This window comes from Vicia villosa, linkage group LG6, assembly GCF_029867415.1.
Source record: "Vicia villosa cultivar HV-30 ecotype Madison, WI linkage group LG6, Vvil1.0, whole genome shotgun sequence".
Lineage (NCBI taxonomy): Eukaryota > Viridiplantae > Streptophyta > Magnoliopsida > Fabales > Fabaceae > Vicia > Vicia villosa.
Genome location: NC_081185.1, coordinates 122,196,278 through 122,268,366, shown reverse-complemented (window position 1 = coordinate 122,268,366; position 72,089 = coordinate 122,196,278). Strand labels below are relative to the sequence as shown.

Genomic DNA, 72,089 nt, shown 5'->3' with positions numbered 1-72,089 from the left:
AGGCAATCAAGATAAAACATGATTGAAGGGAAACAAGATAAAACATGGTGTAAGCGATCAGGATAAAGCATGATCAGAGACAATCAAGATAAAACATGATTGAAGGGAAACAAGATAAAGCATGGTGTAAGCGATCAGGATAAAGCGTGATCAGAGACAATCAAGATAAAACATGATTGAAGGGAACCAAGATAAAACATGGTGTAAGCGATCAGGATAAAGCATGATCAGAGACAATCAAGATAAAACATGATTGAAGGGAACCAAGATAAAACATGGTGTAAGCGATCAGGATAAAGCATGATCAGAGACAATCAAGATAAAACATGATTGAAGGGAACCAAGATAAAACATGGTGTAAATCTTTCAGGAATGACACTGAAAGAAGAGAGAAAAATCATAACATCCAGGAATGGCCCTAAATGAAGAAAGGATACATCAAGGAGCAACAATAGACGGACAAGACAAACAAGTATCTGTTTTGGATATGTGCCAAGTAAGTTGGACTTTGATCTCAAGGTGAAGATGTTGATAGCAACAGGACCTTGGAAAATGCATATGAGTATGAAATTTGTTTCAATGCATGATGTTGAATTTTTCTATGCATGATATATGATCAATGCAATGCAATTGTTTGTGACAACTGAGGGAGACTCTTTTGTGAGGCAAGATTAAAACTCTGATTCCTCAACACGAGAACTCTGCCAACTCTGCTTGGGAAGAAGATGCTTAAACACACTTCTATTACACCGGTAACTGTATCAAAACGATGATCCTTTGAGAAGGGCTGATAATACTGCTTGGGGATTGCTGAAGAAGATTGCCCCTGATTGAGTGATTGTTGTAAGTTAACCGATCATGGCTTCAGTTGAACTGTACTGGGGATGAACTGATCATGGCTTTAGTTGAACTGTATGTTGGGATGGCTTGCCCCAGTATAAGTCTTGAAAGGATATGCTGATCAACAAATCTTGACTGAACATCTGAACAACAGGATCTTAAAATAACATGCCCCTGATAGGATCACTGATCAAGTTTCTCGACTGTTTGAACTTCCTGAAAGATGAGTGCTTACTTGCAAATAAAATGTTCGTTCAAGAATGGTAATTTTAATGCAATGCTCAAAGAATATTTTTGAAATCAAAATCATTATTGGAATGATGTTATTGATGTAAAGCAAATGGAATCACTGGTCAAAACATAAAGGTTAAGACATTCAAAGTGAAAGATAAAGCAAAGATATGATATCAAAGCAAATGATTGGCAAATCTCATGGGAGTCAGTTTACGCAACCTTGTTGTAGTATGCTTTCAAACAAACCTTACTTCAATTAGGTCTTTCATAGGTTGTAACGTGGCCAGGTTCACGGTTTCAGAAACAAAGGATATAAGGCTCAAAATTTGATTGTACCCATCCCATCTTCGTGATGATCTCCAGTCCTAAAACTCAGTTAATTCAACTCATGCATTCAGGTTCCCAGAGACTTATGGAATTGCACCTTTGGTAATGATAGTTCACAAGCAAAGAGAACCTTTGAAATGGCAGTCACTTTTTCCTTTTGATATCACAACATTTTGTTGCTTGAGGAATTTATTGACTTCTCCTTTTTCATCTTTTTCTTTTGATATCCCTAACTTTTGCCTGAACTGTTTATTTTTGAACTTACAGTCAGCGGGATGCCTTATTTTTGCCTAAGTCGTTTTTTGGTTTTTGACTTAGCAGGCTTTTCTTTGTATAAATTTTTTGATACACATTTTTTTTGAAAGATAGTGACTGCCTTCCTTAATGATTGATGAACTATCATTGGCTTTTGATTGGCATCTCCAACATTTCTTTGATGTATGCGGAGGAAAGCTTGTGATTGAAACCTTTGTGGAAAGGTGTACTGAATGATTCTCTTAAAATAGAATGCACAGCCAAATTAATTGAGAACTACCCTGCCCCAGGTTAAAGATGCGGGTTTTTTGTACAGAAAGAAACACCAACTTCGAAGGCTCAGAGGGGTTGACAAGGGATTAACTTCCTTATTTCTCCAGTGTTTGGGAATTGAAACAATGCCTGTACATCATCAGCAAAGTTTTATTCAAAAGCATACAGCTCAACAACTTGGGTATTTCGTTGTCATCATCCTCCCTCCAATCTTTGCATAAAACACAAGTTTGATAGAGAAAGCAAATGGAAGAAAAAGTTTTGTAAACGAAGGTATAAACATAAACACAGTGGATGTTAATGAATTCAAAATATGCAATGCTCATTTCATTAAAATTACCATTCAGAAACAAACAAAGTCTAAAAGTAAATAGCACAATAAAGGAAATACGAACAGTACAGAAACAAGGCCTAGTGACTAATCAGCAACAAAGATGAGCTATCTCGTCTGAAACACTTGGCTTTAGAAAAATTGGGCTTTGACTTGTTTTCAGCCACTCTGATCTGGCAAAGGATTAGTGACAACATTAGGACCCATATCTCTGAAAGAGAGCATCTTTGATCTCACCAACTCTTGAACTCTAGTCTTCAAAGCATAACAACCTTCTAAATCATGGCCAGCTACACCCTGATGGAATTCACAATGAAGATCAGGTCGGAATCCTTTTGAGGGAGGATTTCGAGGAGGAGGCATAGCTCTTGTTGTGATCAACCCTTTATGGACCAATGTAGGATACAATTCAGTGTAAGACATAGGAATAGGATCAAAGTGAGTCCTACCACAAATCTGATTTTGTTTCTACTTCTTATTACCTTGAGAAGGAACAGACAATGGATGTTGATGCAGAGTCCTATGAAGCACTGATTGAGGAAAGCAAACAGGTGTTTCCTTCTCTACTTCAAAATATGAATCACATGACATAACATATGGTTTCCCCTGAGTTGGAGTAGTAACGGAAAAGGCTAAAGGAGTATTCACTTGCTTTGTGATAATCGGAGGAATGTTGCATTCTTTCTTCAACAAGGCTTGCAGGATTTCCATAATTTGATTCATCTGAATTTTCAACTGGCTGACCTCTGCTCTTAGAAACTCTTGGTCTTGTTGAAGTTCTTCCATACTTTTCAGATACATGCTTCTAGTTCAATGTGTCGAGGAATCAGCTTGACAGATAAGCAAACCACTCTGAAGATGGAGACAGACGAGAATAAGTTTTCTAGACAACCTGGATGTATGTATGCAAATGATGCAATTGCTATTTTTTTTGTTTTTTTTATTTATTTGATTTTCAAAGAATTCAAGTTATTAATTGGTAAACATCAAAACATGAAGGAGGTAAATCCTATATTGGATCAAAGCTTTGATCAAGTTATAATCAAGATCAATCATCCATTTTGGTGGATTAAGGTTTTCACCCCATCAACACCCAAGATCCATTGAGTTTGATGAAACTTATGATGTTTACAAAGAAAGACCTATGAGTTCCTTGGAAATCAAATGAATGCATGGATGCATGGTTTATGCATCAATCACAATCAAGATCACACATGGCCGCACAAATAAAGTTCAAAGGTTCGACGTCACGAGCATGGAGTCAAAGTTAAGAACCACCCACAAAGGTATGTACTAGGGAATTTTGTACCTGCCGAACGGGTTCTACAAAGGTTCCCAAAGTTTTCAATCTTCTATCGGATACTACCGGCATGCACAATTGTTCATGGGCGCCAATAATATGCCTAAAAAGACCTCGTCTGAGCGTAGCATCGCATGACAACAAGCTCAAATTGGTACTTGACCTTGTTTTTGCGCTACATCCTAAAAAGGCTTAGATGGGTTAAAAGGTTCTAGGTCATTCAGCTTCTACGGACACTCACTATTGAAAGTAATAGCGTTCTTACGATAGTTCGTAACAACATCTACTACCTTTCATGAGGCCTCCACTGATTGGGGTTCCACCATATGACGCTCATGCTAAGGATTGCTCCTGACATGCGACTATTGGTCTTACCACCTCCTATCTCAAGTTACTCACCAAAGTCCGGGTTAGGACTTTATCTCATCACAGAGGAACCATCGAGCACCAAAAAGAAAAAAGAAAAAAAAACAAACAAAGCACACAATAATATACAGATAAAAACACACAGATAAACAAAAATAGGCTTAACACACTTAAAACTGGATCCCCAGTGAAGTCGTCATTTTTCTGTAGCGGGGAAAATCTAAGATCGAAGCCATAGAATTGACTCGACTCAATATTTCAGTGAAAGTCGCCACTGCGCTTTATTGTTTCCAAAAGAAATGGGAAAAGAATGAAAAAACCCAAAGTTTGTTTTTAAAACAAAAAGAAGAGATCTTAGGTACGGGTGTTGATTATACAAGGGGAAGGTTTTAAGCACCCCTCATATCTGTGGTACTCCACAAGAACTTTTTTGAAAATCTGTGTTGTGTGTGTGCTAAAAAAACAGGTTTGTTTTATTTTTAAAATAAGCTCGGCAAAGCATTAAGCTTTGTGCCTACATACCTCCTCAGTGCAATGGAGAAGTCAGAGCTAATGTAGTTCCGCTTAAAGGGAAAACGGTTTTAAAAAGCGAATAAACATTTTATCGTCGTTGGAGAGAAATACTCAGCCATTGATCTTGAGCATGAGAACAAATGAGTTCTTTGCATCGCAAATGAAAGAAGGGCTCCAACTCGGATAGAAGTCGACGAGTATGCCACTAGCTCTCTCACGCGGAAAAGATCTCATTATATCAATCAATTTCAAAATCGTGGGGTATAACCACTCGTTTCGACAATTAGTCGTGTCTAAACTTTTGAAGAAAAGCCACTAAGGGCAAAAGATATTTTAAAAGAAAAGGTTTTGAAAAGGTTGCAAACATAAGAAGGTTTTGTAAAAAGGGAGAAGATTTTGAAAATTAAAGAAGTGGGAGGAGATGAAGAGACTATCCTATTGCGTAAAATAAAAGCTAAGGAGAAGAACGGTCTAACCGAAATAAGAAGCCAACACTTGACATTATGAGTCAAGGTAGATTTCTCATCCTTTGGAATATCGACACTAAACCAACACATTATCACTTAGGGATCCAGATGAACTTATTATCTTTAGCACCACTTTGCATTAAGCACATTAAAATTCTGACGGAAATCGGGCAGAGTAACGGCTGTTTTCGGGTAAAATCCTTATCTCAATGCCTTGGAATTAATCATCAAGGGCTTTCAAGGAAATACCTGCACATACAAACAGACAACAATCCAATGCCAGACAGACAGAATAACAGCAGAGTAACAATATCATAAGAGTCCAGAGGTACTAAGTCCATAAGTCCGAATCTCCAAAATGCTAGGGATAGTAACCAATAGTCCAAAAGAGAGCCTTAAGTGTTTTTTAGATTTTGGTTGATTATTAGTGTTTTAGCATAAAAGGTAAGTATGGTCCAAGTGGACAAAGAGAAAATGGCGGAAACATAAACATAGTGTCCAAGTGGACAAAGAGAAAATAGCGGAAATATAAACGTCCAAATGGACAAAGGAAAAATGGCGGAATGTAAATATGATGAAATGATAAAATAAAGTGATAATGCGAGAAATATAAAGAGCGGTATAATAAAGTGCGGAAATTAAAGTTAGTTGTTAGATGTTAAAGATAACCATCTTGAAACTTGTCAAGTATGTTATCAAAGTTAGTAAGAAAGATCGATGGTGAGTGAAGGATGTTCTCGGATTTAAATTCAATGGAACTTTATCAGAAGCTTGATAAAATCATAGCGACTACACGATAAATTTCCATAAGTCTTAAATCAACCGCATACAATTCTCTTCCATATTTGATCTTTTTTATTCGGGACACGAAATATTGCGCTATGTTAAGCAGATCGCCAAGTGATTTATGTAGAAATCACCCTACAACGAGGCCGGTCAAAACTTTATGTGCTAATGCATGCGAGAGAAATGATATGTAGATCATTCTCTGAAAGCAATACCGCACGAAAAGAAAATAGGTAACGATCTAGTCTTTACTAAGAATCCATAAGAATTCTCAAAGTATTAAGACTTTCATCGATCAAAAGAAAAAAAGGAGAAGAAGAAGATAAAATGCATAAAGTAAAATCAACTCACACTATCATTAATATCATTCATCTAATATTATAGATTTGGTCCTTTCAAACCTATCAACATCCTAGATCCAATGATATTAATGAAGTGGAGGAAGTAGGAAGCCAAAACAAGCATAAAAAAGGCAAAAAACCATATTCTGCCAGCAGGAAATCGATTTACCTCTGTAGGAAATCGATTTCCTGAGTGCAGAGTTCAAATTTTGAAAAAAAAATAAGGTGGAAATCGATTTCCTACAGAGGGAAATCGATTTCCGGCACGCAGCATTCAAAAAATCAGCATTAGGAGGCATAAAACTTGATTTAAGCAAACATACAAACACCTTATGATCACATATCCATTGGAGCACGAATTTTCCATCAATTCACCATCAAATAGGACCAATATAGCATCAAAGATGCATCACACACAAGCTCAAAAGAATCACATTATGATAGATGAAAAAGGATGAAGAAAATTACCAAATCTTGAACAAAACTTAGATCTACTTCAAGAATCACCAACACAAATCTTGATCTCTCAACAATTGAAGAAAAAAGAGTGAAATGGATGGTGGCTTAGCTCAAAGTTTGTGAGGTTCAAGATGTGACTCACAAACTTTATGAAAGAAAAAGAGCTTTGGTGAATTTGGTAAGGATGAGGAGAGAAATTGCAAGGGGTTTTTTGGCTCTCAAAGCTTGAGAAATGAATTTGCAAGAACTTTTTTGGCTATCAAAAGCTTGAGAAATGAGGGAGTAGAGACCTCTATTTATAGGATGGGAGCAAGAGTAGTGGCAATTTGGTCTTTTTGCATTTGGTGATTAGCTTATGTTTAAATGGTATTTAAATGGTAAAAATGGGGTTTAAGTGGGTTTAATGAAGGGAATTAATTTTGATGAGGTGGAAAATTGGTAAAATGACAAAAATGATCAAATAAAATGTGATTGGTGCCAAAATGGTGTCATGCTTCCCTCTTTTTTTCAAATTTCGTCCAGGGAAATCGATTTCCTATATGGGTAAATTGATTTCCATAGTGAAATTTTCAAAAATTCCTTTTCTTGCACTGTTTTGATTTCGCCCGATCTTTTTCCTGCAAAACACAAACAAAGGAAACAAAAATGCATATTTTTGGATTTTGGTTAGTATAAAACAAATTAAAGAAAATTAGGTGCTTGATAGTTCCCCTCAAAGACGAAGCGAACATAACACCGAAAAATGAAATCTCAAGATTGTGATCTTAATTAATGATTGAGATGCAAATGATGTATGATCTTAGGGTCAAAAATTGGGGTATGACATGATGCCACTTACCAAAGATTATATTCCTTTCCTCCTTAGATTTGACATCCACCAACAAGCACGTCTAAATGGACCTTTTCAACCAGTTTCTAGGCGCCACATAAAATAGAATGACTCCTCCAATGTATCCAAGATCTTGACAGAAGGCCACGAATCGGTTCTTCAATTATAGCTCCTCACCCGACAGGTCCCCCTCTCTATAGAGATACAACCATGCCCCCGTCAAGTAGTGGCTTTGGGTCCAATACTTATGAAAAATGTCAGTGACGCAAGCAAAGAACTAGGCTCTAAATTACATTTTTTGCATGTACCTCCTTACTGAGAGAAGTGACTAGGTAAAAGTGATCCTTGAAAGGTTTCATGTTGTCGCATTAAGCCTTGAAATATTAGATACTTTTCCTCGAAGAGATCAAGCCAGAGTCATTCATGTAGATGGGGATCTTTTGAGTCTTGAAAAGATGAAAGAACGATTTCACATTTGGCCTACTACCCTTGTATTCACATCAGTACTGTAAAACATTGACAAATATCCAACTCGTCGTATGCAACTCTAAATGAAATGGTTCAATACATCAACTTCAAAATTATTGAAAGGAATGTGATAACCTATAAGAAAGAATTCGCATTCATGAAAATGGATTGTGCACCCATCATATTGACTACAAATCCTCTTATCATCATCTATAGGAAACACCCCCAAGTCCATTACGAGACCCATATCATTCAAAGCTTGGTCAAAGATATCTTTACGAACAAAATTGGAAACAGAGCCCATTAACTTTGGATCCACCCATTCGCCTAAAATATCATTTCCAGCCTTCTTGGTCGAAATTGATATAATCACCATAGTTAAAATATACTATGAAAGAATTTAGGTACAATATAAAAAACAAGCAAGTTCTAACACTCACTATCTTAGAAACCCTAAAAAATGAACAATATAAAAAGAGGACGTTAAACTTTAGAATTTAGAAGAAAGAGCAACCAAACATGCAAATCCAATGCCAACAAACAAAGTTATTTGAACCTAGTCAAACACTTGAACAAGAATGTTCTAAAAAATCAACAATAAAGGAGAAGAAATACTCTCTTTTGTGGGTCCACGACAACAAACAAAAAGGGGGGGAATATGAATCTATGTGCTTGCAAGTATTGTAACACCCCTTACTAACCCCGCGGCAATTTAAAACAATTATTCAGAGTACATGAAATAAGGGTGCCACAATTCATAATAAATAAACATCATTCAGTCATGTCATGCATTCACTGAGGTAATCATCATAAATTAAAACGTTTCATGTTAACACAGCGGAATTTATCAAAAACGGACTAAGTTTAACATCTTCAAAACTTATCCTTCAAAACATCAAAACATAACTAGAGTCATAATCATAAATTCTAAACAATCGCGTCCCCAGTGTTACAACTATCAGAGCATGACACCTGACGCTACTAAAACACTGACTCATGAGCTAATCCTCACCGAGTCGAACAGCCGCTATCCTCAATCTGAAAATGACAACATGTAAGGGTGAGTCTCATCATAATTAACAAATGTTATAAGGTTATAAAGTAATAACACATCACAGTTGCATCATTCACCCAATTGTTTCATAAACAGACATTCACAACAAATCAAACCAAAATCAATACATCATTAACGTTTACAACACTGGAATACATCCAATCATGTTATAAATTATGCATATGTATGAACTGACACTATGCATGTGGTACCAACATCATCAAATGGGGATAACCCATGACCGATCCAACATCGTCCAAGATACGGCCCTGCCAGCACAGATTCCACACGATGGGAATCATGCCCTTCACTGATCCAACACACCCTTATGGATACAGTATCATCAATGAACATGAATGAATGCAACATATACAACATACTGCTACTATCATCATCATCAATCATCAACATCATCATCATCATTCAAGTATGTTCATATATATTAACATCATTCAATCACAATTCCATAATCATCATATACAAAACATACACGTATTTGCATCAATCATCATACGCAATAAGAATAGCATACATGTATTTCCATCATTCTAAAAACCGACCAATCATCATCATATAGATTATCCTACAAGGTTCGTTTAGCTCAAAACGGCGCATCAAACGGACTAACGGTTAAAAAGTTATGCATCTTTGAACTTTTGAAAATATCTCAAAACACCAACAGCACGCGGCGCCATCACCAGTTCGCGGCGCGAACTGAGCGTCCCAAAAATCATTGGCTCTCTGCCAAGCTGTTCGCGGCGCAAACATCTACACGCGGCGCGAAACGAGAAAAAGTTACGCCTTCGCGGCGCGGACACAGATACGCGGCGCGACCTGAGCGTATCACAACTTCCTGGCATTCTGCCCACCTGTTCGCGGCGCCACCCTGTGCACGCGGCGCGAACCGGCGATTTCAGAAACCCCAACCTGCAGAAAACAGCATTCTATGCATTCCAAACACACCCAATTCATACCAGTACGAACCTAGAGAAATAGAATGCACAAACAACACAAAACACGTCTCATAATACACCAATTACACATCAATTGAGACCATAACAACGCAGACATCATAGGTTCAAACATAGAGGTCAAACATCATACAATTGACTCAATCCCTAAACCTATCATATGACTCAATCGATCCGAATTCCACATCTATTCAGTATTATTAACCCCTAACCCGATAATAGATGATAATCAGATAAGTCCCCCTTACCTTAGACAATTTCTTGATTCTTGGTCTCTCCCTCTACCGTTCTCCTTCACGTTCCTCGTTCCTCAGACTTCTGTTCTTTCACGTTCTTTCTTTCTTCCCAATTCCAATTATTTTATGAAAATAATAATAATATTAGTAAAGGGCCTTCCTATATCACACCCCCCCTTTACTATTTCTCACATGGCCCAAATGCCATAAACCATTATTTATTTATTATTTTCACAAAATCCTTAATAATTCTAATTATTAATTCAATATTCTTGATTAAATTAATATTAAAATTATCCGGGCGTTACAACTCTCCCCCACTAAAAGAGTTTTCGTCCTCGAAAACATACCTCAGGTAAAGAGCTCTGGATACGAATCCTTCATCTGGCTCTCTAGCTCCCAAGTAACATTTCCTTCAGCTGGTCCTCCCCAAGCTACTCTGACTAAAGCTATTTCCTTGCCCCGCAATTGCTTCAGTCTTCTATCTTCAATCCTCACAGGTAACGTTTCAACCGTTAAGTTGTCTTTCACCTGTACATCATCCACTTGGATCACGTGGGACGGATCCGAAATGTATTTCCTCAATTGAGACACATGAAATACATCATGCAAGTTGGCAAGCATTGGAGGTAACGCAATACGATATGCCACTTCTCCCACTCTTTCTGAAATTTGGAATGGTCCAATAAAACGCGGAGTCAACTTCTTTGACTTCAAAGCTCGACCAATACCCGTCATAGGAGTAACCTTCATAAACACATGATCTCCCTCTTGAAACTCAAGTGTCTTCCTCCTCTTATCATAATAACTCTTTTGACGACTCTGAGAAGCTTTCATCTTCTCCTGAATCATCTTAATCTTCTTCGTAGTCTGTTGTACAATTTCTGGTCCAATCACAGCACTCTCACCAGCTTCATACCAACACAATGGAGTCCTACATCTTCTACCATACAATGCCTCAAACGGAGCCATACCTATACTCGAATGATAGCTGTTGTTGTAGGTAAATTCAATCAAAGGCAGATAACTATCCCAAGCACCTCCTTTTTCTAATACACAAGCACGTAACAAATCCTCTAACGACTGAATTGTTCTCTCAGTCTGTCCATCCGTCTGCGGATGATAAGCAGAACTCAGTCTCAGCTTAGTACCCAAAGCCTTCTGCAAACCTTCTCAATGTATAATTGAGCCAGCTTTTCCATCGGATAATCCATTCTTACCGGTATGAAATGTGCAGACTTTGTCAATCTGTCCACCACAACCCAGATAGCTTCACAATTCTTAACAGTTCTTGGCAAACCCGAAACAAAATCCATCGATATGCTATCCCACTTCCACTCAGGAATAAACATCGGTTGCATAAATCCAGATGGCTTCTGATGTTCAACCTTTGACTTCTGACAAGTCAAACAAGAATACACAAACTCAGCAATTTCTTTCTTCATTCCAGGCCACCAAAATAGCTTTCTCAAATCATGATACATCTTGGTAGCACCAGGATGAATACTTAATCCACTACGGTGTCCTTCCTCTAAAATATTTCTTCGGAGTTCAGCAACATCCGGAACACAAACCCTGTTTCCAAACCTCAGTATACCATTCTCGTCAACTCTGAATTCACCGCTCTTGCCTTGGTTAATCAAAGTCAACTTGTCGACTAATTCGACATCAGCCTTTTGGCCCTCTCTGATCTCTTCAAGAATACCACTGGTCAGCTTCAGTATTCCCAACTTAACACTAGTAGGAGTACCTTCACATACCAAACTCAAGTCTCTGAATTATTCAATCAAATCCAATTCCTTCACCATTAGCATAGACATATGCAAATTCTTCCTACTTAAAGCATCCGCAACTACGTTTGCCTTACCCGGATGGTAATTCAAACTAAAATCATAGTCTTTAAGGAATTCTAACCACCTTCTCTGCCTCATATTCAGTTCCTTCTGGTCAAAGAGATATTTCAGACTCTTATGATCACTGAACACTTCAAATCTCGACCCATACAAATAATGTCGCCACAACTTCAAGACAAAAACCACCGCTGCCAACTCCAAATCATGAGTCGGATAATTCCTTTCATGCACTTTGAGTTGTCTCGACGCGTACGCGACCACTTGTTGGTTCTGCATCAATACACCACCTAAACCCATCAGCGAAGCATCACAATAAACCACAAATGATTCTGTCGGATTCGGCAAAATCAAAATAGGAGCACTAGTCAACCTCTTCTTCAGCTCTTGGAATCCTTCCTCGCATTTTACATCCCAAATAAAAGCCTAACCCTTTCTGGTTAATTTAGTTAACGGCAATGCTAACTTTGAAAATCCTTCAATGAACTTCCTGTAATAACCTGCAAGACCAAGAAAACTACGAATCTCTGACACTGATTTCGGAGCTTCCCACTGAGATACAGCCTCTATCTTAGTAGGATCGACAGCAATACCGTTCTTTGAAATTACATGTCCAAGAAAACTGACCTCTTCTAACCAAAATTCACACTTCGACAGTTTGGCAAAAAGTTGCTTCTCTTTTAACAACTCCAACACAATTCTGAGATGTTCTGCATGTTCTTCCTTACTCTTAGAATATATTAGGATATCATCTATAAACACCACCACGAACTTATCGAGATAAGGATGAAATATCCTATTCATATACTCCATAAATACACCAGGTGCAGTAACTCCAAACGGCATTACCGAATACTCGTAATGTCCATACCTTGTCCTGAAAGCGGTCTTCTGAATATCATCGTCTTTCACACGAATTTGGTGATACCCAGACCTCAGATCAAACTTACTAAACACTGTTGCTCCAACCAACTGATCCATCAAATCATCAATCCTCGGCAAGGGATACCGATTCTTGATAGTAACCTTGTTCAATTGTCTGTAATCCACACACAGCCTCATTGAACCCTCTTTCTTCTTCACTAGTAACACAGGTGCACCCCACGGAGCAACGCTAGGACGAATGAACTTCTTCTCAAGTAATTCTTCCAACTGCTTCTTCAGTTCTGTCAGCTCAGACAGTGACATACGGTACGGTGCCATTGACACTGGACTAGTTCCCGGAATTAAATCAATAGAAAACTCCACTTCTCTTTCCGGTGGTAATTCATTCACTTCTTCCGGAAAAACTTCTGGGAATTCACACACCACAGGTAATTCGCTACTTGCCACTTTTTCTTTCACATTCATCAATGCGAACAACATAAACACTGTTGCACCATCCTTGATAGCTTCACCCACTTGTCTAGCCGTCATCTCCAGATCATCAGAATGAACTTCTTCAGGAAAGATTACTGTCTTTGAAAAACAGTTGATGTGAACACGGTTAAATTCTAACCAGTTCATCCCCAGGATTACATCGAGTTGTTTCAACGGAAGGCACACTAAGTCCATCCCGAATTCCCTACCAAAAATATCGACCGGACAATTCAAGCATGCGGACGAAGTAGTTACTGACCCCGACGCTGGAGTATCAATAACCATACTTCCATTTATTTCAGATATTTCCAAATTCAACCTCTCAGCACAATCCAAAGAAATAAAAGAATGAGTTGCTCCAGTATCAATAATCGCAACTAAAGGTGTGCCATGAATAAAACACGTACCTTTAATTAGTCTATCCTCCGGAGTGGTTTCCGATCCAGACAAAGCAAAGACCTTCCCTCCAGCTTGGTTCTTCTTCGGTTTAGGACACTGTGGGCTAATGTGACCCTCCTCACCACAATTGTAACAAGTCACAATCTTCTTCTTACAATCAGCGGCAACATGACCCACTTCTTCACACTTGAAGCACTTCTTCTGATTCAGCTTGCACTCATTCCTACGGTGCCCGATCTCACCACAGTTATAGCACCTGACAAAAGCACTGGAGTCTCCCCCACTAGGCTTCTTCCAACCACCAGTCTTTGGATTACCTCTACCATATGGCTTACCCTTATCCATAGGCTTCTTCCCTTTCCTGTCAACTAACTCGCGAGAGTGAGATGACTTCAGCTTGAGATTATCTTCCTCGAAGATCCTAATACAGTCCACCAAGTCTACAAATCTCCGGATTCTCTGATATCTGATACCCTGCTTAATCTCATCGCGGAGACCGTTCTCGAACTTGACGCATTTCGAGAATTCACTAGCTTCATCATTGTTGTAGTGGACGTAGTACTTTGCCAACTCAACAAACTTCGAAACGTACTCTGGTACTGTCATGCTACCTTGAACTAGTTCCAGAAATTCAATTTCCTTTCGACCCCTTACGTCTTCAGGAAAGTACCTTCTCAAAAACTCTCTCTTGAACACAGCCCAAGAAATAGCCACACCATCAGCTTCCAGTTCAGTCCTGGTAGTCAGCCACCAGTCGTCAGCCTCTTCAGACAACATGTGAGTACCATACCTCACCTTCAGATCCTCAGCACAATCGATGACTCTGAAGATTATCTCGATCTCCTTAAGCCACTTCTGAGCACCTTCAGGATCATGCGTGTGTTGCACCCCAAAATTTGCCCACATATTTATTCCTAACTGGTTTTTACTCATTTCATGTGCATCTTCTTTTAGGACATTAACATAACATCATGCATCATTAATCAATAACTTTGCATTGGATCAAGGATCTTGGAAGCTAGGGTTCTATATGGTCATTGTGGGCTTCTTTCTCCTAAAGCTACAAGGTTTTCCTCTATGAAGATTCGTCAGGGGCAAGAGGACTATGGTTTCTTTTACATGGTGTCTGAGTTTTTAATTCCACTGAGGTTCACTGAATTTCATGCTAAAGTGTTATCCAACACTTCAAGTTTTAGCTTCGTCCAAAAGACCCCTCACGACGTTCCTTTTGTGATAATTAAGTCAAGGGTTTATGGTTTGAATGGCTAAAAGTGTGAGCATGATTAGAAGTTTCCTTTTGTTCAAGGTATGGTCATTCCTTCAGTTTTCTTGTTGCTTGCAATACAAGTTAGAATGGGCTTGAGATGGAAGTTGAAAGAGAGGATCAATTTGAACTCAGTAATTGAAAGCATTCATTCAAGAGACTATCTAATGTTACGATCGGTGTTCAAATTAATCAAGGGAATAAAGATGTATGCGTATTAAGTTCGAAAAAGGATTCGTGTGGGTTTCTAGGAAAGGAATGCAAGTTATTTGGAATTTAAGGTATCCATCACCCATCATTATTCAAAGTTCATTCAAAGACCACCAAAATTCATCAACCATTTTCAACACATACATCATTCAACAAAACCAAAAAAAGTCAAGTGTCCCTTTTTTTTTACTGTCCATTTATTCCCATCCAAATGTCAGTACAAAGTTCGAATGTCCATACACTCATTCAATTCCATATCATTAAATTCAAAATGTCATCACATGTTTCAAGCCGTGTTTCAAGATCTCATCCAAACCCATATTACATTGCCATCATAACAATTACATAAAAGAAAATACAAAAGAACAGTGAATATCTCCTAGACCCACATCCTTAAACCACGTTCTTTTTCTTCACCAAATGCCTCCATTCTTTTGCTTATTCTTTAAGACCTCATGCCTTCACCACATAGCAATCAACAATCCAAACAGCCCTGCATAGAACCCAAACAGAAGTCATATGGCAGTACACTTCAAGTTTCAGCATAAACTAATCCAAAAATAAACCACAGGTTCCGATATTTAACAAAAAAAAGGACAAGGCAACAAGTCCAAACCATTCAATCACCTCTAAGCTCACATACACATAAGGAAGTCAGGAAATACAAAAAGGATATTCACCAACAGTTACATAGGATTTCCAATAAGCCTTTATTCACATATCATTCACACTTAACCCACACTAGCATTTCTAACAATTCAGCCCTGCATACAGTCCCTAAACCAAACCACCATCCATTTTGGTCTTAACTAATTCTAACCAATTCCCTAAACCAGTTTCAGTTAACTTTAACTACCATCCAAACACACTTCCTATATAACCATACCTAGTAGTAACTTCTAACCATATTTCAACTAATTCCTATCATGTAACTAACTTTGCAAAAAACTATAACCAAAACTGAATATAACCAACTGTCAAAAAACGGAGTTAACTAACAGCTCATAATCAAACCCCTAACCCACTTCTAACTAAATTTAACCGTTTCAAAACCAACTGACATTTCAGTTAGTAATTTCTAACAGCTTGTAGCTCTTTCTCACTCTTTAACTAACTGTCAAACAGAAAATCTAACCTCTTTCCAACCTCTCTAACAATTTCCTAACCAAACTCATCAACTGTCCTAAACAGATTTCCTAACAACCTCTCTCTTACCATAGCATTTTATGACAGAATTCTCTATCCACCTAACTAACAAAACAGAATTGCTAACTAACCTGCCAGCTCATCAAACAAAATCATAACTTTCCTAACTAATTTTCTAACCACCAAACAGAATCTCTTATTTCCTAACTGCCAGCTCACAATAACAGAATCATAACCTCTTCTAACTACCTTCTAACAGCTAACAGTTTTCAACCAATTGCTAACAGAAATAACTGAATCAAAACAGAAAAAATGAAAGGGAGAATTCAACCTGGATGCTTCTATAAAATCAGGACCTCCACCTTCATTCAGATTCTTCACGCCATAATCACATACACACTCATTCACACACCACAATCCTCCACAATTCCTCAACCTCTCTTCACTCTCTCAACAACCTTGATTCTTCACTCATCATCATCTTCTCCTCATCTTCTTCTCTTCTTCACCACACACTTCACTTCATCTTCATTTTCTCATCCACTTCACCATTCATCTTCAACCTCTCAACAGAAACTCTCCAATTCAATCACCAAAAAATGAAAAAAAAGAGAAAAGATCAGAGGAAACTCACATAACAACAAGAAAAAGTAACGAACCTGTAACAAAATTTCAGAAGCTTGAATCTCGAACTCTCTCTTCATCTTTCTCTCTTCATCAACCAATTTCATCACCGAATCTCTACACTTCTTCCATTTGAGAACCATTTCTTCAATCAACCTGTAACAGATTCCAATCAATCTTCAGCAACTCTGCAATCTCATCGAGCAACGATTTCGATCATCACCTTCAATCTTCTCTGCACACAATAACCGCATTCAATCCAACAATCAGTTTCATCTCCTCGCAACCAAAGCAATCAGCCACGCATCAAGATTCCACGAGGATCTTCGACTTCGCAGCATCATTGAATTAATCTCTATTCGACCTTCGTTGCGACACCTGCTTCGATCGCCATCATCGCTATCGCAATTTCATTTGCAGCAAGAAGAGAACCGAAGAGTTGATTTGAGAACGATTGAGAGAGAGGGCTGAGATGAAGAGTTGTTGTTCGATCGGAGAAGAAGTGTCTTCCGGCGCCGTTTGTTCGTGAGGAGGGGAAGAGGAACTGAGTCCAGAGTTCAATCGTCACATCCGGTAACCCTAGGCCCTCTTTTACTATTAATTTTATTATTAGAATTAAATCTGAATATTAGCCATAATTGGAGATTAAGTGAGTCATAAAATGCCTGATTATCCAATCTGAATTGGGAATTAACGTAGTATTAGTGGAGTATTGATTTTTGATGAATTTGAATAAAGATTGTGATGGATCAAACAAAACCTTGGGCTCACGAAATTACTACTAGCACACCCCACTGTGAGCCCATTCCATACTTTTTTGGCATAAGAATCAAATCAAACAAACAATAACTATGGGCCAAGTACGAATTCTGATTCTCACCCCCTCTAGGCCCACGAACCATTCATTTTGGCTAACAAAAATCCGTAACAACAACAAAATGCTCTTTGGGCCAATGCTATTTGTGTACCCCCCTGAGCCCATAACACCTTTATATTTTTTTTTTTTGCTAACCAAGCTGAAACAATAAAACCTGTTGGGCCTCTGTATAAGGCCAGCGCCCAGAACCTCCGTATGCACCAATAGTTTCAATTCGCACCCCCCTGACTCCATTAAAATATGTAGATCTTAGGTTCACTTCACAATAGTATTTTTTGTTGTTATTTTTAGTTGATAAAAACGAGATGAAAAACCATTAAAATTTTGTTAGATTTTTTAGGTAATAGGTGACATAAAAAATGCAATAAAAAATATTAGTTTCTTAATTAGGTTTTAGGCTAGTTTAATTTTGACATTAATCCTTTCAATTCTCCTTCATGAAAAAACCCATAAAAATAGTAGTATTTCTAGGTTAATTTTGTACTAATTTTTGAGTTGCTTCTCTTATGTTTTGCACCATTTCCATGCTATTTCTTTGTATAATTGTTGTGTGATTTCGTCACTTGTTTGTTGCCATAATTTTGGCCCACTATGTTAATACCATTTTAATCCTCCTTTTAGAATTTAGTCACCATGTTAACTTTAGAATTAGACTTAGAATAACAATTAGGTTAGAAAATAGGATAGTCTCCCCTTTTTCATTCCTTTTTCTTTTCAACATTAAAACACTAATAAATAAAGATGCGAATCACATTAAGAAAGTGATAGAGAAATGAGTGGGATTCATTCCCTAATCTGTTTCTCAATCACTTAGTGGCATAGAAATGAGTGGGATTCATTCCCTAATCTGTTTCTCGGTCACTATTTAATGGGAGAGAAATGAGTGGGATTCATTCCCTAATCTGTTTCTCAAACATTAATTAATGGGATAGAAATGAGTGGGATTCATTCCCTAATCTGTTTCTTGAACATTATATAATGGGATAGAAGTGAGTGGGATTCATTCCCTAATCTGCTTCTCGATCATTATACATTTTTATGTGATTCTAATCGCAAAATAAATCCCCTTAAAAAATACCTAACCAAAAACACTTAAAACACTTAATAAAGGCTCGAATTAAAGCAAAGTGACGAAGTGGTGCGAAACCTTGTATTGGGTTTTGTTCATCATGTAGTTACATAAAAAACACAAACCCAAGTTCACTCTTTTGCCTTGTTAGGCGCTTAAGAACATGTTGAGTCCATTCCAAAGTAGGCGTATAAGTCTCCAAAGGTCGAGCATCGTGGATTGCGACCTTAACCGCTGTTCAACTAAAAAACACAAAACAAATGGAAACTATGGAGCCGAACTACGGTCGCTCTGATTCCTGAAAAGGATACGTAGGCATTGGGTCGCGGGGCCTAAGCGAGCACACTTGTAAATAATTCCTTCTTTTCCCCGTGTTTCTTTTGCATTCATCTGCATTTAGTTTTAGACATTAGACACCCTTTAGATAGAAACAAACATAGGTGGATACCATCGAGTACGATGGGCGTGAGGGGTGCTAGCACCTTCCCCTCGCGTAACCGACTCCCGTACCCTATTCTCTGGTCGAAAGACCTCGTTCTTATTCTGAGTTAGGTTCCTGGTATTCCTTTCCCTCGATGGGATAAATATATTAGTGGCGACTCTGATTCCATTTTTCGCGGGTAGCGACAGCGTGCCCTTGAACAATGGAGGATTGTTCCTCTGAAAACTATTCAGCTGCCTGTCAGCTCCAATCGCAGCTCCATTGGCATTTCCTCCCAGCACACCAGCAATCATGCCCAGAGCCTCAGCGATAGCATCATCGTTTCTTCCTCCTCTTCCAGCCATTGTTCTGCTTAAATCACAACCAATTTAATCAGAACAGAAGTATCGACAGTTAACTCTTACTAGTCGCATACACAGGAAAGCAAAACTGACACTAAGACTCTGGTCATAACGACCGACTATGCTCTGATACCACTATTGTAACACCCCTTACTAACCCCGCGGCAATTTAAAACAATTATTCAGAGTACATGAAATAAGGGTGCCACAATTCATAATAAATAAACATCATTCAGTCATGTCATGCATTCACTGAGGTAATCATCATAAATTAAAACGTTTCATGTTAACACAGCGGAATTTATCAAAAACGGACTAAGTTTAACATCTTCAAAACTTATCCTTCAAAACATCAAAACATAACTAGAGTCATAATCATAAACTCTAAACAATCGCGTCCCCAGTGTTACAACTATCAGAGCATGACACCTGACGCTACTAAAACACTGACTCATGAGCTAATCCTCACCGAGTCGAACAGCCGCTATCCTCAATCTGAAAATGACAACATGTAAGGGTGAGTCTCATCATAATTAACAAATGTTATAAGGTTATAAAGTAATAACACATCACAGTTGCATCATTCACCCAATTGTTTCATAAACAGACATTCACAACAAATCAAACCAAAATCAATACATCATTAACGTTTACAACACTGGAATACATCCAATCATGTTATAAATTATGCATATGTATGAACTGACACTATGCATGTGGTACCAACATCATCAAATGGGGATAACCCATGACCGATCCAACATCGTCCAAGATACGGCCCTGCCAGCACAGATTCCACACGATGGGAATCATGCCCTTCACTGATCCAACACACCCTTATGGATACAGTATCATCAATGAACATGAATGAATGCAACATATACAACATACTGCTACTATCATCATCATCAATCATCAACATCGTCATCATCATTCAAGTATGTTCATATATATTAACATCATTCAATCACAATTCCATAATCATCATATACAAAACATACACGTATTTGCATCAATCATCATACGCAATAAGAATAGCATACATGTATTTCCATCATTCTAAAAACCGACCAATCATCATCATATAGATTATCCTACAAGGTTCGTTTAGCTCAAAACGGCGCATCAAACGGACTAACGGTTAAAAAGTTATGCATCTTTGAACTTTTGAAAATACCTCAAAACACCAACAGCACGCGGCGCCATCACCAGTTCGCGGCGCGAACTGAGCGTCCCAAAAATCATTGGCTCTCTGCCAAGCTGTTCGCGGCGCAAACATCTACACGCGGCGCGAAACGAGAAAAAGTTATGCCTTCGCGGCGCGGACACAGGTACGCGGCGCGACCTGAGCGTATCACAACTTCCTGGCATTCTGCCCACCTGTTCGCGGCGCCACCCTGTGCACGCGGCGCGAACCGGCGATTTCAAAAACCCCAACCTGCAGAAAACAGCATTCTATGCATTCCAAACACACCCAATTCATACCAGTACGAACCTAGAGAAATAGAATGCACAAACAACACAAAACACGTCTCATAATACACCAATTACACATCAATTGAGACCATAACAACGCAGACATCATAGATTCAAACATAGAGGTCAAACATCATACAATTAACTCAATCCCTAAACCTATCATATGACTCAATCGATCCGAATTCCACATCTATTCAGTATTATTAACCCCTAACCCGATAATAGATGATAATCAGATAAGTCCCCCCTTACCTTAGACAATTTCTTGATTCTTGGTCTCTCCCTCTACCGTTCTCCTTCACGTCCCTCGTTCCTCAGACTTCTGTTCTTTCACGTTCTTTCTTTCTTCCCAATTCCAATTATTTTATGAAAATAATAATAATATTAGTAAAGGGCCTTCCTATATCACACCCCCCCTTACTATTTCTCACATGGCCCAAATGCCATAAACCATTATTTATTTATTATTTTCACAAAATCCTTAATAATTCTAATTATTAATTCAATATTCTTGATTAAATTAATATTAAAATTATACGGGCGTTACAAGTATCATCAATGTGACTATGGTAGTAAAGTTTGTTGATAGCAAATCTGCAAGCTAACTAGGTAGTTGTTTAATTTTGATGATGACAACACCTAATATCAAACAATATCCAATGAATTCTTTATCTGGTGAAGATAGCTCAAGCGGTCAAATATGCTTTACATGATTCGTTAAGGTATCATAATGAATAATGCTGTCAACAACAATCAAATGAAGACTTATGTTTCTACAATCGCTTATGGTTTAACCTTTACACTCTCAGATGATGGTAATCAACATGAAGTATCTCAAGCCTGATTGATAAAATTCAAGGACCTTGTATTATTCCAAACTCAAAATAGTGATGCCAAGACTTAAACCTTTAAAGATGTGAAAGACATGGAGTGTGAAAAAGATGAAGTATGAAAGCTCGTATGGCCGTATCCGTCTGAGTGATCGATGTCTTGTAAAAACACGGGGGTATTTTTGGAAATACAATGACAAAATTGCAAATACACTAAAAAACTTTTGGAGCCTCTCATATTTTATTTAAACCACCTAAAATGTTGTTATGGCCTAACCAACTAATTAGAAAAGTGTCTAATTAATTGGAAGACTTTTTTCCAAATGAATAACGAATGAGTCCTAATGACCTAATATATTATTTTCACTAAGTTGAGTCTAAATCTATCGAGACAGTCTCTTAATTATTGGTAATAGCTAAATATCACAACCTTCAGTTTGTGGATTGAATAATCAGTTATTGAAAGTCAATCATCGATAGCCTAATCTATTATGGCATTGATTTGGCTCATGGTTTGTTTCCAAATTTAAACCACAATTTGACCTATAAATAGATAAATTCTCATAAGTTTTTCACATCCAAAAAAAGAGTTTTGATCTCACTTTTATCTATGTCATCATTTTCTTTAAATCTCTCATTTTTCTCATATATATATATATATATATATATATATATATATATATATATATATATATATATATATATATATATATATATATATATATATATATATATATATATATATATATATATCCATAGTGCTTCGAGAATATTCTTAGATCTTAGTGAAGATCTTCATTCTGAGTGAGGGCTTAATTGTAATTTATCAAGAGTGTATTATCTCTTAAGTAAATATTTCTTCTGTAAGAAGTTGTTTGATTCAGAATTAAACTACTAAAAGATTTTATTTTTTTGGAGGTTCTCTTAGGAAGTATCTGCTTGGTTCGTGAGTTTCGCCAAGAAGAAAAACTCTCTTTTGGTTCGTGAAGATCATCAGCCTAGTTAAAAGATCTATTGATTCAAGATCAATCGTGCTAAACTCTCACTTGGCTCCTGAGTTCAGCATGGTATAAAAGCTCAGTTTTTTTGAGATCATCCCGTATAAAATCTCAACTCGATTTGTTAGCCTATATAAAACCCCGATTCGTTATGAAGGATAGCCAACTCAAAACACCATCTTAGTTCGAGACCAACCTGTGAAAAATCTTTGTTTCACTTGGAGGATAATCATTTAAGCTTTGTTTGTTGTTTGATTGGAAGTTAGCCTTAAATCTCCATTTCCTTGTATATGGGAGGGGGGAGTCATGGGCATATCTTTCTAAAAGCTCTCAAGTTTAGTAGATACTCAAGAATAATTCTTGAGGACTATAGTAAGTTAATTTAGGCCTAACCTGTATAAACCTCTAGTGTATCTTTCTATCTATTTTATCTTTACTTTATTGTCTTTCAATTGGTTTTCCGTTGCTTAATTACTCATTTTGATTTTAAAATGTTTTCAAATTCTAATTTTACAAATGATTTTATTTTAAATCAACATTTTCCAAACCTCCACAATCATTTCGGCCATCAATTTGCATTTGAGCAAGTCATCAACCTCGATGATAGTTATCTGGGTGTTGATGGAAATTGCGTGTTCTTGGGGATCACTATTGCCACCCAAGGACATAAAAGATGGTTGTTTGAAATTGTTGGGGACCAGAACATTTGAAATCTCCGCTGCGAGTGGTCGAGGATTCGTGGGCTCTTCCTTTTAGACCACATCTAACTTTGCGTGTTGATGTTATTGTAAGTCTTAAACACTGTCAGGTAATGCTTTGTTCTAGTGATGAAATTCCTCCATAACGGTTAGCAACTCCATTATGGAAACTCAACTGTTGTTGTTATTTCTATTAGTGACAGCTCTCATCATCATGAGATAGGGCCAGACTACTGTTAGAATATGTGTGTATGGCCCAGGTTAATTTTATTAGACTACACGGTGGGCTCCAAATGTAATCCTCGACCAACGAGGACCAGTACAACCATAGTTGAATTCTCTTGTGAATTGTGTATATTTGTTCTCATTGTATTCTTCTTCTTATATAGCAACTCTGACTCGTCTTACACAAAAGCTCATCAGTGGCAGTTTAATATGATTGCCCCTGATTCCCATGACCTTTTAATGATAATTGGAAATGTGGCTTTTGACTTCCTAACTCTCGAACCATGATACCCTTAATTAGTCATAAATGTATTTTCTGTCATATCTCAATCAGATATTGTCATGCGCTAGACTTGGGCTGTCATAAACAACCTAACCCATCAAATATTCCACTGGGTCGGGCTAAATCTGGTCCATTCAAGAACCTGACCCAAGAAAACCAGACATATACAAAGTCCCTCAAACATGATCCGTGCAAGAGTGAAATGCTTTCCTTAAGACATACAAAGAAACCAAACATATACATTTGAATTTTTGTGTAAGTTACTTCATGAAATGATGGAAAAATGTGTTGTTTATCATTCAAAAACAATAAGATATTAATTATCAATGGAGTATAAAAATATTAGTAAAATATAAAATATTTATTTAAAATACCATTAGAATTTTATTATTTGTTATTTAAATACAATTTAGATCCATAAAAATTAGGATTAAATATGTTTTTGGTCTCTATAAATGTCTCAAAATTTATTTTTAGTTTTTATAAAACATGTTTTGGTTCCTACAAATTATTTATGCATGCAGTTTTAGTTCATGTTATTTTCTAAAATTTTAAAAATTGTTTAATCATTCTTAAACTTTTAAATTTTTGAATAATTTTTTTCATACATATTTATAATACTATACTAAGTTTCTTTACTAAATTTTAGAATTGTTTAAAATGAGAAGAATTAAATATGAATTTTTAAAATGTTAAAAGATAATGATAAAAGTAATAAAAATCTCGAATTAAAAATTAAGTTTGAGTTCTTTTTTCAAGGAACTTTTTATAATATTCTAAACATGTTTGTAAAATAATCATTCAAAAATATACATTGATTTAACGACAGTGAGTAAAATTAGGGGTGTTCAAAACCAAATCAATCCAATAGAAAATCGCAAACCAAATCAAATTGAACCCGCAAAAAACTGCATTTGGTTTGAATTTGTTTGGGTCATCTTTTAATAAAATCGCACGGTTCGGTTTGCGGTTTGTATTTTGTAAACCGAACCAACCCGCATTATGTTACAACCTAACTTTTACTTAACTCACATCCAACCCAAACTTTAACCTATTATACCTTAGCCTTATGATTACAAACAATTTTCTCATCCTTACACATATGATTTCAACCCCGATCTTCTCAAATCTTTAATAGCATTATCGCGTCTTCTTTGCCACATACATCTTCCCTCTTCTTCTCTAATCTCTACTCTTTTATATTCTCTAATCTTCTTCTCTAATCTCTCAACTCTTTTGTTCTTTCTTTTTCATATTCACTAATCTCTCGTCTCTTCTATTTTTTTGTTTCATTATAATAATTTTATATTGTTTTGTGCTTTTTTTTTTGTTTATTATTCTACTTTTGTCTAATTTAATATTTACATATTAAATGGAAAGTTGTTGTCAAAATATGACGAGATTTGTTGTTATTTGATAGTGTATGAATGTCTAAATATAAAGTTATGTTGTCATCTATATGGGTGAGTTTGATTTGTAAAATAAGAAGTACTGGACAAAACAATGTTAGATAATACAGAACAGTACACAACAACTTTTTGTACTGTACTGTATTTGATGGTTGATGCACTGGACATTTTTTTCCTATATTTTAATTTGATATATCTATGTACCCAACAAAACTATATAATTTTTACTATAATATTATTTATTGTTATATAAAATATTAATATTATATTTATGAATCAAAATATTAAATAATGGAAGAAATAGTTAAAAAAAATGGTATTTTGTTACATTTTTGATAAATTGTGCTATGGACAAAAAGTTGTCCCATGGTTTAGTGAGGGACAAAAATTCATGTTTTTGTCCTGTCCCTTATCATATATTTTGTCCAGTCCCTCAATAACTTTCTGCATCAAATCAAACGCACCCTATGTGTATGTATGACTCAATAAAATATTTGTAAAAAAACGAATCAACTGAACCGAACCGAACCGCATTGATTTGGTTTGGTTTTTTTTAAAGCCAACCGAATCAAACCAAACCGCACGATTTTTCCTCTTGTGGTTTAGATGATTTTTTTTGTTAAAATCGCTCAAACCGCACCGCAAACACCCATAACTAAAACTATGTGTATAATAATTTTGTAGGAACTAAAATATACCATTTTTATATGGATAAAAATAAAATTTGACAATTTTATAAAAACAAAAAGATATTTAACCCTAAGGGTATGTTTGGATTGATGGAATGGAATGGAGTGGTATTTAATCAGATTTCGTTGTTTGGATTTATAAATAATGGATGGAGTGGAATGGAATATGATGGAATCCATTCCATCCTATTCCATCATATCCTTCAATTTTTATTCCACCCCATTTGGGGTGTATGCAATGGAATGAACTAAAATATTCCATTCCGCTCCGTCAAATTATAAAATATACACAAACAATGGAATGAAATCTCAATACTATTCCACTCCGCTCCACTCCATTCCATCATGTTCCACTCTGCTTTATTCTAGTCCATCAATCCAAACATAGCATAAAGGTTAATTCTGCCATAAAAACAAATTATCAAAAAAATATGTTACTAAGTTCTACCGGTTTGTCAAAAAAAAAAAAGTTCTACCGGTTTTCCGGTTTGGCACCCGGTTTTTATCCTAACAACACAACGTATGGGGGCAAAAGAAAGAAATCCGATAAGAGATGAAATGGAGTGAGTCTCAACTCTGAACTGAACTACACTTGAACTGTCACGGCCACCGCCACCACCACCGCTAAAACGCAGCCGGAGGTGATAATCAGCCACCTCAAACAGTAAGAAATCGGTCCTTTTTTCTATTCGGAATTACCTCCCCTCCTCTCTCTGTGGCGCGCGCTGCAAATCCAGCGAGATTCGCGGCCGCGATAGCCGCCGTTCCCTTTTCAAGTTGTTAATTTGTAGCCAAGTAACTGAATTGTTCATCGTTAAATTTTTTACAGAAATCGTGTGCTACAGTCATTTGTGTGGCAATGATGATCTCTTCCGCGTATACTACACTTTTCGTTGGAGCATCTCTCTTTCGTCAACGTAATAATAGCTTCAGAAGCTTAGCATTTTGTTTACCTTTCTCATCTGCACCTGCTTCTCTCTCTTCTGATAAGCTTTCCAACAAGAAATGGAGGCAACCGGTTTTCTCTTCATTGGAGCTTGGCGGACTCAAGATTACCAAACAAGGTACTTTACAATATCAAACTCTTACCACTGAGCTGACTCTAATTGTTTTTTTCAAGAGACTCTAATTTTTCTGTCTTTTTCTCCAATTACACTTCCATTTGGGAAATGACTGAGCTTACTCTTGTTATGTGTGTGCCTCTGTGTGTGCGGTGTTCCTTTATGCCAAAGGTTTTTATTGAAAAGTATTCTCTGGTTCATGAAAATTTAATCATTTCTGCTTCTTGGTCCTTTAGATATAGTGAAGGATGATCCAACAAATAATGTTCCAGACAACATATTTTCGAAACTTGGAATGCAGCTTCACAGGAGGGATCAACACCCTCTTGGGATACTCAAGAATGCTATATACGAGTATTTTGACACAAATTATTCAAACAAGTTCAACAAGTTTGACGACCTTTGTCCTATTGTCACACTGAAGCAGGTATGGTAAAATACATCTAAAGATATGTTGCCCTTTGCTCCTATATGATGCAGTGATATTGTTTTTCGTAATCACATTGGTTCTGCAAGTTTTGTTATTCAACCTTCCATAATGAATGCAAGTACACACTATGGTCCCTTATCATAGGGTCCAACTGACAGCTAGCTAACCAAATAATTGGTTTCTTATCTTGTTGATTACTCCTTATCAATGTGAGCACTGAATCCTATTCATGTTGATTTCTTTTCTTGCGTATTACTCCTTCCGTCTTGTATTAAGTATCACTTTAGGTTACTTTACAAAGACCAATAAAAGTTGTAAATAAACGAAAGTGCGTGACAGTTTTACAATTATATCCTTATTAACCAATGTCATAAATGTGTAGGGGAGTACAGTGAACTTGGGAGTGATACACATAACATTAGTTTGGAAATAAAATTGGAATAAAGTAATTAATGTTACATTGAAAACATAAAACAACACTTTTTTTTAAGACAAATTCCGTTTGCTAATGTGATACTTAATATGGGACGAAGCAAATACTTCTTTTTGGTTGGCAAGGTGGCTTGAACCTCATAACAACACTTCCTTCTGACAATTTTCTTTATGTCCTAGAACTTTGATGATGTCTTGGTTCCTGAAGATCATGTGAGTAGGAGCTATAATGATACATACTATATAGACCCTCAAACTGTTTTAAGGTGCCACACAAGTGCTCATCAGGCAGAATTATTGAGAGATGGATATACTCATTTCCTTGTTACCGGAGATGTTTATCGAAGGGATTCAATTGATTCTACTCATTATCCTGTCTTCCATCAAGTATGTCCCTTATGCAGTAACTGGTTTATTCCCTAATGATTACATTTATATGATTTCCTCTTATTATATTATGTAGATGGAAGGCTTTCGGGTTTTTGTTCCAGATGAATGGGAGGCTTCTGGGATGGATGCAACATCATTTGCAGCAGCAGAGCTAAAGAAATGCCTTGAGGGTCTAGCACGCGTTTTATTTGGTATTTGCAAATAGTCAATGCACACATTTCATTTTTCAGTTGCTGCAATTTGATAATTAAAGAGGATTAGTAGGATGAATTAATTAAAGAAAACAAAAAGAATTGATCTGAATTTGATAGAGACTTCATTTTCATGAACATTCATACATGCATATTTTATCATTTATGCATAGCGAAACAAATTTATTCTAACGAGCTTCCGATTGTCTGAAAAATTTGTTTTATGCCTTTATGACTTACTAGTGGCGGGTTCAGGTCGTAGTAATCATTCCTAGATAGTAGTGTGGAGCGGCTGACCCCAGAAGTGAGATAGCGTATAGCGGGATGACCGTTCTATTTGATCAGTTTTTGGACAAATTACATGTAGTAACTATAAACATAATTTAATGTAAAATTAAACAAATAAATCAACTCATAAAATGTTCATAAATCAAAGCACACATGAATCTCGAAGTGCATAAACGACTATGAAGGAAGATTAAGGTTGAGTCTCAACTCAAATTTGACTGAAAAAACCCAAAAGTACCCTTAAAACATTGCAAATTTAAGGAGTAACTTCGGTTTTTTAGAGGGGAAAAGGATAGCGGGCCAAAAAGTGCTCCGGGCCGGGAACTGCTCTGCTATGCTATCCCGCTATTTACCCTATAGCGGCTGCTATTGACTATTCTGGTTCAGGTTTTTGAAATAGCCTTTCTGCTTTCAGGGATAAGGCTGAATGTGTCTGACCTTCCCAGATCCAAAATTGTGAGCGTCTAGTGCTTAATTGTTAGATAACATGAACAGACACAAGTGCATAATTTATAGACTTTTTGCTTAACTGGAATAAAATAACGCCTCTCTACACAGCAAGCAATGTTTAAAAGTGTGTGCACGCACACGTAAACATGCAAACAAGTAAATGCAAATTGGAAATTATCATTGCCTATAAAAACATTGTCAATAGGAAAGTGAAATTTTTGATATTTTATGATGATCATCTCATTGTAAGATGTAATGCTAAAATAGGATTTTGTTAGATATTATATATAATCAAGGTGTCTAGTTGTAATTGTGAATTTGATATATTCATTTGAAGCTAAGTATAATTTACAAAATGCTGATGTATAACCTTTTCCCTTGTATTTCAGGTGATGTGGAAATGCGATGGATCGATACCTATTTCCCATTTACTAATCCATCATTTGAACTTGAAATATATTTCAAGGTATTCTATGCTCATGATTGTCTCTTAAATACACCACGATTACGTAATTCTTGTTAATGGTGTTTGCCTCCAAAGTTATAGTGTCGATATACCCTTGGTTCCTTTCCAAGATTAAATTAAGGTTATGCATATATTTTTCCAGCAATAAAAAGACTGGGAAATATCTTCCATTCAATTAAAGCAAGGATTTCTAGTCTATTCAGTTAATGTTAGATATACTTTTTTGTCAGGAAAAATGGTTAGAGGTTTTGGGGTGTGGAGTGACAGAGCAAGAGATTCTGAAAAGAAATGGGGTATCTAATAATGTTGCTTGGGCTTTTGGCCTAGGTTTGGAGAGGTTAGCTATGGTTCTATTTGACATACCAGATATTCGTCTCTTTTGGTCAAATGATGAGCGATTTACCTCCCAGGTATTTATTGGATACTTTTGACAAACATCCTTCAATATTTCACTTATTTTTCCTGATTGTCAAATTGACTGCAAGGATGGATGAGTTAGTCATTCTGATAATTAATATAATATGTTACTTTCTTTTCTGTTATTTTATATACAGTTCTCCAAGGGCCAATTAGGGGTCAAATTTAAGCCGTTTTCAAAGGTAATTTCTACACTACATGTGCATCTTTACTCCTGGTGTCTACATTTGTTGTCATTTTTCTTAGTAGTTAATAGTTAGGAATTTTGTTATTCCTTTCAAAATAATAATGCAACTCTAAGTTGTAAGTGAATGATCCATTTGACTGAAAACATAAGATGGCCCATATAATTTTTATGCAAAACTGTTAATACTTCTTGCATTCTTTTTGAGAAATTGTGGGTCTAAATTGCAATATATGACTAAAAATAGAAACTCGCCATGTCTTTAATGTTTTACTGTGTTAAAGATCCTGTCATGATCTGTTTAGATAACCAGTTATTTTAACAAATAAGTTTAGAATATAATTTCTGCATTTTTTGTTTCATTTTTGTCAGACAATACTTGTCTAGGATATGGAAATCTTATGCCAGAGGGAATTTAATTAAGCAATCTTACAGACGCTTTTTTTGTTCGGACCCCTGGACCCTGGTGTTATATTCTGCATGTCTGACTGTATTGTTGTTGACTGAGAAATTTATATTTACTTTATAGTTTATATTGTGCCTGGATAAATGAGAAAAATATTTTGAGGATATTCTAATCTTCTCTCGGTTTTCCTCTTACAGTATCCTCCTTGTTACAAGGACATCAGTTTCTGGATCAATGAATCATTTACCGAAAACAATCTATGTGAAGTTGTCAGAGGAGTAGCAGGGGATCTTGCAGAAGAGGTACGTTATACAACTTTGAGTAATTTGAGTCAATTTATCCCTTGTTATATTTATTAGGTTCTCAATTTGGTGGCTTTCATATTGTTTAATAGGGATAAAAATACATAATACGAGATTGTGAATGAGGGATGATGTAACAATATTCACACAAAAATCGTAATAGATACTCTCTTTTGAATTATGTACCCTCTTGTCGTCTTTTGTTCGTTTTTCCTCTTTTTCTGAGATTAGTCATTTTAGTTTTTAACTGGATTATGACAACCTTTTCCTCTTTTTTATACCTTTGGTGCCGCAAAAGTTTGGTCCCTTTTTGATTCTGTTTTGTTTCACGAAATCACAGGTACAATTAATAGACAATTTCACCAACAAGAAAGGAATGACCAGCCACTGCTATAGGATTGCATATAGGTCTATGGAACGTTCTCTTACTGATGAAGAAATTAACGATCTGCAGGTACTAAATATAATTATATAATAAATCAGTGCAATTAGTTTTTTAGGTAGACGTATTTTGTTTTGGATGCTACTAACTTTGTTTTTCCTCCATCAATGTAGTGGAAAGTAAGAGAACTGGTGCAGAACAAATTGGAAGTTGTCATAAGATGAGCTTTAATGGATTTTCTGCAGTTTTGCTATTTTTGTCTCAATTTTTGTGTAAAGATGCTTTAACTACCATTACAACATATGAATAACGCCATAGACCAATGTATTATTTATTTCAGCATTGTGAATGTATACTAGAACCTGTTGGTGACAACACTTAGTATATCATGCTCAGCAGGAACTGAATCCTTGTGAAATTACTTAGATTTGTAATTTATGGTTTACCCCTATTTTATCTTTGTTACAAAAAATCAAAGACGGAAAAAATACCAGTGGTTGAGTCAAGAGGTCCTCTTTCTATGTAGTAAATCATGTTTCAAATCTCTTCTAAGCATTACATTCACATTAAATTGTATTACATGACAAAGTTGATGAAAGATAGAGTTACATTATTTAAAAATAGATTTTCAAGTAACACAAGTCTTATAAATACTCTTGAGACTGAGTACCAAATATAAACATATAAGGAATCTCCATTGGGGTACCAAATAGGTAACCTTCCTAACATTAACAGGTATCAAAGATGTAGACCATTGTTGCTCACATTCGTTGAGATTTGCCCTATTTTCCCCTTTTTCAAACTTTACAAAAAAATTAAACTGTTAGACATGTAGAATGTGTGAGTAGCAAGTGATATTTTAAATGGAGGAAAACTTTCTTAAATCTTGAGGACAAAAATATATTCATTAAGGAATCTAACACTTGAAGCATACAATATATGTATTGATTTTTACACGACATGTATCTGCTATCACAAATCACAAATTGAAAAGTCCCTTTAACACTTGTTGGAGGTGATATATCTGTTTTCGAGCATGAAAGCAATGCAACGCTATCCTTGTTTGTCCCCTAACTCATACAGCAGTTGGTGCTTCCTCTGAGGGAAGAAGTATCTTCTTACCTTTTGATTTTTCTTTAATTTCCCACAAATTCCTCATCTTTGTTTTTGGAGGCGGTGTTGCATCTACAATTGGAGCAACTAATCCTGGTTTTCCGTCATCAATAACCTCATCAATTAAACCATATTCCTTTGCTTCCCAGGCATTCATAAAATAATCACGATCCGTGTCCAATTCAATCTGCATTAGAATAAAGTAAATTAAAAATGGTGAACAAATATGTATGATTTTGAACAACAAACAAATTAGATGATGCCATATATAATTCTAACCTGCTCTTCAGGCTTTCGTGTTATTCTTGATAGTATCTTGTTTATCTTAACCTTGTGGTATGCCAATTCTCTCGCACGGATTCTCATTTCTATAGCCTGTAATTACATTTCACTGTTTAGTAATGTGATAATAATGGAAGGTTTTTGCACAGAACCACCAGATAAAAGACATTATGAATTCATAAAAGAGACAAGGCTCCCAAGTGGCTTTGAAGTGTTGATCAAATGATTGAAAATTGAAACCTACTCTCTTCTAGAGAGCAGTTGGGAGACAGCCGCTAAGATACAAGAGGCTTTCCCTCGGTTCCACCTAAACGACATAGCGGCTAGTATACTATGTTGATAAAAGTGTACCTCGCTTGAGGATTAGTAAACCTATTCAGCATGCACAGTAGTCTCTACTTGCTTTCAGCAGCTTCAATGTTCTAATTGTTAAAATCAGTAATGTTCTGTAATAGCCAGTTAGTATCAGTTACATGACAAGTCAATTAGTACCTTTGTTTTCTATAAATAGGAGTAAGACTACTGTATTATCTAGCCAAGTCCAACATTTTCAGGTTCAGTTTGTCGGAAAACAGCTCTAAGGTGCAGCATATTTAAGCTAGATGTTTCAAGCAATCGCCAATCATGCCGGGGTTTATGACAAGAGAGATTCTTTCAGTTATTTCAAATTAAAACCGAGTTATCGGGTAATCGCAGTTAAAGAAAATCTTAAAGCTTCCACATTCCATACTTCTCCAACAAATGCTTCAAATCTAAAATCATCTTTAAACTAAAACATGATTGTCTGCATTCAACATAAGAAAAATAGCCATGACAAACACCAGACCTATTACTAACCATTGTTGTCAATGGTGGATGGCGGTCCATGCGCTTTGTGGCGCCGTTATAGCGGATTATGGCAGAAAAAATCACAATATCAGCCAATATTTACCATTGCGACGAGGCCAAAAACTGCCATGTATATCAGCCATAGCGGCCATGGCGCCACTATTTGATAACACTGTACTAACTGACAATAAACAAAACCGAAGGATATAAGTGGACAGTCTTACTGTTCCGCCAACAGATCCAAGCGGTTGATGGATCATAACTCTAGAATTCGGCATACAATATCTCTTCCCTTTTGTACCAGCAGCAAGGAGAAATGCACCCATGGATGCTGCAAGTCCGAGACAAACTGTTGACACATCTGCCTTGCATAACTTCATGGCATCATAAATTCCCATTCCTGCAGAAGACAGACTTATTTCAGATTCATTAAAGACAGTTCCTTTCCAATACTCCATGATTCAATAAACCGAGTTCCTTATGGATAGAACTGTTCAAAAGCTAAAACAGGATTCCATTTTCAAACGTCTGAATTGGCTTGTAAATTTCCAGTGATCAACAATTTATTCTATTCACAAATGTTTACATTTACAATAATCAAATGATGATCTATCTAACTCCAAAACCTCCCTATTTATACATGATAATCCTAACTACCCCATTAACTAATAATTTCCTTAACTAACTCCTTAGCTTAAATCCTAACAAACTCCTCCATATTCTATATTCTAACAGTTACCACAAGCAATGAATCAACAAACTAATGTGAGTTATTAAAAGCTAAAATCTTGTGTAAGGTATTAAGTAAACATCTATGCGCAATCAATCGACAAAACTGAGCTCGAGATTCAAGTAGATCCCCAACGAGTCAAGTGCACAGATAAGAACAAACAAGTAAAAAAAGAAGTATAAAACTTTGTTTACATTTGTTTACATACCCGCAGTAATAGCACCACCAGGACAATTTATGAACAACTTGATGTCTTTCTTAGGATCATCAGCATCCAAAAACAAAAGTTGACTGATTACAAAATCTGCTGTCGTATCATCCACCTGCTCAAACAAAGAAATTCACAAGCAGACACCATCAGATACCATCTCTTCAGTTCCATTTCATTTCCCTTCTTTGTTCTTTCATTTTTCTACCAAATTAACTAACAACCATAAAAAAAAATCCCAAAATCAACAACATCAAACACCTTGTCTGCAATTCAACCCTATTATCGTAAAAACTCTCTTTTTTTAACCCTTTTCCCCTATTTGTCCATTTTTCTGCTGTAGTGAGCATGCTATTAGACTGAATCCACCCACATGAAAAAGCTTGTAAATTTCCCATAAAAACATCAAAAGATACAAAAGGGTACTCATAAAATATCAAAATAACAGAAACAACCCCACCAACCCAAAAGAACGGGAAACAAGATTCATAACCTGAGAACCCAAAAAGACAATCCTTTGACGGAGAAGCATGTTGGTGGTGTCAAGTTCTTCGAAGTTGGGAAGCCATGGAGAGGCGGTTTTGGCAGATAAATCATGGGAAACGAGCCAGTTGGAGGATAAAGTGGGTTTGATTGCGTTACAGATTGTTGTTCTGTGTTTGGTTGAAAGATTGAGGGTGGGAATTTGAGAGTGGGAAACGTAATTGTTATGCTTCAAGAACGTGTTGTTCGATTTGAAGCTTAGTGGTATACATGTTGAGGATAAACTCACTTCCATTTTCTTCTTCTTTTCTTCTTCTTCTTCTTCTTTGTTTTGGTAACTATACCAACGAATGGGTGAAGGAGCGTTTTTGTTTGTTTGGTTTGAAAATGAAATGAATGTATTGGGTTTAGATATTGGGCTCAAATTTTATAACCAAGCCCAATTAATAAGGGGATTGTTTTTCTCACCCTAAGACTTGCTCCTATACTACATTATAAAAATACACTTTCGGATTTGCCAATATTTTGATTTTCTAGAATCCAAAAATGCATTTTTGTATTTAGTTTGTTTGTATTGTTTGACTTTATTTCATTGTATTTCATTTGTATAATGCTTGTATGATTTAATTATAAGTATTACGGTTGATAAACAAGCTAGATTGAGACACGACAAAATTTTGCAGTATGTATCAATTCGAAGAGAAAGAGTCTGACCCTCACAGAAGGCATCGGTCGGTTCTGGTAGGGTTGATGCGGATGCGTCAAATTCTAAGGCTCGTGCATCTTTGCCTTTGTCTGTAAGTATAAGAGTGCGCCTAAGAGGGGGGTGAATTAGGTTTTCAAAGATTTATCCGGTTTTTTAGAATACTTGTACTTATTTTTCTGGTTAAGTGTTTGAAGGCTTTTGAATGGTTCTTTTCTTTTCTTGATAATAGTGATGAAAGCGGTAAATTGCGGAAAAGTAAAGAACACAATGATGTATACTGGTTCCCCTCACAATCCGAGAGTACTCCAGTCCCCTTTCAAACACGAAAGAGATTTTACTATTGTTAGATCTTTGTACAAGCCTATACCAAGACTCCTCCTACAATCTTCTAACAAAACCACCAAGAACAATCCTCTTGGATTTTTCACTAACTTGTTTCCAACAATCCTGGACAACAAGATTTCAACCACCAAGAACAATCCTCTTGGATTTACTATCTTGATTATGAGAACAATCCTCTCACTAATCAATAACCCTTACTTCCAACAATCTTGGATAGCAAGTCAAAAATAACAAAATATATTTTGAGTAGAAAGTTGATGAACATATATCAATCTATAAGATTGATCTTCTCTTTCAAGCAAAAAAACAATTTACAATGATATAAAATAGTGCTCAAGTGTTTATGTATGAATGATAAACTTTTCTAACAATGTGTAGAAAAAGTTTCAATGAAAGTTCAAGTATAAAACACTTGTATGCAAATATATGATGAAAATATATGATCAAAAGTGTGGTAAATTGTAATGAAAGAGGTGAGATTTAAATCTGAAGTTTATGATATTTATATAGGTATTTACACCCTTTAGAAAGAGTATAAAATGATCAACCAATGCAATGTTTAAGGTTTGAGAATATATGTTCGTTTGGGTGAAAACATGCAATGGAGAAACACACTGGTTCAGTAGGAACCGGTTCCTGCCTGGGACAACCCGGTTCCTGCTGAACGTTACAGCAGAATATTTGAATTTTGAACGTGGGAACCGGTTCCTGCATAGGGACAACCCGGTTCCCCATAGTAAACCACAGAATGCTGAAAACTGAGAATGCTGGGAACCGGTTCCCCCATAGGGACAACCCGGTTCCTAAAACCTTTATTTAGGATTTTGACTTTGGAAAAGGTTTCAACAAGAGTTTACTTTGGAGTGAAACTTATGCCATGCATATATAAGTTTGAATATGTATGAATGAAAGTTTATATGATTTTTGAGCACTAAAAAATATCAAATGTAAAAGTATTTAACTTGTACCATTATGACTTGAAGATCAATCAACCAAAGCTAATCTTCATGAAAGTTGCAATCTTGATCCATAGCTTATTTGATCTTTTTGCTCATCCTTTATTGATGCATACTTATGATAGTTGTCTTCATCAAAACATAGTATTGTAGAAGCTTGCATTCACATTCTCCCCCTTTTTGATGATGACAACCTTTGAAATATGAAGTGTAATGCTATTATGTGAATGCTCCCCCTAAATTTGATAACTCCCCCTTGATCAAAGCTCTCCCTTGATTCTTGAGAAATATTATTTCTTTGTGGCTGAAAATGTTTAGAGACAAGCAAGCATACACATATACACCAATATCTTCTCCCCCTTTGTCATTATCAAAAAGGATGGGAAAAAGATAAATTATTATAAAATATGAACACAAATAATTCTTTACCTATGAGTTTTACCTCATTGGTGACTTTATCAATGATCAAGTATTCTTCCTTAGTGAATTTGATCTTGAAGCCTTTGTCACAAAGTTGACTTTTGCTTAGAAGATTTTGCTTTAGTCTTTCAACATAAAGTACATCCTCAATGGATATGAAAGTTAGTGCTCCAACTTTGTCAATGCCAAGAATTCTTCCTTTAAGGTATTCTCCATATGTGAAATCACCCTTGGACTTTTAAAAACTAGATTTGAAAGTTAGTTCATGTCTCCCATCAAATGCTTAGAACCACCACTTGATAAAAACACCATAGATTTTAAGTGGTCCTCAAGCAAACCTACAAAACAAATTAAGTTTGATTTGGTACCCAAGTGGCTTTGGGTCCATCATAGTTAGTTCCTTTCTTCACCCATACATAATGTCCACTAGGGACACTAAAGTTCCTTACATAACAGGCATTGGGTGTGTGACCAATAATACCACAATAAAAACAAGTAGGTTCAAAGTTACTTCTATATCTAGGAACATATGGTTTCTTTTTAGGAAACCTTTTAGGATGATGATGAACCTTTTGTGCTTTATCCAATTTGTTGAATTGTTCACTTGCCTTTACAAAGATAGTTTTACTAGTACTTGGTTTAGACTTTGTATATCCAAGACCACTTTTATCATTAGGGAATCTTTGTTGCCTAAGGACACCTTTCAACCCAATTTGTCCTTTTTCATACCTTTCAAGGACTCTCTTTAATTGAACAATTTGAACAGAAAGTGATTCACAATTCTTGCATGCAACACTATCTTCTTGAACACTAATCATTTTTTCTTTGTCATCTTTTTCTTCTATTATATTAACCTTCTCTTCTAAAGATGATATTATTTTCTTTTGAGATGAGATAGTTTTATAGAGAATTTTGCACTCATTTAACAATTCATTTATAGCATCTTGAACATCATTATCAAAAAGAGAAAATTCATTACTAACCTCATTGTCTTCATCATCAGAATGATGTGTTGCTACCAATACAAGATTCGCATGTTCTTCATCTGAAGATGAACTTATTTCATTGTCATCCCATGCTACATATGCTTTCTTTGATTTTTTATCCTTATTTTTCTTGAGATATTTGTTCTTCTTTTCAAGTTTATGGCATTCACTTTTGACATGTCCTCTTTCTCCACATTCAAAGCATTTAATCTTCCTTGTTGGTACTTCATCTTTAATGATCTCCTTTTTCTTTTCTTTTCTTAGAAATTTTTCAAACTTTTTGATAAACTCATTATCTTCTTCACTAGTGGATTCATCCTCTTGATTGCTATCATGATGCTTGACTCTTGTCTTCAAGGCAATATCTTTTGAATCTTTCATTTGAATTTCATGCGTTTCAAGTCTTCCAAGTTCTGTTTCATATTCTTGAAGTTTACCGAACAGGGTTGCGGAAGTCATCTTTGATAGATTCTTTTTCTCGGATATCGCCGTTACTTTTGGTTGCCATTCTCTTGTTAAAGATCTGAGCACCTTTAAATTTAGTTCTTCGGTAGGGAGAGTCTTACCGAGTGCCTTCAAGTGATTTGTCAAATGAACGAATCGTTTTTGCAATTCGAGAATAGTTTCTCTGGGCTTCATTCTAAATAGTTCGTACTCTTGGCTTAAGGTATTCAATCTTGATCTTTTAACTTCAGCGGTACCTTCATGAGTTTCTACAAGAGTATCCCAAATTTCCTTTGATGTTGTACATGTTGATATTCGGAAGAATTCATCCATACTAAGAGCACCATGAAGAAGACTGATCGCCTTTTTGTCAGCAAGAACTTTCCTTCTGTCATCATCGTTCCATGAAACTTTAAGCTTTGTTGATTCAACACCATCGACGATAGTTGTAGGAACAAAGGGACCATTTTGGACTGCTTCCCATACTTCTTCTCCTTTTGCTTCTAAGTGAGCCTTCATTTGGATTTTCCAAAAGTCAAAGTATTCACCACAAAATAATGGAGGCTTGTTGTTACTACCACCATCTCTAAAAACTGGATTCTGATTTGCGGAAGCCATTCTGGATCTTTAGGAACAAGTTACCTATAACTTGCTCTGATGCCAATTGTAAGTATAAGAGTGCGCCTAAGAGGGGGGTGAATTAGGTTTTCAAAGATTTATCCGGTTTTTTAGAATACTTGTACTTATTTTTCTGGTTAAGTGTTTGAAGGCTTTTGAATGGTTCTTTTCTTTTCTTGATAATAGTGATGAAAGCGGTAAATTGCGGAAAAGTAAAGAACACAATGATGTATACTGGTTCCCCTCACAATCCGAGAGTACTCCAGTCCCCTTTCAAACACGAAAGAGATTTTACTATTGTTAGATCTTTGTACAAGCCTATACCAAGACTCCTCCTACAATCTTCTAACAAAACCACCAAGAACAATCCTCTTGGATTTTTCACTAACTTGTTTCCAACAATCCTGGACAACAAGATTTCAACCACCAAGAACAATCCTCTTGGATTTACTATCTTGATTATGAGAACAATCCTCTCACTAATCAATAACCCTTACTTCCAACAATCTTGGATAGCAAGTCAAAAATAACAAAATATATTTTGAGTAGAAAGTTGATGAACATATATCAATCTATAAGATTGATCTTCTCTTTCAAGCAAAAAAACAATTTACAATGATATAAAATAGTGCTCAAGTGTTTATGTATGAATGATAAACTTTTCTAACAATGTGTAGAAAAAGTTTCAATGAAAGTTCAAGTATAAAACACTTGTATGCAAATATATGATGAAAATATATGATCAAAAGTGTGGTAAATTGTAATGAAAGAGGTGAGATTTAAATCTGAAGTTTATGATATTTATATAGGTATTTACACCCTTTAGAAAGAGTATAAAATGATCAACCAATGCAATGTTTAAGGTTTGAGAATATATGTTCGTTTGGGTGAAAACATGCAATGGAGAAACACACTGGTTCAGTAGGAACCGGTTCCTGCCTGGGACAACCCGGTTCCTGCTGAACGTTACAGCAGAATATTTGAATTTTGAACGTGGGAACCGGTTCCTGCATAGGGACAACCCGGTTCCCCATAGTAAACCACAGAATGCTGAAAACTGAGAATGCTGGGAACCGGTTCCCCCATAGGGACAACCCGGTTCCTAAAACCTTTATTTAGGATTTTGACTTTGGAAAAGGTTTCAACAAGAGTTTACTTTGGAGTGAAACTTATGCCATGCATATATAAGTTTGAATATGTATGAATGAAAGTTTATATGATTTTTGAGCACTAAAAAATATCAAATGTAAAAGTATTTAACTTGTACCATTATGACTTGAAGATCAATCAACCAAAGCTAATCTTCATGAAAGTTGCAATCTTGATCCATAGCTTATTTGATCTTTTTGCTCATCCTTTATTGATGCATACTTATGATAGTTGTCTTCATCAAAACATAGTATTGTAGAAGCTTGCATTCACATTGTCTTCCTGGAAGAGGCAGATGTCACCTATTGATGCACGAGAAATAGAGTTGTTAAAACAAACTATCTGATCATAGACGATCCGACCTTGATGGGCCTCATACTTTTAAAGGTCGAGCCAAAATAATATGTTGTAATATGGACTCAAATATTACTACCTGAACCCGACATGTACGAGCGTTGAGTTGACATTATTATTAATTTTTAATACAAAATTAAAATAAAAACCTCATTATATTTATTATAAACACAATTAAAAATATATATTATTTTGAATATATTACATTTTTAAATTTTATATTAATTTTTATAAATACTTTAATATGTTTTTTTAATATAATACATGTCGAAATTATATATAATAATACTCAAATATTTAACATAAGAGTAAGTAATAAAATATGAGAACATTGTGAAATAAAACTCAAAATAATTAAATATTAATTTGATTATATTAATGTATAATATTTAAAAGAGATAAAATTTAGTGTGTTATTTTGGAGTGAGATAACATAAATATTAATATAATTTTTTAAAATTTATAGTTATGCAGGTCTAACGGACTACCCGCGGCTCATACAGGCTAACCATAATGGATAGCGGACCTTTTATGGTCGTGTTAAAAAAGCCCTAAAAAGATGAGCTTTAATTTTCAGGCACAAGCCTTATATTTTTTGGGCTTGGCGGGTCGGTCCATATGGGCTAACTCATTTTGACGGCTCTACCAGAAAGCCTCACTGGTACATGTTGAGGCACCCCAGACACCACAAACATCCCAGAGATTTGGAGGAGGCATGACCAACTTATCGCTGCTGCCTTTATATTTGGACTATGCTGCCAGACATGTGTGGGACGAAGAGGTAAAATTCACCAATATTTATTCTTTGAAACACATGTGATTCGATGTTTCTAACGAATTTTTTCTGCAAGATCGTGATCCTTTAAAATGCATCAATCATGGTAGAAAGATTGTGAGTCTACTACAGCCTATTGAAGAGTGGTTTCAAGAAGTGGTAGTGTAGTTATCTGTGCTACGAGACTTACACAAGATTGATTATATTACGATTAACCATGATATGTTTTCCGCATTTATTTAGACTCTCCCCATATCATTTCCTTTTCAACCAACATTATTAGCTTATTATTTATACCAACCCATTCTTTTAACTTGAAGGACAAAAAAAAAAACTTTTATTTATTTCATGACTCTCTTTCATTCTCACAACCTATAAATCATTCATAACGATATATATCAGACGCAGACGCAGACACCAAACACCAAACGCAATATTGACATCGTTAATACTATTGTGTTACGACTTGTATTAGGAAAGTCGATGTTATACATTTCGTTGGAGTGAAACAAATATACATACTTACACTTATTTTTTTAGTAGTTTATTAACAAGGTTATACAATAAAAATTCATAATCAACCAATTAATTCTTACATAATATATTTTTTTTTTGGGTACTAATTCTTACAATACATTTTAATCACATGAAATCATGTGGCATTGCAATTCTTGCTATCTCTATTCACCCACCTCCATGGCTCTTTCATTTGCTCACAAACCTCCTCTTCATCTTCACTGTAACAAAACCCCTTTTCCTTTTCAATCTCAAATCAAACCTCCATCAAAACCCAACATAAATTTCACACCATTGCTCCAATTCCCATCTACTCAGTGTTGCTCTAGCTCCAACCACAAAACCAGCAGCGTCAACCTCAGAACTTGCAAGAACTGCAAAACCCAATTTGACCCTTCCCTCAATCACCCTCTTGCTTGTCGATTTCATACTGCCCATTTTGGAGGTACCCCACCTATTTTCTTATGTGTTTATGTATTATCCCTGTTAAAGTTGCCATCTTGATCAGCAATATTTTGATACATCAGTAGTTTGATAGTTTGATACTATGAAACTAGGTTTTTTTCGTATGAATGTAGTTAGTTACAAAGGAAATGATGAAAGTCAAATATGCTTAGTATTGTGGCATACATAAGATATTGTTAAACATGCATGAGATGAGGGTGGTTTTGTTTGTTCTTATGACAAGTTTTTCTGTTTCAACGAATCGCGCATAGAGTTATTGATAGGACATATAGAGTCAATGATATTTCATAACTAATTGATTGAGTAGCAGCTCGTAGACCATCCAAAAAATATTTATGTAGCACCGACCGTTCAGATTGAAGGTATGTTTGGTGTGTGGCACATGTCGGTGTCCATTTTTTTAGTTATTACGAGAGTCGTTGTCGTTTTTAATGTCTGTGTTTGGGTTCCATAGAGGAATATTTTCTTTGAACTTGCAGCGTCTTGATGAAGCCTGGTCAAAGAATTGTCGATATAGCTGTGTTTTTCGGCTGACAAAAGGCAATTGAGTAATTGAAAAGAATTAAGGACATTCATATGACTCATTCTTGATTGAACTTATAGAGCCATAACATTGATTTCAATAAAGCTGAGGTTAACAAAGGAACTACTATGAAAGGTTAAGAACTCAAGCTTGAGTGTGGGATGATGTAATTAGAAAACACATAGGTTTAGCTTGCAGGTCTAAAGAGTAACCAGACCCTGTTTGATTCATATTGGTACAAAATGCAGACCATCATATTACAAATTTTGTAACCAAACCTTTACATATTAGGTGGGTCTGCTACATGGATCAAACGAGGTCATATTATTCTATCATGAATCATATTTCTAGCCACGCTGACCTCTAAGTTTTTATTAACAATTATGCTATATATCTATCATGAACCTTTTGTTTGTGAATTTTTACGAAGCATGTTTTCGGTTCAAAACGAAGTTTGAAACTTCCACTTTGAGTTTGGCAAAAAAACAGGATGGATAATGGTGCAAAATAACCCAGTCATGAATGAGAGTTTCTCAATCCACCCATCTATATGCTCAATTCGGTCAAAATACACTACTAGAAGGATCTTTCCACTAAAAAAACTCGCACCTTTTAGGGGATAGATTGAGAAACTCTCGTCATAAATATTGCTTGTAACCCCATATGTGATGATTATTGTGTGACATTTAGCATTTTTCCTTTTATAAATTATTTTTTGTTCATCAATACATTGTTACAAATTTGAGCATAAAATAATTGACTAGATTTTCCTCAACCGCAGGAGAAACAAAGAGAAAGTTTGAGAGTGTCTATGAAGGGGGCACCATGGACACTCCTGGCTCTGGAAAAGTTCTTCAATATTGGCATTGTTGTGGATCTGAAGATCCATTTGATCTCGGTTGCACCGCTTCTCCTCACTCCTCATACGATGACTGATTTAGATGCCATGAATCTGTGATTCATTTTCTCTGTTGAGGGTTCTTTTTGCTAAATATAGTTTCTGAACTCCTGTAAAAAAATGATTGATTCAATAGTTTATGAGAATATGGCTTCTTCATGCATACAACTGCACAAGTTTTTTATGTTCCAAATGCTCCATTGCCAGAACCATGACATTGTGAAAAAATGCTCTATAAATTTGAGAGTAAACTAATATTAATGACACTATTAAAGTGACGCGTATTGTGAGGGTATGCCCGGAAAAGAAGAAGATTAATTTTTCACGAATTGTTTATGAGAATATTTTGTGTTCCGGCTTAAAGCCGAAATTGTGTTTTTGAGGTATTGTTTGTTTTAAATATTGTGTGATACTTCAAGAACTAGTTGAATTGTTGTTTTTGAGGTTGTTGAAGATAAAGGCAAAATAAAAGCTTGAAGTTTGGTATTTGATTTGAAGGAAGGTTTCACCACAACATTTGGACCACCATTCATTTAATTGAAAGAAATAATTTTGATATTCCAATGCTAATATTCGTAGGCAACCCCAAGATTCATATATACTTTTTTTATAATTAATGTTTGTGTTTGAATTTCAAATTGATGAACAGTATACCTTTCTTGAGTATGTGGAATTAAAGTTCCTTTCTTCTGTTACCTTTTTCAAACCTACAACCTTAGGCAAACACAAAACTAAAACCAACTACAATTGGTCTATATTGTAGTTATAATTTTTCAAAGAAATTTTTTTTCTAGAGCTTAAGATTTTGATATTGGTTTAGTTTTGTTGATTGATTACCTCATCCTAAACCTAAAGGATTACAACTCTATGGTCAACCAATGTTGATGTGATTTTTTTTTTTTCATTTGAAATGGATGATCAAACTGAGTCATGTTCTTCTAATACATTGGTACAGTGTCGAATATGTCACGATGAAGATTTAGAGTTAAACATGGATACGCCTTGTTCTTGTTCTGGCACATTGCAGTATGCACATAGAATATGTGTGCAAAGATGGTGCAATGAGAAAGGCGATACTACTTGTGAGATTTGCCAACAGGTCTGCACTTTATTTGCTATTGTCTTGTTCAAATTTGTAAGAAAAAAATGGTTAGTCATCTTTCCCTTCATTTTGTTGATTGTGATGTTGAATGCAGCAATTTAAAGGCTATACTGCTCCTCCACAAGCTCCTTTATTCCGCTATAGGTATTTACTTATTTATTCTTTAGTTAATTTCTTTTTCTATCGATCAAATTATGATAGAAGATTGTTGATTATCTTTCAGGGGCAACTGGGAAATTCCTAGAATTGGTTTTAATAATCATCAGCTCATAGCATTGTTTCCTGCTAATCATGAATTTCTAGACTTTGACTTTGAATATTCAGCTTCCTCTAGAAGGAGCCGTCTGTTCATTCGCATTGTTGCCATCATTGTAATTTCCATTTGCTCCTATCATCTCTATGTTTTTACTAAATTTGAAATCTCTGTATATTCAAGTTTACTATTGAATCGATGCAATTTTCCGTATCTGTCTATTGCAGTTTATTGTTCTGCTTGTTTTACGTCATACACTTTCAATCATATTTATACTCGATGAATTTGAAGAGACTTCCTTGACAGTGATTACGGTAAAATATTAAAAATATTATGAAACAGTTTTTAGAGTCTTTTGGATAAATGCATTAGTCCAAATGAAATTTTGATTTCTTAAATGTATTGCATCAGTTGCTAATGTGGGGAGTCACTGGAATAATTGTACCAGTGTATATAATGCTAAAAGCTATTCAACAACTTCAAAACCAGGTTAACCAACTCAACATTTGTTCTTAAAAATTTGTATCAAGTTATCTGTTACAAAGTATTTGTTTTATTCGTTTTATGTTTCTGCACAGAATCAGAACCCTCTTATGCAACTGCGATCACTTGATGAAAACAACATGAGACAGTCCCAGTTGCGTGTCATCCATATTCAGTGATTTTATGGTCTACAACAGATGAAGAAATCGATACGAGGAAAATCATATATAGCAGAAGCATATATAAATTGATGTAAGAACAGATATGGCAGAAGCATACCTAAAATGATTAGGAAATTAATGCAGTTCATTGCTTGAAAAAGTGAATCAATATAACTAGATGTTATTGTACATAATAATGTAAAGTTCCTTCTTGTTGAAATATAAGCTCTATAGCAAATCATCCTTCCATGTAGTTCTGTCTAAACTTGGAATTGTTCTGTCTAAATGAAATAAAAATATCAAATACAAATGGTATGAAAGGACGTTGATTGTCCGCGCATAAAAATATCAAATACAAATGGTATGAAAGGACGTTGATTGTCCGCGCACATTTTCTTCATTCTAATTAATAAAAATCATACATATTTTCTTTTCCTAATACAAATTAGTTATGTTTTTAATTTTAATAGTAGTATAAGGTGGTATTAATATATTTCCTTTCATTTGGCAAAACTAACATTACAAGTCAGGATGGCCGAGTGGTCTAAGGCGCCAGACTCAAGTTCTGGTCTTCGAAAGAGGGCGTGGGTTCAAATCCCACTTCTGACAACTTTTTTACTATTAATATTATTTGTATGCTCTTTTTGTTAGACTTTGATTTTGTTTTAACTTGATATGTATTCGAATATAGTATTTTTGCATAACTTTAGGTAATACTATCATTCCTAGCCATACTTTCTTTGTTGCCGATCTTATGATTTTTGCAAATTTTTGCAAACCCATCAGAATGAAGGAAACAAGCATACATAATCTTCTTCAATAGTATGGACAAAACTTAGGACAACATATATCCCTCTCGAGTGTAAGATAATAAGAGGGAACTCAACAATACAAGGCTCAACAACTTAGCAACTCTATTTGGCTTTATCAATGGTTAGACCCCTTTTTGACTATTTTGGAGTAAACTATTTTAAAAGGAAAGCCCAAAGTCATATATCTTCATGTTGTCTCAAACAAGATAATAGCTAATCTATCTACCTGAAAATGGTATCTACTTTTCAAGATGGGTCGTGTTCATCTAGTTAGATATGTCATCCATGGAATATTACTTTATTGCCTCAAAATCTATAAGTGATCATTGACCCGTTTGAATATATTGGATAACTACATTTGAATCTTTATGTGGACATCCAGTATTGACAAACTTGTCATTATATTCTTTGATAAAGTTTGCACTCGTATCTCTATAGATAGACTTGGTTCGAGGAAAATCAATAATATTAGTAAAGCATGATGTCTCACTATTTGATTGAACATGATCGCAACTAACAAACAATGGGTCATTACCCTTAGATGCATGTACTTAAAAAAAACTATTAAACATTACTTATCCTCCTTAATATGGTTTGGTTTAAATCATAGTTTGAATTATATTGAACATCATAACATGTGGAAAATAGGATGAGAAAAAAATTCTTTATGGCATGACAATTGGTCCTGTTATAAAATCAACGACTACATTGTCCTTTTGGATCAACTTAAGTACCTAGAACTAATAATATTCGATATTTAATTCAAGGAAGTATTTGGAATATTTCTTATAATTTCACCACTTTTGCACCAGAGATAACAAATAATATTTTTAAAACAACTTTCCCTCTTAATGAAACTGATAAAGACACTCGAATTTGAAAAAGTAAAAGCAATGGAACACTTACATTCAAGATTCATATAAATGTCATAGTAATGATCATGCAGAAGTTAGCTGGGACAAAATCATATGGGAACCCTACATTTCGCTTGCGAAATCTCTCATATATTTGAGACTCATGCCTAATTTCATTGCTACAAATTACAACCTTGGTAGGAAAGAAATTACATTGTTTTCTAAATGCTCACTCGTCACTCAAAATATGGAAACTCCCTAGTGGCTCTTATTGAATTGCAACCATACATTATAATTATGGACATGATTGGAATCTTTGTTATACATACAACTTGATCACACTAATTTTACAAGTATATACAACATTTCTATTTGAGGTTGGAATCCACAATATAAGAATCTTATTATTGTAATCCTTTCATGAATCATCTAGAAAACATGGCACACAAGAAATCATCTTGAATTCAATGACGTTCGGATAAACTTTGGCAGAAAACTTTGAGACATAATTTTTTTTATTCATTGCAACTACCTCACTCAAATGGCATATCTACTCATTGAGGTGTTAATTCACTTTCTTGAAACAATTGAATATTAAATGTTGACCCTCTACACTCTATATTAAGAAAATCAATTGAAAATTCCACAACCTCATTGAGTAAAATATAACACTAATGGGTGTCTTGAGGAAATCATGAACTTACAATGTATGAATGAGTTTTTGTAATTCGTTGGACACCTGCTTAGGTGCATGCTTAACAAACTTGGCTTTTGCGACATACTTTTAAACCAAACTTACATGTATCATTTCGGTTATAGAGTGGGCCTTTAGGAGAGGATGAAATCAACTTCATCTAGAAAGTGATTCCTTTATTGCCATATGAGTATTCACTAATACTACCATTGTTTCTTGAAAACTTATACCCAACTGAAAATTTTGTATTTATATCATTAGGTCATTCTGTTTCAAGATATCTCACATTTACCATGAAGAAAATAATTGTGTCTATCGTAATCAAGTGCCAATTTTTATATTCAATATGAGATTTTGTTGAGCTTCATTTCAATTTTTACGCGAAGAATGGTTTTATGAAAGCCTATTCAGAAGCATGTTTCACATTAAGGCTTTCAAATAATCTATTTTATCTATGAAATCTTATAGAAAGGTCCTACATATGTATATATAGACCAACCTATTTAGTGTATTTTCTACTATATATATATATATATATATATATATATATATATATATATATATATATATATATATATATATAAAATCGACTTATAAGATTTCATAGGCTTTTTAAATTGCCTAAACCTGACCTACTTACTCCCTCCATCCCACAGTGAGCGACTCATTTGAAATAATCAAATGACCCAAAATAAATGATTCATTTTAATTTACAATGTAAATGAATCCCCTTCAATTATTACCACTTTCATCATTCCCAAAATAAATGGTACTCCCTCTATTTCAAAATAGTGTCGTTTAAGGTTTTTGCACACAGATTAAATAATGTAATAATAGTGTCATAAAATATTTCACTTTTACTAAATTAACCTTATAAATATATTGGAAGTAGTATACATGGTAATAATTAAAGGATACAATTGAAAAGATAGCAATCATTTCAACATTGAAACGTGAGAATGATATTCATTTTAAAACAATTTTTTCTTTAAAACGACACTCCTTTTGAAACAGATGGAGTAGTTTAGTAAAAACAACATTTTCTCTTTAATTATTACACTTTTCTTAATATGTGTGAAACAGTGAACTGTGTTATTATGGAACAGAAAAAGTAATTAAATAATCTTTTATATATCTTTTTTCTCCTCCTAATATTTTTAAAATCGAACCGGTCATCAAATTGATAAAAGATAAGTCACTGATTTATAAGTCAAATTATTGAATCATTAGTCTAACCGCATAATTAAACCAAATTAAATTAGATAATTCAGTTGAATAAGTTAGATAGCTCAATTGAATAAAGCGGTTTCTATAATAAAATTTTAGAGTTATTAAACTGATCGAACTAGATGACTCGATTTTTAAAAAATCACGACACTTACCATATTTAAAAAATTTAAAATATCATAATTTTACAAGTTTATCCCTAAACATAATCATCACACACAACAAAATAGTACAAAATACACATCAAAATAAATTTTGAACAAAGTCTAATTACAACATAAATTGAATAACAAATAAGTGCAGCATCTAATAAATTTAATTTAAAAGTAGTAAAGTTGTTCCAAATAAGTTTAAACAAAGTCTACTTATTTTTTAATTTATTTTTTAAAAATTATCAAAACGACATTGTTTTGTTCGTGAAAAAAATAAGTATTTAATCTGTCGATTTTCTAAAATCACTTATTCTCCGGTTTTTACTGGTATTGATTGATTTAGAATACCTCTCACTTGTTTAATCGCTTATTCAATTCATCAATCAAATCAGACCGATGACCCCTTTTATTCTCAACTTGACTTGTCAATCCAGTCTAATTTTTGACACACTGTCACCACCTCTCAAGTTTCTCTCTCACTTTTATATTTATTAATCTCTCATATTTAGTAGACAATTTTTATTATAAATTTATTTTAAACAATATTATTTTTTATTTTAAATATAATTTAATCATAGTTTCTTTCATATTTAGCCACAGCAATATATATATATATATATATATATATGAGCATATCAACTGAGAGTATTTTTAAATGAGAGGTGAGAGGAATAAATATCCATTGAATTTATCAAGAGAGAGAATATTAATACATTAACGTGGCTATTAATTTCTCTCTCTTGGTGAATCCAAAGATTGATATTTATTCCTATCATCACTCATTTAAAAATGCTCTCACTTGATATGGTCATATGATCCATCTCTGGTTAAAACTATAATTTAGCCAATTAATTAATATTTTCAATTGTTCACCAAATATATCCTCATTTTCTTTGAAAAATAATCATAGTTGAAATTAATTAATAATTCAAAAAATAATATTTTAGTTTTTATTCCAAAATAATAATTAATGTTTTTTTTAATTTTTATTCCAAAGATAAAATCTAAAAATAATAATTTAAGTTGTAGTTTAAATTAGTTTTTTCAAAATATTTAATAATTTAAAAAGTAAACTTTAAAATATTTTACAAAAAATAAGTATCAATTATAAAAAAAATTATAAAATCTAATATTTTAAAAATACTTAATTATAATTAAATCCTTCATGAAAATTAATCTCCATTATAAAACTTTTTAGTTTTGACCATCCACTCGTATTTTTGGCCTAAAAGCTAATGATGCTGTTTTGGACTGGCCCAAATATCTTAATTGGCCACATCCATCCATGAGTGTGACGAGACCTAATAAGCTTTAATTCAATCCATTAAGCGGGTAGAGGGCGAATCTCTCTGTTGATCGGGCACGACTTATCAATGGAACCCTCACAACCTAGGATTAGTCGAGCACGATGGACTTTCGTCCTTGCCAACGGCTAATTCCTCTTGCTTGACTAACCAGGACCTAATCAACTGTTTCCTGTGTTTTGGACCTTAAAATTACGCCTGAGCCCACAAATATTGGACGACATAGTCCAACACCAAAGAGAACATTATAAATAGCTCTCTACACCCAAAGGACAAGGTAATCCCTAGGGGTATGCATGTTTGCTTATTTTTAAAAACCAAACCATAATCATTTTAAAACCATAACCACATTTTAATAAAAATTGGTTATATAACCGGTTATAAATTTGGTTATGATTATATAACCGGTTTTTTTTTTTTTAAATCCAGTTTTGAAAATTATTTTTTTCGAAATTTTCTTTTTCAAAAAAAATAATTTATTTTGATAATTAAAATATTTGAATTTGGATAGTAACCGGATTATAACAGAATCCAAAATGATTTAACCGGTTAATAATCATTTAATTATATACAGATTATATGAATGGATAACCAAATCATTAATAACTAAACTGGTTAATAACCATTCAATTTATCTGAATATCCGAATATTTTGCACACCCCTAGTAATTCCAATTTTACCCAAAACTTCATACTTTCTGTTGTACCTTTGTTCTTACTTTGACATCGGAGTATCTTGCAGGTACAACCTCCATTTTTTTCTACCATCACCTTGCAGGTACAACCTCCATTTTTTTCTACCATCACCTTGCAGGTACAACCTCCATTTTTTTCAACCATCACCGAAGATCAAACCGTCGTTGCTTGCCACATGTTTCGACTCATCCCGAACAACCCCTTTTTAGAGCCTTTTGGATAAATACATTGGCGCAAATGAAATTTTGACTTCTTAAATGTATTGCATCAGTTGCTAGTGTAGGGAATCAGTGGAATATTTGTTTGTACTAGTGTATATTATGGAAAAAGATACTCAGCAACATCAAAACCAGGTTAACCAACTCAATATTGGTTCTTAAACATTTCTATCAAGTTATCTTCAAAGTCTACAGCATTGAATATTAGATTTTGCTCAATTGATACTAGGGCACATACTTAATCATATTTACACTACTCGTTATATATTTCTACACATGATCATAATCCCCTAGTGGAATTGCAATCACATAATCCCCTAGTGGAATTGCAATCACATGTTGAAAACAACGTGAGGAAGTCCCAGTTGTGTGTCGTCCGAGTAAGGATCCTCTCCATTTCTCAAAAGAAATAGAGGTGTCCATTACTATGATTTTGGTGTATAAATGTGTAATTAATATCATCACTTTTAAAAATACGTACATTTATATCTTTTATTTTCTTGAAAATTATAATAATAGACACCTCCATTTCTTTTGAGAAATGGAGAGAATCCTTACTCACATATCTAGATGTTATGTAGCAATATAAGCTCTGTAGCAAATCATTCTTCCATGTAGTTCCGTCCTTTGAAATGGAATAGATGCCGCGATAGTCCGAAATTTCTAAACAAACAAATCGATATAAGACTGGAACAGTAACAAAGACCAGCGAATGGGGTGTATCATGAACCACAGCGTTAAATAAACTCTTCGCAATGTAGTAAGAGCTAATAGAAACCATACTAAGATAAAATAACGTTATAATAACACCAGGAAGAGTTTTAATAAACACAAACACACCAGAATTCCATGTTTAAAACAAAGCTCAAATAGTCTCGGACCATAACTTTAGGAGGCATAAACAAAAGACAAACATCACAATTTAAAGTTTTAAAACAAAAGCTCAACAACATTAGGGGAAAACCTCGCCCTTTATTCAAAAACTAAAAGTAACGATCAAAGCACAGATGAAACAAACCCACCAACACGCTATTCTTCCTCAGACTCTGATTCTGCACTCTGGAGCCACTCAATGAAAGGCTTCATATTCTTCCAAATCTGAGAGTTCTTACTGTCTCCTTTCAGCCCTTCTTGATACCACTTCATTATGTGCTCTTCCTCCAACACATCAACATCGTAAAGAGCCTTCACAACCAGTGCAACTTCCTTAAGTGCAGAAGTGGACTTGCAAGAAAATTCCTCAATTGCCCGCAGCAGCAACAACGGCATACCCTCTTCCTCGGCAACAGCAGCAACAAGGTAGCTCTTCTTGTAAGGTGCTTCTTTTCCAAACCCTTTCTCAATGTCCCCAAATAGGGCTTCATACAGAGCATTCATCTTTTCTTGTGGAGAAACAGGAAGTGTTGCCCAGTGGGCCACCAAGTCTTTAGCCTTGACACCTTTCTTCAAATCAGCTTTGATTTCTGCAACAAGAGTCTTGTAGTTCATGGAGTTGCCATTATTAGGTTTGTCACTTACCTTAGAGGCTGCTTTCTCCTCTGCTTCATTGGTTGAGAGCATGACCATATCAGCTGTCACGGCACTTAGCTGTTCTTGGATTCGTTGCCGAGCAGCCTCCAGTGATGTGTCTGTTTGCCACTGCACATCATCCTCATCTTCAGCCTCGTCCTTCTCATCAGTTGGGCTTCGAGTAGGAGATGAATGATCTTCATCAGAGCCATTTCCTTTCTTTCTTGAAGAGCTAGATTTTGCGGTGCCTTCCTTAGGAGCTACTTTCTTCTTGACAATCTCTTTCTTCAGCTTTTTCAGCTCCTCATCAGCTGCTTCACCTTCCTTCAGTCTTTCCTTTTCAGCTCTCCTCATGGCCTTCTTGTCTTTAGAACCTTTCTTCGTTTCTGGTGGGTTCTTAATGATGAAAGTAGTCAGCTTGTCTCTCATATCCACGTCAGACACAAAGCCACAAGCAGCACATTTCAGCTGGATCATCTGATTTCTAGTAATTAAAATCTCAGTTTCAGGATTTCCACAACCGTAACATTGAACATATTTCTTAATGAAGTTCTCGAGCAGACCAGCAAGTTTTGGGGTATCATGTGCCCCGTTAACATGAGAAGTCCCAGTTTTCTCATCGAATTTTGATTGTGCTCCAAGTTCACAACCAAAATACTTAGTTGTGTATGCGGCTGGCCTTGCTAAAGCTTTTGCAATATCCACCATATTGACAATGTTTGTCTTGATGCCATTACCCCTGCCCTCAATTTTAGTGATCATTCTAGGCATCTTGTACCTGTAGAAGGCATCATCACTGTTGCCAGCACCAATGTTCTGTAAGGCCATGATGACTCAAATGACGGAATAGCAGAGAAACAGGTTTGAATATCACAGCCAGCAATGTAGATTTGCTGGTAATGATCAGAGAGAATCTCCTTCAGAGATTGCGGGAGGCTGCAAATAGAAACAACAGAGCTCAGTATGTTCCTGATAAGGGGCACGATGCATACAGCTGATTTTCCTCGGCAAAGGCTTGTTCTTTTTCTTAGAAGAAGTAAAACACTCTGTAAGCAACTCAATTGCTCCCAAATGGATGGTTGCCTGTTCAAACATGAAAAAAACTTCAACGTGCACCTTCACCTCAGAATCTGCTACCGCAGAACTAGCAGGAATCCTGTGCCAACAACCAAAAACTACATAATTTCGGTTACAACAGTTAACTATTCAATATTAACCAAGACATTAATTAATGCATGAATAAAACACCCAGGAAACAAAACAGTTATATAAGCATGCCACAAACAACTATTAAATACAACAAGGAAGAACATAATAATCCAAAGTCTGAAGCCAAAAATAACAATCTTCATCAAAAAGCAGCTTGCAAAATAAGCTTGATTAATCTAAGCATATCATATTAAATACCCAAATAGATCAAACAAAACAACAACCCAGCTTCATACATTTACCAACACACAATGATCTGCCACATAAATTAGAGAATTACATTCATCTCCACAAAAAAACAGCTATATAAAACCTAAAACCTAATTATTATTCTTACAAAACCAGAACACGCAATGATCTGCCACATAAATCAGTGAATTTCATTCACCTCTGCAAAATAACAGCTGTATAAAACCTAAAACCTAATTAATTTTATAAAACCAAAACATAAAAACAAATCAATCCAGATTAAAGCATATATCAAACGCCTCCAACAGATTTAAATCCAACCTATGAATTCATATATCATATACAACCAAACCCTAAAAACTCTCCACCATAAAATTCAAAATACAAAACACAAATAACATTCAAATCAATCAACAATGATAAGAAATCAACTAATGAATTCGAAAACAAAAAAAAAATCATGAAAAACCTATTTACAAATTGCTCGAGATTAACGGAAAATCGCTAAACACAAAATAAAAACCGTCAAACATTCAGATCTCAATCATATCTCATCGAAATCAATCACGATTAAATCAAAAAGCTTCAAACAATTAAACAAAATCAAATCGAAAATCGAAAACAAATATATCCAGAACATGAATCAAATTAAACGATCTAGGTTTTCATCGAGATAAACACATAAATAATCGAACAACGTAAACAGAATATGATAATAATATGATGATAATAATAACGAGAGATTTGAGAGAGAACGCAAACCCTAGCGGCGTTGATATGATACCTGCAGAAGAGATTGAGAAATAGTTGAGGCGATAGGAGGCGCAGCGAAAGTGTGTTTGCGTTTTGAGATTAGAATGTGCGGTGCGGCTCATAACAACAGACAACAGAATATATATACACACGCTCCAATCAATGCATACCCTTATGGCGTGTGAAAATTTTATTTTTATTTTATTTTTACGGTCTAGATTCTAGACTATTCTTTTCTTTCGTTCTAATCTTCACATTCAAAATTAGGTTAAAAAATATATTTTTATGTGTTTGTTATAAATATTTTGACCGAGCAATTTTTATATAATTCCGAATTTTTTTTATATAAATTGTTTTGACTAAAAGAATTATTGTTATGTATTTTTTAAGATATTTACTAATTTAAAGACTTGAAATATTGATTGGTGTAAAGATGTTTAGAGAGCAATTTAATTTTATTTAAAAAGTTGAAATCAATTTTTGTTATGGTTTCTTCAATTGGATGTTAAAGAATTTCATAGAATTGATAAAATGGGGCAAAAAGAATCTTATATCTAACAAATATATATATTATGAATCCATTATCTTATTTTGGTTACAATGAATCTATTATTTTTGTTTTAGGTTGAGATAATGACAAGTTTTATATAAGGGGATATTTGATTTGGTTGTATTATTGTTCTACTTAGACTTTTGGTGTGATATTTTGATTGAGATTTTAAGATTGTGTTTTTTACTATTATAATTGTATTGGGTTTTAAGAAGGAATAACATGTAGGGGCCAAAACACACTACCAATGGATGAGTTGTACTACAAATCATATGTCGCCCAAAATGGGCCACGAGATTTGGGGAGCCCCTGTACTAGAAAGATTCAAGCCACCATCACTTGCGAAATTCGATGGAAGAAGTGATCCCGAAGAACATGTTGCCTCCATTAACATGTGGGTGGCATTGGAGCATCAGATTCTCTTAAATGTACACTCGTCTCTAGTATATTCAAGAATGCCATGTTAAGATGGTACACGAGCAAGCCACAACTCTCACTCATCAACTACCGGGACCTAGTAAAGAAATTGTTCCACCAGTTTTCAGCAATCAGACATAGAAGAATGTTGACCGCTAGCCTATTTAATATTCGCTAAAGCCCTTTAGAATCCTTGAGAGTATATTGCCTGGTTGAATGAGGTGGGTGATCATTAAGGTCATCCACCTGAACTATGAGATGTTTGTATGAGCCTTCCAGAACAGACTAAGAGACTGGCATTTTAATGAATCCCTCGCCCAAATACTTGTTGTTTCCATGGCATAACGGGTGACGTGTGTGGAATGCTACATAAAGGCGATAAGAGCAACACAAAGAAAAAGGATAGGTTTGTTAAAGAGCGAATATTTAGTAATTATGATTCTTCACAGCAATCACGTATGAGCCATTACACTTTGCTTGTCAAGGATAAGGTGATCTTCAAGCGAAGCAGGAGGCCTAAGGATAACTTCACGCTCCTGAAAAACTCGTCATGAGTAAGAATGGTGCAAAGTCTTCCACACACGATATTACATTTACGTTAGCCCCGCGAGTGATTCATTATAGAATATGAACCCAGTAGGTGGTGTAATTTCATAAGTTTAAGTGCCACCATACAAAATATTGTTACCAGCTCAATAACTAGATTAAACACCTCATCCAAGAAGGCCACTTTAAAAAATATGTTTGAGGCAGCTCCATATAGTCATCGGGCGGCTCCAGATATCAAGGGTGAGATGCCTCTAGAAGCCCTAGATCCAAGAAAGACAAAGAACCAAGTGTGAATCTACGTGCGTTTAGGTATGAAGTTGATGATCCCACTGAGAAACTTCCTAAAGTTTAGATGATGACAACACTAGTGACTGATGAAGTCGATGGTAATAACTTTCCAACTCTCTTATGAAAGTAGTGGAGTAATTCCTAATATACTAAGGCAACTCTCCCCCCCCCCCCTCTCTCACACACATACACACACACACACTTAAAACATATTTTTTAACTATCAAAGCTCTTAAAAATGCTTTCAAGCCCGAAACAAATGATTAGGAAACTGTCAACTTCCTTTTAAAAGCATTTTTAAAATGCCGATTTAATTGGGACCTTAAGATAATCTATTAGAAAGATTTTTGTGAACTACCCAATCGATTGGGACCTTAAGCCAATCGATTAGAAAAGGCCTATTTGATTATATAATCGATCATGACAGTGCATTAATGATTGAACACGACTCTCTATCCAAATTTTAACGAGTTTCTCACTACGAGACTGCAAAAGAAATGTGGGACATCCTGCAAATTACCCGTGAAGGAACTACTAAGGTAAAGAGGGTAAGGTTGGACATATTAATTCATTAGTATGAACTTTTTTGGATGAAACATGAAGATAACATAAATCAAATGCAAACACGATTTACTTATATCGTGAGTCATATGAGAACTTTGAAAAAAAATTAAATTGAGGAATTGGTTATTAAAATCCTAAGATGCCTAAACTGTAGTTGGCAACCTAAAGTCACTATAATTTATGAATCAAGGGTGAAATTCGGGCACTTACAACGGATGTCAAGATAGATGTCCCAACAACACACAATATCAAGACAAATGCTATAACATCTGCTGACTTACAGCATACTTATCAAAACTAAAAGTAAATTGCAGAATGATAAATAACATAATGAATTGTTAACCCAATTCAGTGCAACAACCTAATCTAGGAAGCCGACATACCACCTCCAATCACCACAGTGATAAAACAATCACACCCCCTGTGACCAAGGAAACCCGGATAGAAATATTACACTTTCCAATACACAATACTTAGTTAAACACCCTAACTAAGAACTATACTTGATCCTGCTTAAAAGCTTTGATCAAGAACAATACTCAACTCTCTTGCTTAAAAGCCTTGAGAGTAAGAACACATGTCCACCTCAATGTATCAGAAGATACATGAGTGACACAAAAGAAAAGAACACACGAAGAACTTGAAGAACTCCCAAAATAGCAACCCTTATTGCACCCACGGTTTCCCTTATGTAAATGCTTGCAAAACAAGGTTTCCCAAGTTCCTTTTTATGGACTATTTCAATATGGGCTTGGACTTAAAAATAAATCCATTATTCTCTTTTTTGAAAACAGCTACGAGATTTTTACACATATTAGGAACAAATAAAATAAAATAAAATATTAATTTTTTAAAAGAATTCTGAAAGATTCTTTTTCTAAAAACCGAGACCAATATGTATTTTCCCTAAATCTTCCTTGATTGTCTGCGCCTGTAATAATTACCTGAATATACCAGATTCTTATATTTTTCAATCAAATCTTTCAAGGATAAAAAACAGTCTGAACTGTCATAATATTCTGGGTTAGGATGTCACAACATTTGGCAGAATATTTGTCAAAATACATAACTGTTGAACCTGTTATGACACTAGGACAAGATGTTACAACATCTTGCTCAACATCATATAAGAACCATGTTTTAGCAAAATTATGCCGATTACTAAAATCATGGAACTAATAATCTCCCCCTTTGGCAAATTTTTGCTAAAACAATCAAAGCACAGTTAAGTCCTAGAGATAAATCACATTTACATGATAGCATGTAAATTTAAAACAAATTGCAAAGACGAACTGGAGGGTGATTGGAATTAGAAAGTGGGCCAGAGACGTCTACAAGGTGCTGATAATGAGGAGGATGGGGTGTACATGCAAGGCACCTAGACGAGCAAGTCAGTATGATCACAGATTACAAGAAGAACATCTTCTAACTATGGAGATCCATCAAACACCAACTTTCCTACTCCCTTGATTTCACCCTTAAACCCATCACCAAATCTGACAACTCATGAGGGATGATACTTGATATCTACCAGTAATTTACGAGTTCCTGTCATGTGTCTAGACAATCCACTGTCAAAATATCAATCTTCTCTTTTTTTCTCAAGGTGGTATGAGCTATTAGGTTGACATCTCTTTCTTTGATGATTTTCTTTTTGGTTACTCGACCAGCTCTATAATGAATTGGAGACTTTTGATCTCCAAGAAATTTGTAGCAAAAAGGCTAAATGTGACCATACTCACCACAATAATGACATCTTCAAGTTGAGGAGTTGAAATTTGGAGCTTCATTGAGTCTGTCAAGATGTTGAAACATGTGGTTTGACATGTTAATCACTCTTTTCTTTTCAGCAGGAAGGGATTTTTTTGCAGACTTTTTCTTTTGTAGAATATCAAAGTGATTTTTAACTTTTGTGTCTTCAACCTCGTGTACCATTTCAGTTCCATTGTTCATCCATTTCAACAAGTTTGTCAAGTTGTCAAGCTTGGAATTTAAGAAAGTTACCTATTTTCGTATATGAGAGACCGTGCACATAAGTTCCTTATTTTCAAGCTCAAGATCAGTAATGATATTTCTCTATTCTTCTTTTGTCTTGATATTTTCTTCACACCTGTCACATGTATCTTTGTAGGACACATTCAGGTCTTTATAGAGATCACTCTCATCACAAAATTCTACTTCATTTGCCCATTTGCCAGAAGGGCCATTACAAGCTTGGCAATTTCAATAGTTGACTCATCTTCTGACTCATCATCATCATCAGACCAAGATACATTTAATCTCTTTTTCATATTCTTGAGATGGGTTGGACATTCTGGTATAATATGAACAAATCCTTCACACTCATAACATCAAATGTCTTTGCTTTGATTGGACTTATCTTCGAGTCTGGTATCATTATAAGAATCATTGTTATTTTTTATAATTGATGAGATGTTCTTGACATCGGTTCTTCCTTTTCTATCCATTCTCTTCAAAATTTTATTAATTTGCTTTCTAAGTAACACAATTGTTTTGGACAGCCCTTCCTCAATATCTAGATCAGCTTGACCTATTTCATCTTTAGTACTGGATACAAAGGCTATGCCTTTGTTCTTTTTATCAAACTTGTCACTAATAGCCAATTCAAAAATTCAAAGTGAGCCAACAAGTTCATCAATCCTCATGGTGATGATGTTATGAGCTTCTTCAATGGTTGTCACTGTAACTCCCGTTTTTTTATTCAATAATTTGGTGTTATTTTGATATTTTATTGATTTATTGGATAATTTTCCTTGATGTTATATGATGATTGTGGTATCAGAGGGTATGTATACTTAGAATAGAGGACAGCGCCTTTGATTTAGAAGTGGTGGAATCAAATAGATATCATTAGTTGTAATTATTTATTTGGTTTGATTTATTAGAAGATTAGATGATTTAATATGATTGGAATAAGAATTATTATTGAGATTGAATAATAATAATAATAATAATAATAATAATAATAACGTTAGAATAATTGATTAAATAGTAATTAAGCCATAAAATGTGTTAGTATGAGCATTGAGGGGAGGTGTGATGTTAAGCCCATTAGAGAAATAAAAATTAGTAAGGAATTAATAAAATAAGGGAATTAGAAGAAATTGGGGGAAGTTGCAGAATTTTGGAAGAGAACGTGAAATAGAGAGAAGCTAAGCTAGGGCAAAGGGAGAACCTCCATTGGTAGAGAAATTTTTGAAGAAAATTGTTAAGGTAAGAGTGGAGTTCTTACTCTCTAAGGGTTGACATGATAATGAGTATGGTAGAGGTTAAGTTACATAATCTTATATCCATGAATGTGTGAAGAATTTGATGTTTTAATGTGTTTATGGATGTTGTGAATGAATTGTAATGTGTGTGCAAATCATGGAATTGATGTTTGTATGTGAATAATGGTATTATGTCGGTATTTGCATTAACAAACTATGATTATTGGTGATTTTCGTATGGGGAAAGTATGGGTTTTGGGGGGTATTGAAGGGTTGAGGTTCGTAGCAGCAAAACAACAAATTTTTGGGTCTGATACAACAGGAACCAGTTCCTCAAATAAGGGAACCGAGTTCCCAGAGTTTCGGGAGCCAAAAATGTGATTTTCAACTAGGGGAACCGGTTCCCCTAATAGAGGAATCGAGTTCCACTGAGTCGAACCGATTTTTTAAAAAAACTTCAAAAAGCCATAACTTTTGACTCGGGTGTTCGTTTGACGTGTCGTTTGGAACGTTGGAAAGCTAAACAAATTCTTATCTTATAAAAATGAATTGGGAACCAGTAGACAATTATTTAATATAACTTATACTTGTCGTACGCATTCGATTTGTATGAGTTGATAATGATGTTGTATGCTTGATGCAATTGGTTGTACGAATTCGATCTGTATGAACTGATAATGATGCCTTGTGATGAATTAACAATAAATATGCTTTTATTAAGAAGTTGAATTAACCGTTTCATGTCGTTACTTGACTTGTGTACTATGATGTTTGTTGTTATTACGATGAATATGATGAATTGGTGATGTTATGATGATGTGTGTAATATGAAGCATGTGTTTAGGTATGAACAACACGATAAATTGATGTTATTATGGCAATTAAGTGATGGCCTATATTGGCATTTGTTGAAGGCCTATGCCTCGTGGTTGTATAATGGTTGTCGTTGTGTTGCAGTTTATGATATCGCATTTATCAAGTCACATACATTTGCATACTTTGCGATGGTCTGGACTGGCAAACTGCAATGAAGGCTTATGCCTTGTTGATGCCTCTATTAATTGTAAATTTAGCGATGAAGGCTTATGTCTTTTTGATGCCTCTATTAATTAGCAATTTGCGAAGGGGGCTTATGCCCTGATGGTACCACATGCATCTGCACAGTGTCGGTTGCATTGCATTATCAAGGTTATGGTATGATTGGTGAATTATTTGTTGTTAATGATTAACAATATGTTGTTGAATGATGAACAATGCTAATCAAGGTTGTCAAACTCGCGAGTCTACTCAGACTCGTAAAAGGTCCATAAACTCGACTCGCAGACTCGACTCGCAAACTCGTACGAGTCTATGGAAAATTAAAAATGACTTTCAAAAACTTGTAAGTGAAACATATATGACACACTCCTACATTTTTACACTCGTAAATACCTCATATATGACATGAATATAAATAATTCAAAGAAGCAACACAACATTAGTAACAACAACATCAGCTTACAGAATATTGTTAACAATAACATCATCTTGCTTAACATTAATTTCTGTTTGCATATTTTCTTCATCAGGATCTTCAGTTATCAATTCATCATCTGAATGAATATCTTAAAATAAAAGAACAACTCTCTTTACTTTTCCTTTTCTACTTTTCAAATTCATATTGCATATGACATAAACCAAATTATTTTTCTTTTTCATGCAACATATTTCTTCTCTTTGAATGAACTTGCAAAGTAAATATTAACTCAACTCAATGTTTCTAAAAGAATAAAAATCAAGTCTATAAACAAACAAATAACAATTCATTATCATTTTAAAGGAATTTCAATTTCGTTCACAATCAGAGTAGCTACAAGTTCAGCTTTGAACACGAATTGCAAACCTCATTAATTCTGGAGTCATATCTCCATAGAAATCTCGTATTAGAGACTAGGGGGGGGAGAGAGAGAGAGAGAGAGAGAGAGAGAGAGAGAGAGAGAGAGAGAGAGAGAGAGAGAGACTTTCTAATTCTCGAACAAGTAAAACAAAATAAGGGTTTTTTAAAAATCAAATCAAATCTTTTGAGAAATTTGGGCCTTTATTGGTTTAAAAAAACAAAATTAATTTTTTCTATAGACTCGTAAACTCATGATAAACTCGCGAGTCTATACGAGTTTGTGCGAGTCTACCCGAGTGTACTCGAGTCTATCAAAAAATGATTCTATGTGCGAGTCTACTCGTTTATGCTTCCTAGACTCGTAAACTCGTACGAGTTTACGAGTCTACCCGCGAGTTTGACAACCATGATGCTAATGTTGTATGAAGTGGTGAAATTATGTATGACCTATATCTCCTATATTATTTATCATGCATTCTTTTATATTGTAAGATATCTCACCCTTTCTGTTTGAATGTTACCCCTATATTGGTAACGTGCAGGTAATCAGGAATGAAGGTTAAATACCTTCGGTAGTAGAGTTGGTATCGTTGCTTTGATACGTAACACTCGGGGGAGATAAACGCTATTGTTTTACTATTTGTTTCTTTGTTGAATTTTTAATTGCTTATTGAAGTATGTTTACAGATTGAAGCTAATTTTGTTGGATTAAGATGCCATGACATTTCTTAGATTGAATATGTTAAATTCCGCTGCATAATTGAAAGTTGTTTCATTTGAAGACTATCGTTTGAATGCTTCATCCGTTTATACATGTTATGTATCTATTATGATTATGAGCAATTGTTTTTGTGTTATGAAGTAAATGTGACATCCTGGTTTCAAAGAATTATTTTAAATGATGATTTTTATACTCTGATTTTATTAATATTATGCGAGGTAAATCGGGGTGTTACATTAGTGGTATCAGAGCAGGTCAGTCTGTCCGGCCAAGTTGTCGAGTCAGTAGAGTAGTGTGACAGTTGAATATTGTCGACGTGTTATTCCTTAGTACGCGACAAGTATGGGAAACACTATAGGTGCTTTCGTGTTATTCTAATCGCTTGTCTGCAGGAGTGAGGTTGAAACAAGTGGAGGAGAATCTCGTGCTTCTCTGAGATGGTTCAAGTGTGAACAGTTGGCTCAATGTGCCATAGGGTGTAGAAGTGAAAATGTTGGTGAGAGCTTGTTAATTCCCGAATTCGGAGGAAGTATAGATTCAAGATGTACGTCTGGTGGTCAAGTCGGAGTCTCCTTGAGAGGGAATAATGAGGTGTTTTTGTTGTTGTATCTCTAGGGGTGGAGAGCGATGTTATGGCTAAAGATGTGCCAGTTGTGTGAGAGTCTTGATTTTTCTCCGGGGATAATTGCGACTTGTCGTTAGAGTGAGTTGTTGGTTGAGTTAACGTTATCCTTGGAATGAACTGTTGGGAGCTAAGTCAAGTGAGGTTACGGGATGTTTTAATGATGCATACTCTTATACCGGATGATATTCGTAAGCGAATATGATAACCCTTATAAGACGAAACTCAAAGGGTTACAACATTTTCAGCACTACATATGGATCATAAAGTTGTCAGTGTTGAGTTACCGTTGTGTGTGATATCGATGTTTTGAATGGTGATAGAAGGATAAATTGCTATGGGTTTTGTTGTTGGAACTACATAAGAGATTGTTGGATGTCATCGTTGTTGTTGGGTGTTTGTGAATTGAGAGTCAGAATCGGAACTCGGAGATATAAGTAGTTTTGTGAAAAGTAATGGAGCCTTGGTGTTTCGAAGACAGAATTTTTGGAGAATTACTGTGTCCCTTGAGTTATAAGAAGAATGAGGTTTTGGAAAAAAATGGCTTCTTGTTCAGGAAATGAATTTAAGCTGGTATGTAATGAGACTTTGTGGTGACGGTGTATGATGTTGGTGTTTGCAGTTTTTGGTAAACTTTGGAGATTTATAAATTTTGGACCGTAACACCATTTGGGTCGCCGTTCGGAGCGTTAGGGAGCTAGCGGAATGTTCTTTTCAATAATAATGGTTCTGGTACCTAGGATTGATTTAAATAGTACGTGGTGGTGATTGCCGAGAGACTTAGAATATAGATTGAGGAGACGAGAAGCCTTTTGAGCTTAATTAATTATTGTCGCTGTTTGTTTGGGACGAGGTCAAGTATGATATGTTATTGATGAATGGATTGAAGGAATAAGAGGTAATGGTATTATTGACATTATGATTGGATGAGATACGAGTGTGAAAATGTATGGATCCTCGATGTTGTGAGGTTTAGGAGGAAACCAAGGATTTAGGAACGTTGTTGAAGTTCTCTACATGGATACAAACTTCAATTGGAGCACAATGAATTGTAATGTATAGGGTATACTATCATTTCTTGAGTTAGAAGGAACTTAACATTTGCGTTATGCTAAGTGAGTGTGAAGTAGACCGTGTAATATGTTTGGACGATGGTGTCTCGTTGACAAGATCGAATGAGAAGGAAATTATGGAAAGAACCTCAAAGGAGATTGTTACATTATGGTGCTTTAGGTGACTTGATTGTAAGTTCTAAAGGAATGTTATTATAGTTTTGTAACGATGGTTTATACTCCATTATGGTTGTCGATCATCTATTAACAAATTGAGGAACTGATCACCCTTAATCTCTTGTCGATAGTAGACGGGATCGTATTGGATGGGAGACTTGTCTTGCTAGCTTGATAGGGTAAAAGGTTATTGACGTTTTACCGTGAGGATTGTTGTTCACCAATTCGTGTGAACCTAATGGAGGACTTACTAAGAAGGAATTAGGACTTATTAAATAGTTCAAAGACTTGAGTTATATGCGAGCTAATGTCGTAGAGTGGAAAATTGGGAGTATTAAAGGTGGGCAATGATTTCTGGAGGATAGTAAAGAGATCCAGAAGGTAGATGTGAAACTTGTAGATTTGGTAGTTGACGGAAATAAAATGAGGACATTGATTTTGAGGTAGATGATCAGAGTAGCGCAGTTGAAGCATGATGTGGCATAGTTGATGTGTGGCGTAATGACTAAGTTAAAGGTGTTCCTTGTAAATTGTTGCGATATCATAATATATGTTAGCATCGAATTGGGTTGGGTGATATTATAGTGAATTTGTTGCAGAGGTTGTGACATTGTATCGGTTGATTATAGGGAACAATGAGTAATACTATATATATTATGACAAAGTCTGATTATGTTGATTGTGTTGATGTCACTATGAGGATGATGTGATGTTGTGAATGATGTTGTTGTAATGATAATGTGATGATTTACCATGATGTTGTATATCCAAGTATAAATGTGTTATGTTGGTGACTATTATGTGGTCGAGTACATGTCTGACTGACCGATGACGAATCTATGTGTTTTTACTGTTGTTGCTACTTGAAATGCTTTTACATTGAAATATTGTTGAGTGGTTGCTATGTTTGTTAAACTGCTATGTCGCGAAGATATTGAATGAATAGCATGCGCAATTAGTTGGATTTTCGTTATGTTATCATTATATCTGGAGGAGTAATAGATGAGGTATTGCTAAACATGACTTAGGAGTCGAAAGGTAGAATACGAGAGTGGTATCCGAGAGTTTTTTACATCGGGTGAATTTTCGAGGACGAAAATCTTTTAAGTGGGGGAGAGTTGTAACACTTGGTTTTTGTTATTCAATAATTTAGTGTTATTTTGATGTTTTGTTGATTTATTGGATAATTTCCCTTGATGTTATATGATGATTGTGGTATCAGAGGGTATGTATCCTTAGAATAGAGGGTAGTGCCTTTAATTTAGAAGTGGTGGAATCAGATAGATATAATTAGTCATAATTATTTATTTGGTTTGATTTATTAGAAGATTAGATGATTTAATATGATTGGAATAAGAATTATTATTGCGATTGAATAATAATAATAATAATAACGATAGAATAATTGATTAAATAGTAATTGAGCCATAAAATGTGTTAGTATCAGCATTGAGGGGAGGTGTGATGTTAAGCCCATTAGAGAAATAAAAATTAGTAAGGAATTAATAAAATAAGGGAATTAGAAGAAATTGTGGGATGTTGCAGAATTTTGGAAGAGAACGTGAAATAGAGAGAAGCTAAGCTAGGGCAAAGGGAGAACCTCCATTGGTAGAGAAATTTTTGAAGAAAATTGTTAAGGTAAGGGTGGAGTTCCTACTCTCTAAGGGTTGACATGATAATGAGTATGGTAGAGGTTAAGTTACATAATCTTATATCCATGAATGTGTGAAGAATTTGATGTTTTAATGTGTTTATGGATGTTGTGAATGAATTGTAATGTGTTACAAATCATGGAATTGATATTTGTATGTGAATGATGGTATGATGTTGGTATTTACATTGAAAAACTATGATTATTGGTGATTTTCATATGGAGAAAATATGAGTTTTTGGAGGTATTGAAGGGTTGAGGTTCGTAGCAGCAAAACAACAAATTTTTGGGTCTGCTACAGCAGGAACCGGTTCCTCAAATAAGGGAACCGAGTTCCCAGAGTTTCAGGAGCATAAAATGTGATTTTCAACTAGGGGAACCAGTTCCCCTAATAGAGGAACCGGGTTCCACTAAGTCGAACCGATTTTTCTTAAAAACTTCAAAAAGTCACATCGTTTGTGTAATGCCCCAGACTGCTTTCGGGATGATCGACTGACCCCACAAACCAACACGGGTCTTTTCAGCATGCTTTGACCTCACTCGCACGCTTTCCAGGAAACTTCCCAGAAGGTCACCCATCCCAATACTACTCCAAGTCAAGCACGCTTAACTGTGGAGTTCTTACGGAACGGGCTCCCGAAAAGAAGATACATCTTGTTGGTATAGGTAGTACATATCAATCCTTATAAGACATCTTTCAACCATGTAGTCTCATCCCTGCACAGCCTTCGGATCCCTCTCATTCCGATGTGGCGACCACCCTAGCCCCCATTGGCCTCAGGTGTTACATGCGGTGCAACCACCCCTCGCCTTCTTCGGCCCCGGGTGTTACATGCCCACCAGCTTCCGCATGGTTCGTCCTCGAACCACATCGTACTAGGAGAGGTCTGGCTCTGATACCATTTGTAACGCCCCTGAATGCTTTTCAGGATGATCGACTGACCCCACAAACCAACACGGGTCTTTTCAGCATGCTTTGACCTCACTCGCATGCTTTCCGGGAAACTTCCCAGAAGGTCACCCATCCCAATACTACTCCAAGTCAAGCACGCTTAACTGTGGAGTTCTTATGAAATGGGCTACCGAAAAGAAGATGCATCTTGTTGGTATAGGTAGTACCTATCAATCCTTATAAGTTTTTCCTTTAACCATGCAGTCCCATACCTGCACGGCTTTAGGATCCCTCTCATTCCGATGTGGCGACCACCCTAGCCCCAATTGGCCCCAGGTGTTCCATGCGGTGCAACCACCCCTCGCCTTCTTCGGCCTCGGGTGTTACATGCCCACCAGCTTCCGCATGGTTCGTCCTCGAACCACATCGTACTGGGAGAGGTCTGGCTCTGATACCATTTGTAATGCCCCAGACTGCTTTCAGGATGATCGACTGACCCCACAAACCAACACGGGTCTTTTCAGCATGCTTTGACCTCACTCGCACGCTTTCCAGGAAACTTCCCAGAAGGTCACCCATCCCAATACTACTCCAAGTCAAGCACGCTTAACTGTGGAGTTCTTACGGAACGGGCTCCCGAAAAGAAGATACATCTTGTTGGTATAGGTAGTACATATCAATCCTTATAAGACATCTTTCAACCATGTAGTCTCATCCCTGCACAGCCTTCGGATCCCTCTCATTCCGATGTGGCGACCACCCTAGCCCCCATTGGCCTCAGGTGTTACATGCGGTGCAACCACCCCTCGCCTTCTTCGGCCCCGGGTGTTACAGTTTGACTCGGGTGTTCGTTTGACGCGCCGTTTGGACCGTTGGAAAGCTAAAATAAATTCCTATCTTATAAAAATGAATTGGGAACCAATAGACATTTATTTAATATAAGTTATACTTATTGTATGTATCCGATCAGTATGAGCTGATAATGATGTTGTATGCTTGATGCAATTGGTTGAACGAATTCGATCTGTATGAACTGATAATGATGCCTTGTGATGAATTAACAATAAATATGCTTTTATTAAGAAGTTGAATTAACCGTTTCATGTCGTTACTTGACTTGTGTACTATGATGTTTGTTGTTATTACGATGAATATGATGAATTGGTGATGTTATGATGATGTGTGTAATATAAAGTCTGTGTTCAGGTATGAATAATACGATGAATTAATGTTATTATGAAGATGAAGTGACGATCTATATTGGCATTTGTTGAAGGCTTGTGCCATGTGGTTGCATAATGGTTGTCATTGTGTTACAGTTTATTATGTCGCATTTATCGAGTCACATACATTTGCATACTTTACGACGCCCTGGACTGGAAAACTGCGATGAAGGCTTATGCCTTGTTGATGCCTCTATTAATTGGAAATTTAACAATGAAGGCTTATTCCTTGTTGATGTCTCTATTAATTGGCAATATGTGAAGGAGACTTATGCCCTGATGGTACCATATGCATCTGCACAGTGTCGGTTGCATTGCATTATCATTGTTATGTTATGATTGGTGAATTATTTATTGTTAATGATTAACAATGTGTTGTTGAATGATGAATGATGCTAATATTGTATGAAGTTTTGAAATTATGTATGACATATATCTCCTATATTATTTATCATGCATTCCTTTATATTGTAAGATACCTCACCCTTTTTGTTTGAATGTTACCCATATGTTGGTAACGTGCAGGTAATCAGGAATGAAGGCTAAATACCTTCGTTAGTTAAGTTGGTGTCGTCGCTCTGATACGTAACACTCGGGGGGGGGGGGGGGATGAATGCTATCGTTTTACTATTTGTTTCTTTGTTGAATTTTTAATTGCTTATTGAAGTATGTTTACAGATTGAAGCTAATTTTGTTGGATTAAGATGCCATGACATTTTTAAGATTGAATATGTTGAACTCCGTTGCGTTATTGAAAGTTGTTTTATTTGAAGACTATATCGTTTGAATGGTTCATCCGTTTATACGTGTTATGTATCTATTATGATTATGAGCAATTGTTTTTGTGTTATGAAGTAAATGTGACATCCTGGTTTCAAAGAATTATTTTAAATGATGATTTTTACACTTTAATTTTATTAATATTATGCGGGGTAAATCTGGGTGTTACAGTCACCTTTATGTCAAATTTCTTAGGTAGATACCTAAGAATTTTTCGTACAAGTTTTTCTTCTAACATTTTCTCTCCTAAGGAACTGGATCCATTTGCAATCTTATGAATCTTCATATGATATTGCTGGATAGTCTCATCATCATTCATTTTTAGATTTTCAAACCTAGAAGTGAGAAGCTGGAGCCTATACATCTTTACCTTGGATGTGCCTTCATAAGTTATTTTGAGGATTTCCCAAACATCCTTGGCCATAATACAAGTTTTGATCAACCTGAAAGCATTTTTGTCTACTCCGTTGAATAGAGCATTTAGAGCCTTGGAGTTTCCAAGAGCAGATTTGTCATCCTCATTAGACCAATCTTCTTCAGGTTTTAAGGTCATATTCTCTTCTTTATCTTTATCAGCAGGTTGTTCCCATCCTTTTAAAACAGATTTGTCATCCACTATTATGACTTTCCACAAATCATAATTAAATCCATCCAATATATGTGGTCTTTTGTTGTATCCTCCTTCTTTATCCATAGTACCCAAAATTATTCTCCTTGGAGCTCACCCAATAAATAGAATAGGGTGCCTACTCTGATGCCAATTGAAATTCTGACACTTACAATAGATGTCAAGATAAATGTCCCAACAACACACAATGTCAAGACAAATGCTATAACATCTGCTGACTTACATCACACTTATCAAAACTAAAAGTAAACTACAGAATGATAAACAACACAATGAATTATTAACCCAGTTCATTGCAACAACACCTAATTTGGGGGCTACCAATCCAGGAAGGAAGTCCACTATCATCAGTATTAGTTCAAAACCTAAACACCCATAGATTATAACTTCTCACATAATGACTACCCAACATTACTTCTGCCCAGAAGTAGACATGGGAAGTCGACATCCCACCTACAATCACCGTAATGATAAAACAGTCGCACACCCTGTGACCAAGGAAACCCAAATAGAAATATTATACTTTCCAATACACAATACTTAGTTAAGCACCTTAACTAAGAATAATACTGGATCTTACTTAAAGGCTTTGATCAAGAACATTACTTGATTCTCTTGCTTAAAAGCTTCAAAAGTGAGAACACACGTTCACCTCGATGTATCAGAAGATACATGAGTAACACAAAAGAAAAAACGCACGAAGAACTTGAAGAACTCCAAAAAATAACAACTTTTATTGCACCCACGGTTTCCCTTGTGTGAATGCTTTAAAAATTAGGTTTCCTAAGTTCCTTTTTATAGACTCTTGAAGTATGG

General features: G+C 35.3%; 5 protein-coding genes and 1 non-coding gene across 7 annotated transcripts; 4 read left to right on the top strand and 2 right to left on the bottom strand.

Annotated features, from left to right (window-relative positions):
• The first annotated feature begins 26,749 nt into the window (after window positions 1–26,749).
• LOC131609806 (phenylalanine--tRNA ligase, chloroplastic/mitochondrial-like) lies at window positions 26,750–32,062 on the top strand. Its single transcript, XM_058881604.1, has 11 exons — window positions 26,750–26,906; window positions 27,072–27,306; window positions 27,540–27,730; window positions 28,346–28,552; window positions 28,629–28,746; window positions 29,874–29,950; window positions 30,181–30,360; window positions 30,505–30,549; window positions 31,155–31,259; window positions 31,600–31,713; window positions 31,815–32,062. The coding sequence occupies exons 2-11, from the start codon at window positions 27,102–27,104 to the stop codon at window positions 31,863–31,865; spliced, it is 1,293 nt and encodes a 430-aa protein (XP_058737587.1). The 5' UTR covers window positions 26,750–26,906; window positions 27,072–27,101; the 3' UTR covers window positions 31,866–32,062.
• A 465-nt stretch (window positions 32,063–32,527) lies between these two features.
• On the bottom strand, window positions 32,528–35,632 carry LOC131609807 (ATP-dependent Clp protease proteolytic subunit 3, chloroplastic-like). Its single transcript, XM_058881605.1, has 5 exons — window positions 35,296–35,632; window positions 34,803–34,917; window positions 34,089–34,264; window positions 33,034–33,129; window positions 32,528–32,941 (listed from the first exon to the last, which is right to left on the bottom strand). Exons 1-5 carry the CDS (start codon window positions 35,578–35,580, stop codon window positions 32,717–32,719), a joined length of 897 nt encoding a protein of 298 aa, XP_058737588.1. The 5' UTR covers window positions 35,581–35,632; the 3' UTR covers window positions 32,528–32,716.
• Window positions 35,633–42,670: 7,038 nt separating this feature from the next.
• On the top strand, window positions 42,671–44,605 carry LOC131612246 (uncharacterized). Its single transcript, XM_058884059.1, has 2 exons — window positions 42,671–42,996; window positions 44,321–44,605. Exons 1-2 carry the CDS (start codon window positions 42,690–42,692, stop codon window positions 44,473–44,475), a joined length of 462 nt encoding a protein of 153 aa, XP_058740042.1. The 5' UTR covers window positions 42,671–42,689; the 3' UTR covers window positions 44,476–44,605.
• Window positions 44,606–44,842: 237 nt separating this feature from the next.
• LOC131612245 (uncharacterized) lies at window positions 44,843–46,665 on the top strand. The gene is made up of 6 exons (XM_058884058.1): window positions 44,843–45,536; window positions 45,634–45,683; window positions 45,763–45,910; window positions 46,020–46,106; window positions 46,204–46,281; window positions 46,371–46,665. Exons 1-6 carry the CDS (start codon window positions 45,348–45,350, stop codon window positions 46,452–46,454), a joined length of 636 nt encoding a protein of 211 aa, XP_058740041.1. The 5' UTR covers window positions 44,843–45,347; the 3' UTR covers window positions 46,455–46,665.
• A 296-nt stretch (window positions 46,666–46,961) lies between these two features.
• On the top strand, window positions 46,962–47,045 carry TRNAL-CAA (transfer RNA leucine (anticodon CAA)). Its single transcript has one exon. It is a non-coding gene; the product is annotated as a tRNA-Leu (tRNA).
• A 6,131-nt stretch (window positions 47,046–53,176) lies between these two features.
• Window positions 53,177–56,237, bottom strand: LOC131609805 (eukaryotic translation initiation factor 5-like). 2 transcript variants are annotated; one of them, XM_058881601.1, is made up of 2 exons: window positions 56,085–56,237; window positions 53,177–55,058 (listed from the first exon to the last, which is right to left on the bottom strand). In XM_058881601.1, exon 2 carries the CDS (start codon window positions 54,728–54,730, stop codon window positions 53,423–53,425), a length of 1,308 nt encoding a protein of 435 aa, XP_058737584.1. In that variant the 5' UTR covers window positions 54,731–55,058; window positions 56,085–56,237; the 3' UTR covers window positions 53,177–53,422. The 2 variants fall into 2 exon arrangements, with proteins under 2 accessions (XP_058737584.1, XP_058737585.1); XM_058881602.1 differs by having other exon boundaries at window positions 53,177–55,077; window positions 56,085–56,234.
• Between the last annotated feature and the right edge of the window lie 15,852 nt (window positions 56,238–72,089).

Coding starts and splice junctions, on each gene's coding strand:
- LOC131609806 (XM_058881604.1), top strand. CDS start 27,102: ATGATGATCTCTTCCGCGTATACTACACTTTTCGTTGGAGCATCTCTC. Junction 29,951..30,180: donor AACTTGAAATATATTTCAAG/GTATTCTATGCT, acceptor CTTTTTTGTCAG/GAAAAATGGTTAGAGGTTTT. Junction 30,550..31,154: donor AATTTAAGCCGTTTTCAAAG/GTAATTTCTACA, acceptor TTCCTCTTACAG/TATCCTCCTTGTTACAAGGA.
- LOC131609807 (XM_058881605.1), bottom strand. CDS start 35,580: ATGGAAGTGAGTTTATCCTCAACATGTATACCACTAAGCTTCAAATCG. Junction 34,265..34,802: donor TGGTGGTGCTATTACTGCGG/GTATGTAAACAA, acceptor TGTCTTCTGCAG/GAATGGGAATTTATGATGCC. Junction 33,130..34,088: donor TTGGATCTGTTGGCGGAACA/GTAAGACTGTCC, acceptor ATGTAATTACAG/GCTATAGAAATGAGAATCCG.
- LOC131612246 (XM_058884059.1), top strand. CDS start 42,690: ATGTGGCATTGCAATTCTTGCTATCTCTATTCACCCACCTCCATGGCT. Junction 42,997..44,320: donor TCATACTGCCCATTTTGGAG/GTACCCCACCTA, acceptor CCTCAACCGCAG/GAGAAACAAAGAGAAAGTTT.
- LOC131612245 (XM_058884058.1), top strand. CDS start 45,348: ATGGATGATCAAACTGAGTCATGTTCTTCTAATACATTGGTACAGTGT. Junction 45,537..45,633: donor CTTGTGAGATTTGCCAACAG/GTCTGCACTTTA, acceptor TGTTGAATGCAG/CAATTTAAAGGCTATACTGC. Junction 45,911..46,019: donor TTCGCATTGTTGCCATCATT/GTAATTTCCATT, acceptor TGTCTATTGCAG/TTTATTGTTCTGCTTGTTTT.
- LOC131609805 (XM_058881601.1), bottom strand. CDS start 54,730: ATGGCCTTACAGAACATTGGTGCTGGCAACAGTGATGATGCCTTCTAC.